Genomic DNA, 72089 nt, shown 5'->3' with positions numbered 1-72089 from the left:
TGTGGCTCTCTTTGGATATCCAATCCTTACGTGCGAGATGGCAGGGATGCTAAGAACCCTTCCCATCCTGCTATCCCACAACCTCTCTATTCATTTTGGAGGACCTGTGGGTGAGGAAGGCATCATCTCCCTCCAACCCTGCTATCCCGCAGGTCTCCTGTACTATGCATTCATTGTGCCTGGGATAAAGATTTTTAAAACTTTCTTTTTGTTTGCACTTACGGGCCCTCCATCTCATATATTCCTTTCTTCTTCATGCGAATAGTAAGTCATATTAATGTCATATTTTATTTTGTATCTTATTTCTCGCGGGCCAAAATCATAAGACTTTAAAAACTCTTTTAATTTTATTTCTCCATTATATTTTTCATGACCTCGACAATTTTCAAAGGTAATAAGAACAATAGAGAGTAAATCATCATAATGAAATGATATATTTTATTTTCTCCTTCAACCTTGTTAAGCTACCCACTATATTTTTTTTCTCCCTCAAAAGAAACATTTAAATTGTCACTTAAAAGATTCTAACCATTCATTTTCCTTCATAATCATACATCAGGTTAAGACTTTTAACCTTTATTTCTCACCCTACATATTTTGAGTATGCATCTGAACCATAGCTCCTTTCAATGCAAAATAAAAATAATATTATTTAAATAGCCAATTCAAATAATATAACTTTGTTAAAATAAGCCAAAGTTGTTGCACCAAGTCACACTTCAGTCGGGTCCCAAGTTGGCCAGACTAAAAAAAAATCATTTCGAAGCAACTAACCTTTTGAGAAAGCATCATAACACCGTCTGGATGCATCTGGGTGCGAAAAATCGAATGAATGTTCATTAATTTTGACATTTTTGCAACCCTAAGTTCTAGCCCAAAACACTTGAGTATCCTCCACAATCGGCCTTAAAAACTAATCAAAACACTTCATTAGGGCCTGCAAGCTGGCACACTAGCAATTTGTCATACAAGGAATTTAGAGCATTAAATGGAATCTCAAAATGATATCTAAGGCAAAAGATATTAATCCTCAAAGTCGCCTACTTAGGCCTTTGTGAAACTACACCTGTTAATGTAGTGTCATAAAATTGCAACCCCTGCAATTTTAACCACATTTGGGGTCCTCACCTTGGCGATGACATCTTCTTCCCTAACTGGGACCTACTTCTGCATTTCTGACCCTTCTCCCTTCCTCCTTTATGTCTTGTGGCTGCTCTATATCCTGTCTGGGGCCCAAAATAGGGCAGGACAAGGGTGTGGTACCCCTATCCCCCTAGGAAATGGTGTGGCACCCCTATCCCCACCTCCTAGGGTGGTCCTATTTGCGGGTTGCCCGATCTCCTATGCACTTCTTGTCTTCGGAATTTATTATTCCACTTTGTCAGCCTTCGATGGTTGAATGTTAATCCTTGAGGCATGTATAAAAGGGAATTCAATACCCTCATTCAAGGGAGGACAATAGATGAGTAGCACATAGACGGATAGAGAGCATAAGGAGAAGATACAAGATTTCAAGGTTATTATCAAGCATTCAAGTCTTCTTCATTCATCCATTGGAGTAACATTACAACATTCATTTGCAAGCATGTGTGTGTGTTAGGGTTTTGTCATGTTATATACCATTTCATACAACATTTCTGATTACATTCAAGAAGCAAAGCAATCATCATCAACAAGTTGCAGATCTACAAGGTATACATCTCCATTGTTTACATTCAAGCATTTGCAATTACTTTCTTTCTAGGTTGATTCCTCAATCGGGGTTTGACTGAGGTAAACCCCTATCCACAACCAACCTTTCTTCTCTTTTCTGTGTGTAGGTTGCAGGTGCACAGCTATAATTGCAGGTTTGGGCTTCATTTGTAGAGATGGAAGAACCCCTTTCATTTTGCGGATTTTGTGGCGAACCATGTACATTCCCTCCACAGTCCCGATGACTTTTCTCCAATTTTGCAGGGAAAATCCACGTCAGTTTAATTAGCTAAGATCTGAAGTTACATCGCAATCCCAAACTGGTAGCACCTTATTTCACTCATTTCCTCTCTCTTTTCCACATAGTCAACAAGTCAACTTTCTCATTTACAAAAGAGGGTAAATCATACTTCAACCACTTGCAATACACTCAAAATTCACATCATTGTTCCCCTCGGATTTGGATCTAGTGGATTCAACCCCTCTTTTGAATTTAAAGTTCTTCCCAAGTGAAAATCATCCTAGTGGCTTCCTTTCTCTCTCCTAGGTGGGGAGTCACTAGGATCCAATTTTCCACTTTACAGTTAAATCAACGTGAAAGCCATACAAAACTTAAGCTGAAAAATATCAAAATTTTGTCACAAGGGCTGCCACTTGGTGAGCTGATACATCTAGATACCTTAAATAGGTGTGCAAGAGGGTTTGGCCTGACTTGATCATATGTGAAAAATTTTAATCTCCCAACTTTCCCTCTCTAAAAATTTAGGAAACAGTGCTTGAAGCCCTAAAAAAGGTTCATTCAAAATGGACCTTAAAAACTTATCAAATGAGGAGGTGGGGGGCTACAAACTAGGAAAGTGGTAGATAATTTTGTAGTCAATCATGTGGAACAACCACTTTGATGTGTAGATCATTAGGATGTGAAATAAAAATTCAAATGCGGGGGTACAAACTGCAGATTTATACTGTTCAATTTGCAAAACTAAACTTTTTGCAGAAGGAATAGGCTTTGAAAACTTAGCAAATGGATTCATGGGAGCACGCCAACTATGGTGGGGCTTCAAAACATTGTATAGAATCATGGAAAAGAATCGATTAGGCTTAATATTCATCTAGTGCAAAGATGCAATTCCTCAAAGAGGGCTTACTCAAAAAGGTTAAACTGCTACAAACAAAAAACTCTTTTGGACCTTGAAACCAAGACTTTAAAAACTCATCAAAATAAGTCTAAAGAAGCTCAAAATGAACATATGGCATCTATAAAAGGTTCCCAACACTTTCCCAAGAGGATTTCTCATGACAATTCATGGGTGCAAAAATATAAGCTCTCAAATTGAGCTACTTGGGCTTATCTAGCATGGTACCTTCTGAGTGTTATTGGGAAAAAAATTCAACTTGAGCCTTCAAAATTTGGCAAAATTTTTGAGCTCCCAATATCTCCTTAAAAATTTCTAGATGGATCCTTCAAATAAGTAAAGAGAAATCTACATGCAGGAAACCCTAGCTTTGTTTTTTATCATAGGCCAACCTCAAATAAATATAATTTCACAATCCTTTCGATTTAAACATAAAAATACCACCAAAACATGCTCCCAAAATTAGGGGAGAAAAAGTAGGGACTAGGAGGCATCATCCTGGTTCGACCAACTTTTCCCCAAATTTTTAGGGAAGCAAAGTATTGTGATTCTAAAGTCAATTCCTGAAGGATGCGGTGATTCAAGGTGTTTAGGTATGTGAAATTGGGCCTTGAAGGTCAAAATAGGACATAATTAGGGCTTTTGATGAATTAAATAATTGAAAGAATAGAATTAAAAAGGGGCACACTTAGGGTTAAGGGTCCAATTTTATGATGTGTAGAGGGGTGAAAGAGGACTTTAGATTTAATTTAATTAATTAATTAAATGATTAAAGAGAAATTGAAATGCAAGATGCAAACACACTAAGGCATGTGCTAACCTAAGTGTGGAATTGTACCACCCAACTAAGGGTGTACAATTTACAATGCTACATTTAGCCCCCACTTTAGCGGTCATATGACACTACGTGCATATGCAAGCTAAAGTACATAAAAGTAAGCATTTCATGAAAAAGGATATATCCATAAGGTGTCGGACAAAGCCCCCAACGGTATCTGTAGTACACTGTTAGGAACCGCATCCTATAAAACCACATTGTTAGATAAAATCACCTAAATGATTACTAAGGAAGTGATGAAATTTGAGGGTAGCTATATGCCCCACCTTGTTTCGGCTTTCTAATTAGTGATTTCAAATAGGGTATAATGTTTACCACATAGAATTTGATGACAAATGCTCACAACAAGGACTGATACAAGATGAAAACCAACGGAGAATCATTTGGTAAGAAAGAGAACTAAAGTACAATTCCAACATAAACAAGAGTGTGAGGATTGGAGCTCTCTAACACAAGATGAAAGATTAAGAAGGAAAAGAACAATTAGGATTTGGAAAAGAATAACCTTGACAAAGAGGAAGAGATCTTTATCCAAAGACATCCACCTCTGATAATAGAGGGAATCTTTGATAAAGATAGCATCTTGAAAAAGGGGAGAAGGAAAATAAGAATACACACCTTCTCCAATATTTAGTAAAAGAGAATTCTTAGCGAAGGATTGTACACTTTCACTAAGGAGAGATTGTTCATGAAAAATTTCAAACAAATAATAGGTCCTAAACAAGGAATGCCCATATTCTATTGGCAAATACACACTCCAATGAGAAATTGTAGGTGATTGAAGGTATTGTCATTGATGGCAACCTTACAATCTTATGGCACCGACAAACACTGGCAGACACTGGCATAGTTACAGACACCGGCACCGGCACTGGCACCCTGGCCGACAAGATTTTATTTATTGCAAAATGTAATTAATTGTAATATCTTTTTGAAAGCCGACAAGGCATATTGTAATAAGTCTCATATATAAGTATGAGATCTTAGAGAACATTTATATATGTAGGATATATGATGGATATTATGTGTGAATACTAAGGCAGAGTTTGGAATAAGGTTTTGGAAGTTGCAGAGCTTAAACTGGTATTTGATCTGGCATAGCAGATGCCCTTTTGTAGCAGTACATGACATTGGATTTTTATAATACACTTTTGTAAGTCAGTGAGACTTCTCTTTTGTATTTAAGAAGTGAGCTTTAGGCAGTTGGCCTTCCTGCATGTGCAGGCCCCTATTGTAATAATAATATTCACTTATTGGCCAGTAAGCGAATATTGTGGGTCACAAATCCCACCGAGGTTTTTCCCACACCAGGTTTCCTCATTAAAAATATTGTGTTATGGTGTGTCTTTCATGTTGTGGTTGTTGTTCTTATTTACTATATTAATTTTGGTTTACCAGTACACAGTTTTGGAATTCTTTTCATTTAATAAGTTAAGAAAATCCATTTACTGGCAAGATATTGATTCCCCCCCCCTCTCAGTATCTTTGGGAATCCTAACAATTGGTGTCAGAGCTTGGTCCTCTATTTTCAAAAGCCTAACATCTTGAGGAAGATTCTAACACCGGTAGAGATGGAAAACTTGAGGAAGCAACTAGAAACATCTCTTGCAGACTATGATGTAGAAAAGTTGAAGAATATGAAACTTGAAGATGATCTGAAGGCTGCACAGGAAATCATTCAAGGACTTCAGAAAAATCTCACTATTGCTAGGAACAAAAGAAGAGAACTTTCTGAGAAGATGCAGAATGATGATGATGAGAAAGAAACTCTTAATGACCTTGTGAACAAACTCAGACAAGAAAATAGTACAATGAAGAATGAGATGCAAGATATGACCATGAGATTTTGTAAAGACATTGAAGATAGAAAGAAGAATGAAGATGATCTGGCTAAAAGAATCAATGATGTTGCAAATGAAAATATAACTCAGTCATGTGAATGATATGTTAAAAATAGATATGATACACTTGGAACATGATAAAACTGAACTCATGAGATAGAAAGATTTCTTGGAAAATGAGTTGGCTACTGCAAATCAACACAAGGATAAGTTCAAGAAAATTTGAGAAGAACTTGATGACATGCTGAAAAATCAGAAACCTAATGGTGACACTAATGGCCTTCGCTTTGAAGTTGGTGAGAGCTCTGGTACTACAAACACCCATGATCATAGTAAACCAGTAAGACAACCTAATGCTTACAAATTCAATGGAAAATACTTTAATTGTAACAAGTATGGTCATAGAGAAAATCAATGTAGATCTAGAAACTATCAGAATAATAATGCACCCACCGATCAATGTTCTAAATGCAACAAAGTTGGACATAACTCAGAAAACTGCAGAATGAATGTAAGATGTTGTATTTATGAAAGATTTGGACACTTATCTAATCAATACAAACACATACCGGCATAGGATATGGAAAAGCTATTCAGAAAAACAATGTGACTTGTTATGCTTGTAACAAGATTGGACATATTGCAAAATTTTGTAGAAGTAAGACATCACCGACAAATAACAAAGGACCCAGTTTGAAAGGTAAATATAAGGTTGAAGAAGTAAAGAAAGAATTCTCAAAACAATGGACTAGAAAGTCTAACATGAATGTTAGTGAAGCTATTCCTTCATCGGTAGAACAGAGTATCACTCCACTGGCAGGAGATTCTTTATCTAATTGAGTAACAATCCTTTGGGGGTATGGAAACAAATTGAAAAACATGCTAGTTTACCCTCGGTTGATGGTGAGAAGTTGGATTACTTCTTTACCGGCAGATGAGTTAAGTTTTGACTTAATCGACAGACATTAAATATGGTAGTTGAAGGAAATAACATTATAAATAAAATGTTTAGGCTCTTTTTTCATTCACCGAGCATTCAAATCTCCAGAGAGCGCGAAATTCCCAAGAAAAGGCATCCACACCAAAAAGTGAAGCAAAACATCCAAGCAAATCATCCTAAAGGCATATTATGGTATTTATAACTATGGCTTCTTCCTCTGCACCTGAATTCATTACAAACCCTATTGTGATTGAAATTATTAAGCGCCCTAGACCCGTGTTCAAACCTATTCTCGAAATTGTGAAGAAAGATGATACCCTAGGAGCATTTTCAAAAATACATAAGGGAGTAGTCTATGTAGAAGATCCTAGAATGTATATACATTGTCATATTGAGGAACTAGGAGCTAAAGAAATAATGAACATGTATAGAACTATAATTTATGATGACCATGGAAATGTTAAACCGGAACACAAGATAGTGGAAACCCTAGGCTTTGTGGACATTCCTAGTATCCCTGATTTTTCTAAGGATGTGATAAGGATCATCTTGGAGCAGAGTTCATGGAGAGTTCTTTTGGTTGGATTCCATCCATAAGATTACCAAATTAGCAGTTAGGGCAGTGACAGGCTTACCTTCCACTGGTAGCAGGCCTGATAAAACTAAAAAGGTTCCAAATGACACTATGATGACCCTAACCGGTGCAACATTTGATAAAAGATCCCTAAGAGTCAAGGATGTGAAGGACATCAATGTTAAATTTGTCAGTATGATTCTTGGTTATAAGGCTACATATGCAAAGAGACTAAACTCTGTTTCTAGCTTATGTATCAAAAGTGCATATGACATGGTGAATAACAATACTATGATTGATGTATGTGAGTGGCTAAAAGATGAACTGATAGACAATTTGAAGAAAATCAAAGGTGATAAGAAAGGAACTTTCAAATTTAGCAACCTGCTTGTGTGTATAATGTTGTACATTACCAAGCAAGTTCCCGGTATTGGTAGGAAAGACTTTGGTTTTGATATACCGGTAGGAAAACAACCTCTAGACATATTGAACGACATGGGAGATGATAAGAATGGAGCGAAAAGGAGCAGAGCAAAAAGGAGCGGGAATCCCAAATTTCAAATTGGGAAATGGCAGAATTCCTAGGGAAGGCGGATTTCCTGGAAACTGTTGTTCCTCTGGGATCGGATCTGGCATGCAGGCAGGAGGTCAGACATCTCAAGGGTCAGAAAAGGACAAGGAAAAAGAAAAACTAGGAGAAGAAAAAGATTCAATCCCCCAAGACCCACACAACAAAGGAAAATGGAAAAAATGGTCTTCTCTCTTTGCAGTGAAGCCGCTGGTTAAATCTGGGCTTCCGGAAGTAACGAACATTTCAGACCCCACCTCTGGTCTGGCCGCTATTTCCGTTCCGGACAAAGTGGTCGATATGACTGTAGCTGGCCTATCTATGACATTAGTGGGACAATTCTCTGGCTTTAGGCCTAACATTGATGATGTTAGGAATTTCATAAGGAGAAAATGGATGGTTAAAGGACAAGTGGAAGTGGCGGCGCTACCTAGAGGGTTTTTTACCTTTACTTTCAACTTTGAAGAAGACATGAACAAAGCTCTCTGCGAAGGCCCCTGGATGTTTGGAAAGTTTTCCCTGGCTCTCTAGAAATGGACCCTGAATCTCATCCTGGATGAATCCTTCTTCGTTTGTGCACCAGTTTGGACACGCCTCCCGGGTCTTCTGCTCGAATACTGGAACAAGGAAGTTTTCAAGGGCATTGCAAAATCCTTATCGATTGACCTGATGACGGTGGCTAAATCAAGGTTAGTCTTTGCTCGCATTTGCATAAATGTTAACCAAATGATAGATATGCCTCAATCCATAAATATCATATCTAAACTAGGAAAATGGTCCCAAGCTATTGAATATGAATCTCTACCGTTTGCCTGTTTCCACAGCAAAAAATCGGGGCATTGGGAAAAACCTTGTCCGCTCAAGAAAGGCAAGGAACTCAAGACTGATAGCAACACTAAGAACAAAAAGATCTGGCAAATGACAAACAAAAAAGTAGATTCATCAATATCTAAGAGTAATCAAAAAAAGGATGCAATGGAACTTATGAATGAAGTCAAGAGGACTGGGAGTAGCAGCAATGATAAACAGGATTGTGTTTGTTCCAACGACCCACTAGAGAGCTCTAAAGAAGCAGAGGTAGGAACTAAGTTGATCAATAAAGAAACCCCAGAAGCTCAGGAGAATGAAACTATTAGTCAGGAGAAGGAAGAAACCATTCTGGACCAGGAGGATGGATCAGCTAACCAGGAGAAGGAAGAATCCTATCCAGCCTCTTCACTCTCTAAATCGATCGAGGCAAACTTTAATGAAGCCCAAGACCCTTCTGATTTTGAGCCCTTACTACTTTTAACTAATGGAAGCCCAAAGCCTCTCCTCTGTAAAACCCCTACCCAAAGTGTGCATATGCTGGATGAGATTCTCTAGATACCTGGGGCGAGAGAAGGAAAATCAAACAAGGAGGAACTCAATGGAGGAATCTCAACTAGAAGCAAGATTAAGAAAAAGGCACATGTTGGAAGTCAAAATAAAATGAAGGGAAGGCCATCCCTAAAACATCAAAGGGAACAGGAAAGCTGGAAGAACCGTGCTGATGGAACACAGTGTTCCATCGAGTCAGCCCTATCCCCAGTTAAAATATGAAGATTATATCTTGGAATATCAGAGAGCTAAACGCCCCCCATAAGCAGGATGTGTTACAGAATGTCATCAGAGATCATAAACTGGATGTGGTCCTTGTTCAAGAAACCAAGATGTCTAAAGAAAAAGTTGAAAGGATTAGAATTTTCAGAGAAAACAGAGTCATAGGAACTAACTCGAAGGGTGCTTTGGAGGAACTGCGATTTTTTGGAACAAAAATACTATAATAGGAAAGGAAATCATCTTCGCCTTTAATAGGAACTTAGTTTTTCTTGAGCATATTAAGGACAACTTTGTTTGGGTGTTATCTAATGTCTACGCTCCTAATACTAAATCTAGGAGAGCTAAATTCTGGAAAAGCCTTGCCACTGACAGACTCCAGTTTGCTGATCAAAGCTGGATTATTATGGGAGACTTCAACACCCCACTCAAAGACGAAGATAAGATGGGAGGAATCCCCTTACATCTTGATGTAAAACAAGACCTTATGGATTTCATCAATGACCAAGCTCTCACTGATGTTGATCTCCAGGGCATCAATTACACCTGGACCAATAGAAGAACCGGAGTTGATTTGATTCAAGTTAAGCTTGATAGATCTTTAATTTCTCCTGACTGGCTTTCTAAGTATAGCTTCTCCCTTGGTTTTGTTATCAAAATCGGCTCAGACCATTTCCCCATCTCCTTTTCTACCAACTCTTTTTTGGCTAAGAGAAACTTCCCTTTCAGATTTGAAAAAGCCTAGCTCTCCCATCCTTCTCTGGAAGCTTGTATTACTGAATGGTGGAACTTTGAAGTGGAGGGTAAGGCTCTTTTTAGAATTTCTAAAAAGCTCAACATCATAAAAGCCAAAATTAAAACCTGGAACAAAGAGATTTTGGGGGACATATTCAAGAACAAAACTCAAGTCAAAGCTGAATTAAAGTATGTTCAGGATAGAATCTAAGAGGTGGGGTTGACCGAAGATCTTAGGATGGCTGAAAATGATCTGTTATCTAAATACCACTCCATCATTTCAAATGAAGAGACTTTTTAGAGACAAAGATCTAGAGCTTTGTTCCTGAAGGAAGGTGATAAAAACACCCGCTTCTTTCACTTAACCACCCTTAAGCATAGGGTAGCCAATAGAATATCCAGACTAACTTGCAATAAAGGCATCCTAATAGAGGATTGCAACATCAAGAAGGAAGCTCTTGAGCATTTCAGTACCTTGTTGGGTGAAGTGGACAACCTAGATTACAGCAAGCAAAATACCCTTTTACAATCTATCCCTTCTATCTTGTCGGACGCTGACAATCGCCTCTTATCCCATATCCCTACTAATCCTAAAATCATAAAGGTGGTGTTTTCCTTTCAGGGTGATAAATCCCCTGGCCTGGACGGCTTCCCCATGTTTTTCTTCCAAAAATTCTGGCACATTGTGGAGGTTGACATTTACAATGGTGTGAAGGAATTCTTTGGCTCTAGAAGACTTCTTAAGGAACTGAACGCCACTTTAATTGTCCTTATCCCAAAGATCATCGGAGTTGATTCTCTTAACAAGTTTAGACCCATCAGCTTGTGTAACTCTGTCTACAAGATCCTTTCCAAGGTTTTGACTTCCAAGTTGCTAGATGTTCTCCCAAGGATTATCTCTGTCCAACAGAATGGATTTGTCCCCGGAAGACAGATTTTGGACTCTATGATCTCTATTCATGAAAATATCAACTCCCTGAAAGCAGCGAGTAAATAGGGATTCTTCCTTAAGTTAGACATGGCTAAAGCTTTTGATAGAGTGAACTGGCAGTTTCTCCTCAGGATCATGAAATCGTTTGGTTTTGGTGACAAAGTTATCCAGCTCTATTCTCAACTCATGGAAACTTCCTTCTCTATTGTTATTGTTAATGGCTCCCTGTCTAGCTTCTTCAAAAGCTCCACAGGTCTCCCTGAATGCCTGGGTAGATTCATCCTTAAAAATGTGGAAGAAGGGAATCTTAAGGGTCTGAAACCTTCTTCATCCAATGTTGTTTGCTCTCATGAACAATTTGTTGATGACTCTATCACCATGGGGGAAGCCACCATCTTGGAAGCCAAAAACATGAAAATCATTCTGAATACCTATGAATCTGCCTCTGGTCAAAAAATCAACTGGGATAAAAGCTCTTTATTTTTCATCAACACCCCGACCCAAAGGCAAATTAGGATTGGTAGGATTCTTGGTTGTAACATATCTGAGTTTCCTTCTACCTATTTGGGGCTTCCTCTTTGTCTGAAGCCTGAGGATTCCTTCTAGAATAAGTTAATTGACATACTCAACCTGAAACTCGTTGGCTGGAATGGGGCTATTCTTAGTCAAGTTGGTAAAGTCACTCTGCTCAAAGCCACTCTCCAAAATCTTCCTATGTATGCTCTTAGCTTGTTCAAAATCCCCTCAAAGTTTGCAGAAGCTATTGAAAGAATCCAAAAAAAGTTCCTTTGGTCAGCTGTGGAAGTTAAAAATAGAATCCCCCTTATAGCCTGGAATAACATTTTTTCCCCTAAGGCCTCAGGTGGGTTGGGCTTAAGGAACATTAGTTCTATGAATAAAGCTTTATTAGCCAAGAAAATTTGGAGATTCAAAGGGAAGGAAAGAGAATGGAACTCTATTTGGAAAAACAAATATCTCTATATGCAACCTTCTAAGGAAGAATTCTTTGACAACTCTTTCTCTGTTGATGGATCTGCCATTTGGAATGCAGTGCAATCTACTAAAGGCTGGGCTACTGCTGGGAGAACCTGGAACCTTGGGGATGGGAGGAAAATAAGATTTTGGGAAGATAGATGGATCCTGGATAAACCTCTAGAGGAAATCCTTATCCTCAAAGATTGGAAAGACAGTTTCAAAACAAGGTACAGTGAAATGGTAAGAGATTACTAGATAAATGGGGACTGGATTGACTTTAGCCAACAGTGCCCAGATCTCAAGTTCCTTTAGATTGCTCTTTCTACTAAAATCCCTAGAGACAACAAAGATGACATTCTGATATGGGGGAAAACTCTGGATGGGAAATACTCTATTTCCTTTGTTGTGGCTATTCATAATGTCCCGATGGAAGCTACTCCCATCTGGGATAAAGTTTGGAATAATAACTTAGTTCCCAAAGTCAACATCTTCTTTTGGATTTTCATCCAAAATAAGATATTAACCCTGGATAATCTTCATAAAAGAGGCATTATTTTTCCTAACATGTGTTCTCTTTGTTGCAGGGAAGAAGATATAGCTTGTCATATTCTTAATCAATGCTCTTTTAGCCAGGACATCTGGAAAATCATCTTGTCCAGGTGAAACCTGAGCTAGGTCTTCCCGAACTCTCTTGGTGACACTTGGTTTCAATGGCATTGTCCTAACTCCAATCCTAAAATTGTGGAGACCTGGAGACTTACTCTGCCGATTGTTATCTGGAATATATGGAAAGAGCACAACAATAGGATTTTCAGAGATAAAAGGGCTAGTTTTGAAGTGGTTGCAGACAAAATCTTTAGGAGTATTTTTGAATGCCTTTATGGTACTGATCAGGGACTTTGCTGCTAAAGATGATTTCAAAGACAGATGGAATCTTTCTACTACCACTACTAGCAAGGAGAAAGGTAGAGAAGGTCTTGTCTGGTGTTTCCCCCCACAGGGATGGATTAAGGCTAACTTCAATGGGGCTTCTAAAGGAAATCCAGGTAAAGTTGGATATGGGGGCATTATCAGGAATTTTGCTGGAAGTTGCCTTAAGGCGGTGGCTGGTTCTCTGGGGAGTCAAACTAGCCATTTTGCTGAAGCCTCTACTGCCTTGCATACTTTAATTATAGCCAAAAATCTCAATTATGATAAAATATGGCTTGAGGGGGATTCACTTAATATTATTAAGTGCTTAAAGGGGGAATCAGAGCCTTCTTGGTCTATTGAGAATATCATCATGAAAGCTAGAGAGATCATCGCCAGTTTCAAAGAAATTATTATACAACATGCCTTCAGAGAGAAAAATAGTATTGCTGACTGTTTAGCGAATACTGGAGTTAACTCTGACGCTCAAATGATTTGGCACGAGGATGATCTCAATTTAAATATTAAAGAGATACTTAGAAAGGACCGTTATACGGGGAGAGAAGGACAATTAAATCATGACAGGTAAAAAGCATCATTTACGCCTTGCTGGAAAGGCCATCATTACTTGGCACTATGGCAGATCTCCTACTATCTCCAATAAATCGCCACATGCTTTGTGGGTTACTCAAAGAAAAAAATTGAGTTTCATCGGGGAAGAAGGTCTGAATTTGCAGAGAAACAGAGCCGAAAGCCTGCATTCAAAAATGGGAGGAGATCTAAGATGCGAAGAACCTGACAACACATCGACCTGGAAAGCAATTCCTAAAGTCTAGGCAAAGCTGGAGAAGGGCTCTCTCACCAGCTTCATGGAAAAGCTTGAGGACTATGACAAAGGTAGGGTTAACTTAGCCGTTTCCAAGATTTCTGAAAAGCTGGTCTAATGGCTCTTTTAAACTTTACGGAGTTAAATTTAAGTTGGACACTGGGCTTATTTCAACTGTGACTAGAATGCCCCACACCGAGCTTAACTTCTTTTGAGACCTCAAGTTCTCCAACAATGCGGTTACCCTATTCTCGCGGAAAGAGAAAGAGCGGGCCAAAATTGGCAAGGCTACCAGGGGCTACTATGGTGCTACAAACATCAAGAAGTTGTGGGGCTGGGTCCTGAACGCAATCATGGAGTATATTACTGTTGAAGGTCATTTCTCTAGGGCCCACACCTACCACTTCATACCCTTAAACCATTTCAGACACGACAAAAAAGTGTCTCTGCCCTACTAACTTTTTCCATCCCTCTCCAGGTCCCTAAACAAGCATAGGACTAACCCTTCCAGCCCGATTCTCCACTGCAGGTTCCTGCTGCTCATCTATGAGCATTGAAAAACCCTCACTCTATAGGAAAATAAGCGGATTTCTACTTCCCCAGGTAAAAGGAGGATGGAAGAGGGAGATACTAGCAAGTAGAAGGCATCATCCAGCAAGAAAAGGAAAAGTGCCCCCGGATTGGAAACTGAGGACATTGTCAAGGAAAGTAGTGGTATGGAGACGAACAACTCTAACGGTGAAGACAGCTGGAAAGAAGAGGAGTTGGGCAACAAGGAAGAAAGTGGAGATTTTGAGCCTGGTCAAGATAGCCTTATTCTAAATGATCACCTTGGTAAGGACAATAGCCATCTGATGGAGGAGACGACTCCCAAAGATAATGAGGAAACCAAAGTTAATTCTGAGAAGGAAACAAACAAAGGCTCTGAGAAGAACCTGACTGAAAAAAGGGATAGCAAGGACAAGGAAAGTGCTGGTGAGGGGCTTATCCTAGATAATCTCAAGAAGCTCTCGGAGGCCAGAATGAATTTTGATAGATGGACTTACGAAACCCTAAAAAACCTGGAGAAGAAAGGGATAAATTTGGATTAAAAAAGGGAGGATGAAAACAGAGAGCATATTAATTGGAAGCAGGAAATGGAGAACAAGGTAAAATCGCTGGAAGAGGGAAAAGAAGCGATGAAAAATCTGATGGGAATTATCCCATGTATCCTCTCTACTATCACCAAAAACTTGGAAGACATTTCCAAGGTCTTTGACCATACTCCTAAACCGGTTGTGGATCTTGACCTGGAGGAGGAGACCATCCAGACTAGAAGTGGTGGTGATGCTACCTGGGCGAGCAGAACTGCGAAGAGAACCAGGGCTAGTATCAAGAAACCTGTGGCTGCTGTGGCCAAGGACCCTCCCAACTTCAAAGACAACATCAAAGAGCTGCAAGAAATTTGTAGCACCCTGGCTAAAGCCCTGGATAAAATCTGATTCTTGGATGGCTTGCTAGCTTCACGAGGCTTTTGTGGGTTTTCTTCAGTTTTCCATTGGTTTTTTCCTTTTAGTTTTGTTCCTCTCTGTTTCTCGTGGCTTTGTTGTTTAAGTCTTGCTTGTAAAGGGTTTCGGGGCCCCTTCAAAACCTGCTTTTTCATTAATCAAAAACAGGGGAGATGATAGGGAGAAAAACATAAATGAACATTTTCAAACTTTGAAAAAAAAGATGAAGACAAGAATAAGGCTATCTCAAGCAATTGTTGATAAGTATCAGAAAGAGATATGCTTTGTGATCAAGAAAGATGAAATTTGGATGGAGGTAGTTATCCCTAGGACTATTTGGGTCACAGAGATGGGATATGAGGAAGATGACAACATAGTTGAAACCTATGCAAAAGCCCTCTTAGAAGCACCTAAGGAACCAATTGAGAAATTTTTTGGCAATGCAAAGACCATAGAAAGCAAAATCCAATCTGAGAAAAGAATCAAGAAAACTGAACAGATAGTGAGGAAGGGAACAAGATAGGCAAAAGCAATAAAAGAAGATGTATTAAACAAAACTGGTATTAAGGAGAGTGAATTGGAAGGACTACAACCAGAAGAACATCTTTCACCGATTTCTACTTCCTCTGATAGTGAAATACCAACAAAATTTAAAAGGGTAGTCAGGAAAAGAAAACCTTCACCAACACTTGCTACTACACCAAAAAGAACAAGACAAAAATAGCAGGCAATTAGGGCTCCGACAAGGAAGTTAAAACCAAAGAAAAGGAAAGAAAAATAGGTTATTCCACCCTTGGACAAACTTCTAGATGAGATAACTAAGGATGGGAAATTGGCTAACATCAGCAAGTTGTATAACACACTATCAGATGATCAAAAAGAAAGTATAGAAAATAGTGTCATTTTACATCTTGATATTTATAAGAAATTTTGATGGAAGTTGTAGATGACATACCCAATGACTTGTACAAAATATTAGAAGCTAGAAGGGTAGCTATTGTGGAATTAGATAAAAAGATAAAAATAGAAAAACTACTTGCAGTTCACCCAATGAACTCCATTCAAGAGATAGATGAATTAATCAGTGAGGCTAACCAGACAGTATTCTCAACTGGTCAATGGCATGTAGCACTAATGGCAGGCAGAGTAAATGAAATATCAAAAGAAACTACAGACAAGTGGGATATATTTTTTGTTGAAAAGGAGAAACAAGAAGAGCTTAACAGACCAAAGACCTTTAAAGTCTATCAAAAGGAAAAGGACAAGGATAAGGGGAAAGGTAAGGTAGGTGGACCTCCAAGCATAAAGGTGACTGATAACATACCCCCACCTCCTTCTGATACTCCATCGGTACAAACTATTGACACACAACTAGCAATGGAGAGTATGGAAACACCGCATGCGGATACAAATCCTGATTCTGAAGTGCTATACACAATGAACATTGACACACAGGAAGTCAATACTATGGTAGATAAGGAAACAACAAACAAAAGAGATGTGGAAACTGAGCCACCAATAGGAAATATTGTAGTTGAAAACATTGGAATTGGGGCAGAACAACAAACTAAAAAATCAAATGAACCCCTAGACACAGGAAAGGCGGAGACCACAGGTGTGCATACTGATGCATCTACTGAGCCATTGACAACTACTGAAACTGAAAAACCTACTGAGTCACCGACAGTAGACAGTACAGAGGTAAACAAAGAAAAACTAGTAGTGGACACCACAGTAAAATCTTCAGAGGCACAAACAAAGACACCATCAGGAGAGGACACTAAGAAACCAGTAGAGCAATAGGTTCATACAAAGAAAAACACTGAGAAACCGGCAGAGCAACAGGCTCCTTCACAGACAGTTCCACCGGCCACATCTGACAAGCCCAAGCCTTTGGTAGTAGAAATTCAAACTCAAACTGATCCTTTAGAGAAAGAGGAAAGCAAAGCTATCACTACCACCGATGGATTACAAATTGTAAAAATAGTTGGACAGTCATCTGGAACATCCATGACAGATTTTAGGCCAAAAAATGTAACAGAGGTACTATTAGATTCAATAAAGAAAATAACAGAGTGCAATGCACAAGCTAATAAGGCTATAGATGACACTTTACCAATTTTGAAGATGATAGCTCCAAAGTGTAACATAGAGAAAAAATATTCCTTGAGCCAATTAGACACATTGTCCAAGTATATAACTAGCAACCTAATAACACTAGATCAGATAAATGAAGACACCTTCAGAGAGAAAATGAATAAAGAGAAAGAAAAATTCTTTGAGGAGATAGTAAAGAATAATAAGAAACATATGGAAACCTTATTACCGGTATTAGGAAAAAGCAATCTTGGACTACAAGAAATTGTATAGACACGTGTAAAACATACATTTTGACAAAAGACATAGATAAAGAGATCGGCATAGCCCATAAGGAAATAAATGATATTGCTGACAACTTGATAGGTTCATCAGAATCAATATCAGTAATTGAACAGGAAATTGCAGGATTTGAAGAGAAAATAGAAAAGCTTGAGAAAGACAAAGAAAGGATAAAGGTTAAGGAAAAAGAACTTAAGTGCAGACTAAGTCCTAAACTAGATATCTTCATCTCTTTGAGAAAAGAGATTTCTAAGGCTCTTGTTCCAGGACTTAAAGACACCAGAAAAGTAAATGCACTTTCTCACCGGTACAATTCAGAGAACAAAAGCAACAATAAAGGATAGTGAGAGGTTCAACAACAGTCTAAATATTGCCTTAGCAGAAATTTATCAGAGTGTAATCAACCAGTTACAAGTAACTAGGCAGGAACTACACTCAATTGACATTCAATGACAGCCTTTGTCATTGATGCCAAAGGGGGAGTAGTTGAGGATGAGAAAAAGGATGTGACAGAAGAGATCACCAGCTCAGGGGGAGCACGTAGAGCACACAATTTTGATAGCTTTGGTAAGACACCGACAGACACCAACACCGGCACTGGCACCGGCAAAGATTAATTATCAGCACCCTGGCCGATAGGATTTTATTTATTGCAAAATGTAATTAATTGTAATATCTTTTTGAAAGCCGACAAGGCATATTGTAATAAGGCTCATATATAAGTATGAGATCTTAGAGAACATTTATATATGTAGGATATATGATGGATATTATGTGCGAATACTAAGGTAGAGTTTGGAATAAGGTTTTGGAAGTTGCAGACCTTAAACCTGTACTGGATCTGGCATAGCAGATGCCCTTTTGTAGCAGTACATGACATTGGATTTATAAAATCCACTTTTGTAAGTCAGTGAGACTTCTCTTTTGTATTTAAGTAGTGAGCTTTAGGTAGTTGGCCTTTCTGCATGTGCAGGCCCCTATTGTAATAGTAATATTCACTTGATGGCCAGTAAGCGAATATTGTGGGTCACAAATCCCACCAAGGTTTTTCCCACGCTGGGTTTCCTCGTTAAAAATATTGTGTTATGGTGTGTCTTTCATGTTGTGGTTGTTGTTCTTATTTACTGCATTAATTTTGGTTTACCGGTACACAATTTTGGAATGCTTTTCATTTAATAAGTTAAGAAAATCCATTTATCGGCAAGATACTGATTCACCCCCCCCCCCCCTCTCAGTATCTTTGGGAATCCTAACATATTCTATGAAAGAGATGACATCAAATGAAATATGCAACTGAACATTGGAGACAAGAATAGAGGATTGAAATATCACCCTTTCCCCCCAAGCATAGAGGTAAGGACATCAAAGAGGGGTCATTTATTAAAACACTCTTCAAAGAGAAGGAAAGAGATCCTCCTCAAGGATATGGATGTTCACAACATAGAAGGGTTCATTATAAAATATACCACTCAATGAAGAAAATATTTTTCAAGAATGATTAGAGACTTTCAACACCAAGGAAGAGGTCCTAATTAAGGATATGTACTTAATTTCCTTATTAGGGATACTTATTCCAATATGAGAGAGGGAATTGCCAATAGGAATATACACCTCTACAATCGATAAGAGATCCTTATAGAAGACACTACTTCACAAAGGGGAAATTTTAATCTTAAGAGGAAGAGATGTTTGAAATCACTCTTACCCCCACACATAGAGACAAGAGACGGGACAAAAATAGGCTATTATGTTGCTTCCAAAGTATGATTGCATGTGAAATTGCATTATCATGAATAAAAATAAGCCCCCAATAAGTGATCTACCAATGTCACATAATAATGAGCAACATAATAGCCATTAATGTTATTTGCAAATATGACGGATTGGATAAGGATTTTGAATATAACATGGTAATTTCTCTACAATTTGTAAGATTAAAAACATGTATAAGATGATAAATATTGAAAAGTCTTGATCAAGAGAGTAGTTTGTAGGAGAAGAATAGGCCACTAAGTCATGCTCCTCTTGCACACAAGAAACCTTAGGAAAGGGACAGGTATAACTCATTAGGGCGTTGTTTCTAGAAGAGAGGATATTAGAATGAATAGAAGATATAGCCTCATAAGTGGGGTTGGAAATATCATGATGAGATTCATAAAGAAACTTGTCGATCACCATAATTTCCTTATGAGTGGGATGAGTGTTGAGAGATGTATAGGATGATTTAATTGAAATGAGGTCATCATCACCACTAAATATAGCATTGACATTGAGAGATGGTCTTTTAGAAGCTTTGGTAGGCTTTGAAGGATTATATATCCAAGTCCAAATATGGCTTCATGTATTTTATTTTCTAAAGGAACCTTAATCCCTTGTTCATTTGCACCACAACCAATGCCATTATATCCACTGTTAGCTAAAATGTGAAAACCATGACCATAAAGGGATTCCAAATCAGAAAGAGATGGTGGGGTCTCATAGGTCTCAATTCCATAATTAGATGAATTAGAAGAATATTCTGAAAAGTTGTTTGAATTAGAAGCAGCCACAAAATTGTTGCTTAATTGTTTAGACAAAGTGTTGGGAAAATGGTGTCTCAACCTTGCATTTACATAAGGTTACTATTTATAGTAAGTTTTCATTTGGGCACAAAATGGTGCAAAATTCTCCTCGAAGCTTTTGGTTGGCTAGATAAGCATTCTGGTAAAGTTACGTCACAAGATTACAATTAGTTTTGAAGATATTAAATTTTGGAGGGGTCCAATGAAAGGTTTAAATTTGATTTTCAGGACTTTAGAGGCTCCAAAACGCCATAAAAACTGGGTGTAAATGGTTTAGGGGTTTATGAGGCAATAGAGCACATCACTAGCTTTCCGACGCTTAAAACAGTTCGTCAATCGGACACACAATTCTCAAGTTATGGCCTCCAAAAGTTTGTAATCCTAAAATAGGAAATATAAAACACATTGAACACATAAATGAGATGTAAAAAGGGAGGGACAAGTCATAAGGGCATCTAGAAGGGAGATAAGGTTAAGGGGCACACTTAGGGTTAAGGGCCCAATTTTATAATGTATAGAGGGGTGAAAGAGGACTTTAGATTTGATTTAATTAATTAATTAAATGCTCAAAGAGAAATTGAAATGCAAGATGCAAGCACACTAAGGTAGGTGCTAACCTAAGCATGGAATTGTACCACCCAACTAAGGGTGTATAATTTACGACACTGCAGTTTTATTTATCTTGGAGAAATGTGACTATTTGCATCTTTAATGATAGTCAAGAAAAAAAAGTATTGTGAGTGCTCATGAAGCAAAAGAGGGTCCAAAAAAGAGTAGATTTGATAGTGATAAAGACAATGACAGTGCTCAACTCACTATGTCTTAGTGTTAGTATTTAGGAAAGAGGTGAGTCTTCTCAAGGCATCATGATCAATCATGACAATGGTGATAATGATAAAGAGAAATGTCATGGAAATGATGACAGTGAACATAATTACAATCTTCATATTAACAAACTAAAGCCACCATGAATGACTACACCAAAAGAGATAATGAACAACATATAAGAGCAAGTTTTAGTTGAAAATGTTGATTTGAATATTTCAAAAAGTGGTATTAATACAAGAATAGAAATTATTTTTCATGAAGATTGTTACATAATAGTAGAAAGGCTAGAGAAGTCAATAATGTTCCTTTAAAGGCATCATGACAGTCCATAGTAGGCATCATGATAGGGTCAAACCAGAAAGTATAATGGTCATTTGCTATTTTTGATATTGAAGGCCACAGAAAAATGGTGATCAAAGGTGCACTTAATACCTATCCACAGTTAAAATATTATATCAAAATCAAGGCAAGAAGATAGGAAAGTACAGTCATAGAGCATTAAGTATGACAGTGATATGGATCAAGTTCACACAAAGACAAAAGACCAAACCCAAAGGATAATATTGCATTCAATGAACAACAATACATGGATAGTGAGAAGAAGCAATCACTATCACAGGGAACAAGAATTAGAGCATATTTAAGCCATTGACGGTGCCAGAAAGGTCGTGATCAGATATCTTATGTTTGATGGATGTCATAACCAAGTATTGACAAAATATACCACCATAGCAGCCTTAGTTAAGGGCATTGTGACATTCAAAAGATAGCTCTTTGGAGAGCAGCCAAAGGACAATTTTCAAGACTTATATCAGTGTATTCAAACACAGTCAATTGTCATATCAACACAATGCTTAAGAAAGAAGGGTTCAATACATTGAAGTCATTCAATGGCAATATAAGAATGGTTAATGCATTAGAGAACCTTCAAGATAGTAAACATAGTAAATCAACAAAGAACAGTCCCTTGAAGGTAGTTGGGATGATAAGTAAAGTCGTATTTTCAAAGCTCATGATACCCATCAAGAGATAAAACCTTAAGCAGTTAGGAAAGACTATCAAAATCAGTACAAACGGTGAGATTACAAGGTGATCAGTCATCCAAATGGTTAAAAAGATGTATAAATAGTAAGGGTGAACATCAAAGCTTCAAGAGGTGGCATTCAAACATGAATAAAAGAAAAGTAGCAACCATATCAGTCCAAGGGACTAAGATGAAAGAGGAGTTGACAATCACTTATGAGGGAATCAGACCTAAGGACAATGACATTACACAATATATGAATAGATAAAACAATTCAAACACAAAGGCATTACTAGAATCCAATCACAAAAAAAGAATATATTACAGGAAGACTAACATGGCATGAGAAGACAGGGGACGCGACTGGTTATAGGTCTGAGATGAGATCCTCACAGTCAAATACAATCTCAAACTGTATAAGGGTGACGAGTTATAAGGGATATTTTTTAGTTAGAACAAGACAGGGATCAATGATGAATCAACACACAAAGCCATCAATAAGAATGTAGTCCTTCGGGTCTCAGAGTAGCCTATAGTGAATACATGCAGAGGCACCATTCTAGTGAAAATAAGAGCAGTATACACTCATTGTTTAGCATTCCAAAAGGCTACAAGGTCACAATGGGAAACTATTCCACAACTATGATGAGCAGTCTTAGCCCCTTCAAGGTCACCCTTACAAAAGAACTACAATCCTGCTAGGTTTGTTCTCAGTCACAAGGCCATTCACACAATTTTGAAGATGAGATCATGTCAATCCTAAGAGTAGTGAATACACAAACCCCAAAGAGACTAAAAGCATCCATAAAGAAACAAGTGAAAAAGCTCCTCAAATCAGTCATAATGAAGACATCATAGCTTTTGTTTGGTCAAGAGGAGTCAATGATTAAATTAGTTTCAGTCTTCAAATTCAAATCACTTGTTGATATTTGAATTTCAAATTCAAAATAATCTTCAATGCCAACTCAAGTATTATTTTCAAATCAAGTAAAGGGGGTTGGCCAAAAGGAAATCCCACTATTTGAGGAGATTTTTGAGGGTGAAGCAATAGTCCTACCCCTGATTTGAAGGCCCCAAAGGGTGATTCATCAACCAAGGGGAGTTTGGGGGGCACAAACAACCAACAAACTTTAGTTTTAACCCCCTTTTTGAGGGATTTCTAACTCCATCCGCCCAACAACTAAAAGTGATGACTTAAAGGCAGTTGGAATTGATTTGGAGCACATGAAGGAGCACTCAGCATCATCTCAACTCATTCATCAGGAGACAAAGACAACCAAGAGTTCAAATTTTAAATGTTGGAGCCACTTTTGACCATAAGTCAAACTTCTTCCTATTCTTCTCTCTAGTTCTTACATATTCTATGTATGTACAACAATGAATTGAGTCTTGTAGCTCAAATCCTTTAAGTTTCTCTAATTTTTCTATTTACTCGATTATGTTATCTCTTGTAACCTTCTATACATATAAAAAAAATAAAGTTGTTTCTATGTTTTGTAATCAAATTTCATTGGAATTTCAATGAAAAATTCAGTTGTTCCTGCTCATTTTTGTGTCATTTACATTATATTATGTTGAGTAAACATTGTGATTTGACTTGTAGTCCTTTGTTTTTTATTAAGGAAAATCAGGTTTTAAGGGACCCAAAACCTACTTACATAACGAGAAGATAAGCATAAAAGAAACTAAAGAGAACAGGACATAGAAAGAAAAGTTGCAAAAGACCAGTAGAGAAAACAACAACTAAGGAAAAGAACAACAAAAAGCCAACAAGAGATTGGCAACCAAAGACCAGATTACATGTCAGATAAAAAACTTTATAGACTCTTCCGCATCCTTAACCAACATCATCATAGCATTAGCTGCTTCTTTCAGGTCTTTGTTTTCCTACATCTGATGGGTGTCTTTAGTCTTCATCTCTAGATCACTGGTATTTTGCCTTGTTCTTCATCTGGAGGAGTGAGGAGAAAAACTGGTGGTCGACACATCATCAATGATCACCATTCTACTTGTTCTTCTCCAGACAAGCAACCAAAGCATTCATGTTTTGAGATGACACCTTCAAAACCTCAAGGCTATGCTCCATAAATTTCTTCAAGGCCTTCTCAGTTTTAGTAATCCAGTTGATAATAATTTCATTATCAACCTCTCCCTTTTCTTTGATGATTCTGATCACATCTTCAAGATGCTTCAAATCTCCCTTAATCATATCTTTTCTGGCCAATCCTCCATTTCTTCTTTGTCCTCTGCCTCACTAGTATCCACCGCTGCATCCTCTTTACCTTTAGTATTGGTATCCTTAATCAAATTCTCAATTTTATAATCCAAATCTCTCTGTTTATTCTAAATACTAGAGATATCTTTGTGTTGACTTGAATTTCATCCTCAGAATGCTACCTGCAACAAGTTAGTTTCACAAAATACAAATGGAAATGCTACAGGAAATCCAAATTCAACAAATGAAACTACATGAAATACATATGAAATAAAAATACTAATATTACCTTCATGGTTTATGTCTCATTGTGTCCTAACTCCACTGTTCCTGGTTGCAAATGGTGTGCTCTCAGACAATGCACTGATAGCTTCCAAGATGGCATATGAAGAATGGACTGATAACTGATAGTTAACAAATGATATGATATGCAATGCTACATGATTATGCTAAAATGATTATGCTAAATGATAATTGCTAGTTGCTTCAAGATTAAAACTCATGGATGCATAAGTTTTACAAATGATTTGCTTGAAAATGCACTTGAAGTCTAACTCTCGCTCAACTGAAGCTCTTGATTTTATAGACCTTGAGAGGATGAGATGATGTGGCTCAGATCAACGGTCATGATCAAATCTATAGATTTGGATGGCTGTGAGCAAAGGTGAAGGGTGAGAGAAAGGGGGAAGGAGAAGACAAGTGTCACTCATCTCACCTTGACTGGGTTGCTGACTGAGGGAATCTAAGGATGGTTGGAGAAGATTTAGGCATGATAGGAAAAGTGGACTCAAGTCCTTCCTAAGATGTAGGGAGTGTCAGAGAGAATATAGGAAATGGTTATGAAATATGTGTACATACACAATATTCATTAAGTTTGGTGGTTGAAGATAAATGATGAATTAATATTTAAGAAATATTAATTTCCTTAGCCACATGTTTGATGAGTTGGCAAAGGGAAGATGAAGTGGAGATGGAAGGTGAGTTGGAAAAGGGATTTAAATAATTTAAAAATTATTTAATATTTGAGACTATAGGATAGGAGAATAACCATTAAATATTGGATATTTAATTGATTGGAGGAGATAATTAAATATTATATATTTAATTAACTTGGTTAGAGGAATAATTAAATATTAGATATTTAATTATTTTAGAGGAATAGAATAGATGAATTAATTAATAAAATATTAATTAATAGAAAGACGGGAAATGAATTAAATAAATTAATCTTTTCAAATTAACTATTTAATAGAAGAATAAACATTAAATAAATATAAAATATTTATTTAATCACTCATAGCCAATTTATGTGTATACAATTTTCAATCACCCATTTCTGGAAGTTAAAAATTTCCAGAGTACTATTTCTAGTAGCGTTCAAAATGGAATCCACGGTCTCCATAACCAAAGCAGAGCTCACAGACCTAGGGTTTCCCTCCTCCATAGTGTGTTGAGCTTCATTCCTGCTATCCGAGACATAAGGGTTATTCTTTGCTTCCGGTTCTTCAACATACTCTTTTCTCTACACCTTCTCTTCCTTGCCCTTGGCCTCTTTCTTCTCACTCTCCACCTCATCATCAACCTCCTTCCCATGTTCCTCCTCTGAACCAGCATTCACTTCTTTGTCATCTTTAGCTTCATCACCAACCCTCACTTTCTTATGTAGAGGAATATTAGACGAATCTTCATCAGACTTAGAGCCATCATGACCCTCAGAAATGTGGGCATTTTCCACCAAAGGATCTTCCCTATTAGCCCTAGCTTTACCCTTCAAATGCTCATAAATTAATAATATAAGGCCTTGGTGAGAAATGGGATAGGATTTAGGTTTTTTGGCATGGTCGGTCAGGCTATCATTAAGGGAAGAAGCTAAATAGAAAGGCAAAGAGATCTTCGAGCCATGGCAAAAATGGTTTAGGATGACAAAATGGTAATTGTAAACCTTCAAAAACCTACCATCAACCATTAGGTATTCCATTAAAACTCTTAACATATTCTGCTGGAAAGATTTTACCTAATGAGGGAGGTAGTAGGACACATTGTCCTTCTTAGCAAGCCGAACCCTCTTTTCATCACTTTTAGGGAAGTTCTTGGTAGCTTCCACCGAGAAGTTGCGGTCTCTGTAAAATTTGGTACCTTCCTTCTATAAACCTATAACCTCCACCACCAAATCTCCATCTAGCTTCCAAGTCTGTGCGAATAGAGTGACTTTATTATTGCTCCATCCCTTGGCAAAACCATGAGACACTGATTTTTTACTCCCATGTAGTTTTTCCATGTAATCAATGAAACCATATCTGTGCAACCTTCGCCATATTTTCCGTTCACTTTTCTAGTTATCAAAGCTGGAAGGCTCATTTCGATTAAGATTACCCCGCATAATGTGATTCAGGTCGAAACCGTCAATAGAGCATGAGATACTCAAATGCTGAAGAAACAAAATAACTGGATTTGAGCTCAGACTCTGGAACAAGACACTGGAATCGAAAAACAAGGTTATTTCCTTGTTATTCAAAGATAGTCTTTTAAAACATTCAAAATGAACCAACATTTAATATGATTAGCCCCATCACACCAGTTATCGTAATCATAATGCCTTAAATAGGTCATCAGCTGACACTTCACATAACTCCAATATTTGTCTTTGATATCCGAACCCAGAAAAGTAATAATGAACTTAACTTGTACCAAGGACTCTATCAAATAATAATTTCTCATGGACTCCCTTCTTACCAGAAACTTCTTCGATATATTTAGTGTCCTCCTCTAAACAAACCCCCTCATTAGCTAATAAGTCAGCTATCTTGTTACCTTCCCTTAAAGTATGGGAAATGAACACACAATCATAAGCATCTAATAATTTTTTAGCACTCTCAATGATATTATAAATGTTCTAAGGGGGGGAACTAGTACATTTGATAGCCTGAATAATATTGAGAGAGTCCCCTTCCAGCCATATTTTTTTAAAGTTAAAACTCTGAGCAAGTTGGAGGGATTTTAACATTGCCTGAGCTTCTGCCACATGATTGTTTTTAACTCCAAAGGGAGAGGCAATTGCAACAACACAAAAACCATAAGAATTTATGATGACTCCTCCCCCTCCAGCCTTCCCAGGATTGCCTTTAGCTGCACCATCAAAATTCACCTTAACCCAATCATGAAAAGGAAATCTCCAAACAACATTTTTTCTCCTACTCTTTATATCAGATTTGCAGACCTTGTGAATCAAATTCCATTCAATGAGGATGATTTTCTCATTATCAGTCATATTAAGATATCTCCACTACTTGTTGTTTTTGTGAAGAGTATTTATATTTTCTTTAATTGCCCTACAAATCTTTTCAAAAACCACCTGAGACGAACACTTAGCCTCCCTAAAAATTCTATTGTTTCTCTCCTTCCAGATGGACCAACAGGTCATAGGAAGGACAAAGGACCAGAGGGTCTTAATGAGAGGAAATTTGGTAGGGAAGATCCATTGCAAGATGACTTCCTTAAGACTATTGTGCATAACCCTATCAACTTTCCATTACATCCAGACTTTACTCTAGATTTCCTAGGTAAAAGAACAATGGATAAACAAATGATTAATAGATCCTGCCTCTTTCTGACATAACTCAAACCTGTTAGGAAACACGAATCCTCTATGAGCCAAATTATCAATGGTAAGAATCTTGTTGTGAGTTGCAAGCCAAAAAAACATGTTAACTTTAGGAATGAGGAATCTATTCCAGATTTTAGTCCATATTGGGTTTCAGACCTGAGTAACAGTTTTTTTATAAGCAGAGGCAATAGTAAAGTTACCCCTGGGATTTCTCTTCCATAGAAACACATCATCAGAATCTTTACTAACAGAAAAGGACAATGGACCTTGTTGGAGCAGCGAAAATCCCGCATAAATAACATCAAGTCTAACCCATTTATTCTCCTTCCAATAATTACAAACCATACCTCCTTTTGCATTCATCAATGAATTGGCTACAATACTGATTAAAGAGAGGTTCATCTTTAATCCAAACATCCTCCCAGAATCTGATTTTATCACCTTTACCAAGGACCCATCTAGCTCCAGCTTTAGCAACTTTTATAGATTTGATCATACTATTCCATATGAAAGAACCAACGAGGATATCTTCAGAGTAGAGAAGAGAACGAATTGGCTAGTTATGAATATATTTATCAAACCACACCCTACTCCAATCTTTCTTAATACCAAAAGCCCTCCAAATCTATTTAGCAAGCAAGGCTTTGTTAAAAGTTATAAGAACTTTAATACCTTTATCCCCCCTTGCACTTAGGATTACAAACTTTTTCCCAAGCAACCAAAGCTATCCTTTTCTTGTCTTCTACCCCTGACCAAAGAAATCTTTTCTGAATCCTTTCTAAAGCTTCAACAAATTTAACCGGTATACTAAACAAGCTAAGAGCATAAATAGGAAGATTCTAAAGAGTAGCTTGAAGAAGTTGAAGCTTACCAGCCTGAGATAGCATAGATCCTTTCCAACCTGCCAATTTCTTGTTGAGTTTGTCAATTAACGAGTTCCAGAAAGAGTTTGGAGGAACCAAACCAAGAGGGAGACCCAAATAAGTAGAGGGGAGCAACTCCACCTTACAACCAATAATGTTAGCAATTCTTTGCTGCCTCAAAATTGGGGTATTTATGAAATAAATAGTAGATTTCTCCCAATTAACTTGTTGTCCAATAGCCAAGGAATAAGAGCTGAGAGTGCCTTTGAAAGAAACAACCTCACCAATAGAAGAATATTCCATCAAAATTGTATCAACAAACTGTTGGTGAGTACAGGAAACATTAGCAGAGGAGGGTTGCAACCCTTTGATGGTTTTATTGACTTTCAACTTTTGAATCAGTCTGCTCATATTTTCCACCAATATTGTGAAAAGAATAGGAGAAGTAGGGTCTCCTTGCCTAAGTCCCTAGAAGATTTAAAAAATCTAGACGGATATCCATTAATAAGAATAGAAAAATTTGGAGTAGATATCAGTTCTCTTGTAACTTTAATTACCTTCTCATCAAATCCCAAGGCCTCCATAACCCTGAAAAGAACCTGCCATTCCACTCTATCATAGGCTTTTTCCAAATCCAATTTTATCAAGAAACCCTCTTTGTTTGCAGCATTAAGAGAGTGGTTATTCTCATGCACAAGAATAACAGAATCCAAAATCTGCCTAGCTGGGACAAATCCTTTTTGCTCCTTGGAGATAACAAAGGGGAGAACAACCAATAGTCTGGAAGTCGTGACTTTTGAAATGATCTTGTAAAAGGAATTACAAAGACTTATTGGCCTAAACTTTGCCATTGAATCAGCTCCAGCCACCTTAGGAATTAGAGCAATAAAAGTAGAATTGATTTCCTTAAGAATTCTTCTAGAACCAAAGAATTCTTTGACAATATTTATCGTGTCTTTCCCAACAATAAGCCAATATTCCTAAAAGAAAAACATGGGAAAGCCATCCGGGCCAGGAGCCTTATCCCTTTGACAAGAAAAAAAAAAACTTTTTTAATTTTATCAGCTATAGGGATAGCAGATAATGTCTTATTCTGGTGAGGTTCAATAATCTTAGGAATGTTATCAACCAGGTCTTGTTGCTTAACAATGTCAATATCCTTACTACCAATAAGGAGGTTAGAGAAGAACCTAACAGCTTCATCCCCAATGTCATCATATTTGAGAAGGATTTTGTCTTCAGCAATTAATCTAGAGATTTTGCTGGAAGCTTTATGCTTCATAGATGTCATGTGAAAGAATTTAGTATTTCTATCCCCAACTTCCAACCAAATAGCCCTAGAACTCTGCCTCCAGTAGATTTCTTCCCTAGATATAATATTGTGAAGTTTGGTTAGAATCTCATCTTCCTTAGCCTTGGGAAACATATTATAACCATCTTTTTGAATAAAGTTTTGAATTTGTTCTAATTCCTCCTTCAGCTTCCTTTTGGATTCAAAAATATCTCCAAAAACCTTCTTATTCCAGATCTTAATGTTATCTTTGGTATTTCTTAATTTTTTAGCAACTTTGAACATGGTAGAACCATCCACATTAATATTCCACCATTTGGCAATGGAATTTTCCAAGGAAGGGTGTGAAATCCACATTTTTTCAAATCGGAAAGGAAAACATCGATTGCCCTTAACAGACTCAGCAACAAAAGAAATGGGATAATGATCTGAACCTATTTTGTTAATAATAGACAAAGAACATCTATACTTAAGGACCTAGTTAGGAGTGATAAGGGATCTATCAAGCCTTACCTAAATAAGGTTTCCTCCATCCCTTCGATTAGACCAAGTGTAGGAAGCTCCAGTAAGATCAACATCAATCAGGGCATTGGCATTGATAAAGTCCATAAGGTCAATCTTGCTATCTAGTTGAGCTTGAGTTCCTCCATATTTGTCACTTTCTTGCAACGGGGTGTTGAAATCCCTCATCAACAGCCACCTGTCCTGAGAAAAAAACCCCCTTTTCTACTGAATTTTGTCCCAAAATTTACTCCTAGCAGCTTAGAATTTGGGGCATAAATGTTGGTAACCATCCAGTCCTGTTCTTCAGCAATACATTTAACTCTCATAGAAATAATATTACCATCTTCATCAATCAGATCTCCATGAATAGTTTTCTTATTCCAAAATATGGCCACCCCACCTGATGCCCCATTCGAACTACTACCACAAACACCTCCCTGTTTGAAGAATTTTAATTTTGCAAAAAAAATTCCTTAGTCATTTTAGTTTCCTGAACCAGGATGATGTCTGGCTTATGATCTCTGATAAAATTCCTTAATACATCCTGTTTGTGGAGACCATTTAGGCCTTGAATGTTCCAGGAAAATACCTTCATTTGGAAACCTGAGAGAAGGATTCCTGGATAGTTCGCTACCTTCCATCAGTTATGTTTTATTTACTCTCCTGGTCCTTATGCCACTTCATGGTTTTACATCCCTGTGGGGATTTGGAAAGACCAATATCCGCCTTAGATCTGGTTCTAGTTTTAACCCCATTAGAACAACCTGTCATCTTATTTTTCTTTTTTCCCACTCCTATTATCTCTTCACTTCTTCATCTTTACATGCAGGTTGCTTATTATTCCATGGTTCTCCTATTATTTGAGAAGAGGTGGGTGATTCAATACCAACATTCTGAAATAGAGAATTAAGGTAAACCTGAGGCGAAGCAAACTTGATCTTTTTTTCAACAATAACTTCTTGACCTTCAAAGACCTCAGGGCAAACTTTATTATTTTTCATCTGTTTCTTGTAGAGCCTCAAGTTGTGATTCATTTGTGTCACCAATCTCACCCTCTTCAAGAGTTTCTTCTATGCTTACATTCTCTACCTCCTAAATCTGTAATACTTCAAATCCATTGACTGTTTTGATCTCAAATCCTTTATCTTTATTCTGTCTATCTTCCTTCTAACTAGAATCCTTGGAAAGACTAGCTCTCCTATCATATTTTATTATATCTTTTGGGTCACTAGGAAGTCCACTTCCTCCTTCCTCTTTACCCTCCTCATTTTTGTTACTCTTTTCTTTCCAGATCTGTTTAACATAATTGTTATGCTTTTGAACATTCTTGGGGTTACTTGGGCAAGCCTTTTTCGAATGTCCAGCTTTCTTACAAGAGAAACACACAAAGGGGAGGGACTCAAACTTTATGGCTTGTTCCCACTTCCCTAGTTTGAAATTTATTTCAATAGAGCTAGGTAGGTCTGTATTCTATGAAATATTGACACATATTCTCGCATACACCAGCCTCGTTCATGCTGTTGTCATAGAATCTATAGCCACAAGCTCCCCGAAGGAGTTAGCAATACCTAAGAAAACATCCTCCAACTAGAATTCAAGTGGCAAACCATGCAACCGTACCCATACCGAGGCATATTCAAAAAAGGAGTCATTGAGCTCCATATTTGGAGACCATTTCCTTAAGGATAATGAGGATTTCCCAAACATCCATGGTCCTCCACTCAGGGCCATTTCTAAATCTTCCCCACAAGAGAAGGAAAAGACAAAGAAACCCCTTGATAAGGTTGAAACATCAACCTGTCCTTTCAGCCTCCATTTTCTCTTAACAAAAGACCTAACGACCTCAATATTAGGTCTGGGTCCAACAAATTTTCCCACTAGAGAAAAAGTCATCAGAGAGATACTATGGTCTATTACCATGCCTGGAACTGCGATAGCCAGTCTACCTATTTTTCTATCAGAAATATCTTCCACAGAAGGAAAGGACGATTTACCAGTCGGTTTGTTTGCAAATAGACTATTCCAGGGTTTGAGAGCCTTCGTCTCTGTCCTTTTTTCCAAATCGGCATTCAAGATCTTGGGAACCAACTTTGAAGAATCTTCATTATTTTGAGGAGGGTCCTGATGCCATGGGTCCCCATCCTTTCGACCATCCTCATCATCCACCATAGATCCCAAAGAGTCAAGTTGTCCTTGTGCTGCAGAGGAATCAGAACTAGAAGAACCAGTCGCGTTGTTCCCTCCATTTGCAAAATTCAAATTTCCCTCCAGCTGCGCTATTCCCTTCATTTCTCCAAACAAACTTCCACCCAATAGAGGTTCAATGTTAATGTGACATTAGTGGGAATTTGTATTGTATTTTGTCTGTAGATGGTTCATTCCCATTTGCAGAGTTCTGCATGCATCAATATAATATTTTTGTGAACATTCCTTTGATTTGATCAGGTCATATATTATATAAAAAATTCATTTCAGCCAACATTATTCTATGATGTATTTAATCTCTCATGCAAACTGAAAGGAATGGTCTTTATATGAAGTGATTATGGTCATCATAGGAAAAAATGAGTTGTGAACATAACTTGAACATTTGTTGAATCAATTGTAATTAGTCATTTCAAAACTAGCAAAAAGAAAAGTATCTTGGTGTATCACCTCTTTAGTAGAGTAGATTTTCAGTTACAACAATCCTTTTATTTCTTTTCTTTGTCAAAAAATCATTAGTTTCTAGGATATCTAAAGGGGATCCACCCCATAACCTGGAGGTTCATCTTCACAATGAGAAATCCATAGGCTTGAAGATATTCCCATGTTTCATGGTATTGCTAAGCATCACACTTAGCTTTCGGGTGCAAATCCCTATGACATCACTAGCATTGTCAGATGGTCCACATCTTTGCCACCTCATCCTAGCTAGACAAATGATATTAAGCCACATGTTAGCGAAAAGCGATGGGTCGATGGACCCCACGAATGCCTTAGAAAGCTAAGAAAATAAAGGAATATCATATCCAAATGGATCGACAGTATAGATTCATCACATAATTGTGCAACTAAATGAAGTAACACGAAAAAGCTAGCTCTACAAGGTCGTAAGCAATGAAGTGATGGGCCCTTAAGTGGTGCACATTTGTTAAAGAATCGAAGGCTGATATTTACACATTTTTGTATGATTAGCTGAAAAATCTTGATAATGCTAAGTCAGCTACAACGTAAGCCAGGCTCCACTACTGATGTGTCTTAACCTCATTGGTCACTGATTATAATAGCTAAATAGTTGTTAAGAGCTCAACGTTCAAGTGAATACGTGCCACCATTAATCCATCCCTCTATACCGTTATAAGTAAAATTCCTGTCTATTTTATCCTACCTTAATCTTTGCATGCTTATTGCCTTACCAATAGTGCACTCTATGAACTCTGTATTTTGAATTCTCAGAAGTTAGGGTTTTGATTTAAAGCCAGTATAAACAAATTTGCAATAACTATAAGACTTCAATTCTCATATTTTGATGCTTTGAATTGTTAGTTCTTAGCCCTCTATGTTGAAATCAAGCTTGCTTGACCATCTATAGGGTGAAACTGATATAGAAATGCTAAACCCTAGCAACTAGGTTTTTCTTTGTTAAAACCCTAACCTTAAGGTTTTAACATGCTTGAATAATTTTCTTCCAAATCTAAGAGGAAGATTAATGATGAGCTTATTGCTCAACTCCCTAGGTCTACTACCGATATTCAAAAGAGATCAAAGATTGGCACTAGGCCAGGGAATTCAATTCTCGTGATAGGATCTATAGGAGAAAATTCCTAGTCTTTAGTCTAAAGCATTTGACAAGGGATGAGAAGTCTTTGACTCCAAGGGATCTTCCCCCTTATTTTGTGGACTTATTTGTTGGATACATTGAGGACACATATTACACCTTGTGTCAACTTTTTGGCTTAGATATGGAGCCATTCATCCCTTACCAGATGTTGGTCTTATGTATGGATATTCAGAGTTGAGATCATAATAGGCCTTTTGATTTTGCAAGCTTGCTTGAAGACAAATTGCATAATATGATTTATCAATTCAAGGTAGGTCCCTCTTTGCACTTCAGATACTATTCAATCTTGATGCATATTTTGTTGTTTAATGGTCTTAAGGTCTGGCATGAGGACCTTAGGTTTGGGCCTATGACAAAAGGTGAATACCTTCATGTCCAAGAATGTAAATACTTATGGGACATCCATTGCAGGTAGTCCAATTATTTTGTATTTGAAAATTAATTTGTCAAAAAGATAATGACCTTATTACAAGGGAGTGTGTCATGGGGATTAAGTGAAAAGGAAAAGAAATTTATCAAGCCAAAATACCTAGACCAGAAGAAAGGAATAGACCATTATTGGGGGTCCTAGTTCTATTTCAAGGACCATACAATTATTAGGGTCTTTGGTAGCCTTGTTACACTTAGGCACCTTCCAACCATTGTGCCTGACATAGTCACCTTTTTAGAGATTATGCATCAATTTTATGAAGTTGAGAAGTCTGTTATTGGAGGAGCTCATAAAAAGGGGTCTTTTCTCCCCTCTCAATTTCAAGCAAGAGGTATCCACTTTACCAATAGGAAAGAATTTCACATCTTGAACTTTGTGCTTGGTAAGTAGTATATTCCTCTAGCAAAATATAGGTTTTATGATTTTGAATGGTTCACAAGAGGGCTTACAAAGGGTAAATGCCTTAATCATGAATGGAATGAGGAAGAGGTTTTAATTATAAATGCCTCAAACTATCAAGAGGTTCTTAATAAAAATGAAAGATGGTATAAAATAATGTATAATGAGAATCTGAAAAAGAGAGGTGAGAGTTCCTATGTTCCTCATTGGAAACAAATTTTGATACTCAAGGTAAAAATGAGGGCTATCTTCAATGTTTATAGGGATGTGGATGAGATGCCCTTGCCTCATGAGCAACCAAGAGCACTATTGAAATTTGTAGGACCTAGCTCACCTATCGTTGAAGTAGGGTCTGAGTCACCCTCCTCCATTGGCTCTCCTATTGGCCCAGCTTCCCCATCACACAATCCTAAGAATCCATCACTCCCACCAGGTTTTGAGGCACCTCCTTCCATTGCTCCCTTAGTTCCACAACCTCCCTCTGAGGTTTCCCTTCCCCCTCCAAGACCATTCATTTCTTCATCATCCAAGAAGCCTAGGTCAACTCTTTCCTCTTCAGGGTCATAGACATTCATTATCCCTAAGAGACCAAGGGTTGTTACACCTTTGCACACCTTTTCTCCAATACGTGACATCCCATTTGAATCCTATGTGGGATTCAATTTTCAAGTTGAGGAACCATTACCACCTCACATATTTGACACAAGGTCAGTAGTGCAGATTGAAGACCCTTCTCCTAAAAGGGCTCATAGTGCTTTTAGGTTGGAAGGAGATATTACAAAGGATGTAAGACTCACTGCTTTTGAGGAATTCATGAACTATGAAAATTTCATCCAAACTAGAGAGTTCAAGCAATTTTTACTAAAGTCTATTGCAAACCAGATTCAGAAGGAAAGGTGTATACAACTTGATGCCCTTGATGAGGGGGCAAAGTATCAAGAAACGAAATTTATCTAGCCAAAATACCTAGACCAAAAGAAAGGAATAGACCATTATTGGGGGTCCTAGTTCTATTTCAAGGACCATACAATTATTAGGGTTTTTGGTAGCCTTGTTACACTTAGGCACCTTCCAACCATTGTGCCTGATAGGGTCACCTTTTTGGAGATTATGCATCAATTTTATGAAGTTGAGATGTATGTTATTGGAGGATCTCATAAGAAGGGGTATTTTCTCCCCTCTCAAGTTCAAGCAAGAGGTATACACTTTATCAACAAGAAAGAATTTGACATCTTGAACTCTATGCTTGGTAAGTAGTATCTTCCTCTAGAAAAATATAGGTTTTATAATTTTGAATGGTTCACAAGAGGGCTTACAAAGGGTAAATGCCTTAATCATGAATGGAATGAGGAAGATGATTTAAGTATAAATACATCAAACTATCAAGAGGTTCTTAATAAAAATGAAAGATGGTATAAAATAATGTATAATGAGAATCTGAAAAAGAGAGGTGAGAGTTCCTATGTTCCTCATTGGAAACAAATTTTGATACCCAAGGTAAATATGAGGGCTATCTTCAGTGCTTATAGGGATGTGGATGAGATGTCCTTGCATCATGACCAACCAAGAGCACCATTGAAATTTGTAGGACCTAGCTCACTTATCGTTGAAGTAGGGTCTGAGTCACCCTCCTCCATTGGCTCTCCTATTGGCCCATCTTCCCCGTCACACAATCCTAAGCATCCAACACTCCCACTAGATTTTGAGGCACCTCCTTCCAATGCTCCCTTAGTTCCACAACCTCCCTCTTAGGTTTCCCTTCCCCCTCCAAGGCCATTCATTGCTTCATCCTCCAAGAAGCCTTGGTCAATTCTTTCCTCTTCAGGGTCATAGACATTCATTATCTCTACGAGCCCAAGGGTTGTTACACCTTTGCACACCTTTTCTCCAATCCGTGACATCCCATTTGAATCCTATGAGGGATTCAATTTTCAAGTTGAGGAACCATTGCCACCTCACATATTTGACACAAGGTCAGTAGTGCAGATTGAAGACCCTTCTCCTAAAAGGGCTCGTAGTGCTTTTAGGTTGGAAGGAGATATTACGGAGGATGTAAGACTCACTGCTTCTGAGGAATTCGTGAACTATGAAAATTTCATCCAAACTAGAGAGTTCAAGCAATTTTTACTAAAGTCTATTGCAAACTAGATTCAAAAGGAAAGGGGTATACAACTTGATGCCCTTGATGAGGGGGCAAAGTTCAGATTGTAAAATGAAATCCTAAAGTATGCCAATGAACAATTGAGAAGAGTCAACTCTAGAAATGGGAAGGTAGATTGTTAAGAAGAATGGGGTCTTACTTATAGAGGGTTGGGATCTTTCCTCGGCCATTGCATTTGATTTCTTAAGAAGGAGGCATGATATTGATCTAAAAAATCTAGATCTTGAGCAAGCCAAGAATCTATTCTTTAGCTCCACTTTTGATGATAAGATAGACATACTAGCTATTCAGTGTTTATATCCGGTTACTAAAAAGCCTTCTATGCTCCAACACCAAGATGAATTATATGGATAATTTCTCTTGAAGAGTGTATCAAACACCTCGGTCATAGAGGCCACATATATGATAGTCAATGTTGCAAAATTTGCACATAAGGTGTTTGTAAGGGTTGAAGAAGAAAACAAAATCCTTAACGATAGGGTTAATGTCACGACCCTTAATTATCCATATACTTAAAATTTATTAACTTAATTATTTTTGTGTTATTTGATAATGACAAATACAATATTGATATCTAGAAAAAATAGATAAAGTATTATAGTTTTGATTATGAATGTCCTTGAAAATATTTGAAAGAATATATATATATATATATATATATATATGATTTCATTAAATGAAAATGAATATTTGAAATTTTTAATTTATCTATCAGTTGAAATTCGATAGAACTCTAAATGGCACATGCGTAAGGGAAGAGTGGAGTTTTAATTAGCTTCAACTGTTAAAGATAGTTCAGTGGAAGTAATAATGGAGATCATATGAGAAATAAATGAAAACTGTCATTTGACGCCATATTCAAGGAGAAGAAAGTGGACTAAATAGAAAACAAACCGCCACTTAGCTGCCTCTAAACTCCAAGTGCCTCTAATTCAGGAAAATAAGTTTAATTTTTTCTATGTCAAGGAGGTGAATTCGGCTTTACAACTTCAATTTGAATTGTTGGAAGTTTCCAAAGTCTGTCAAAATCCATCTTTTGTAATCTTGCAATCTACACATTCCATAAGATGACATCTATTTGAGTCGTTCTGTCATACAGATTGCATACCTTGTTTATGCCTCCACATTTTGTATACATATTTAGTTTTGACAGCAATTTTTTATTTATGTTTTTTACAAATCTGTCTTCATTGTGCGTTGATGGTTCTCCCGATCTTGGAGATGAATTTTGAATGCAGAATATGTGCGTAAGTTTAGAAGTGTTTTAACAAACCATATTCTGTAAAACTTGCTATCAATGCAAATTATGAGACGGCTGCAGTATGGATTGATCACACATTTTACACAGTCGATTTTACAATAAACTGTTTCGATTGAATAATGCCTGCTATCATACCGTACGAAAAGTCTTTTAACTAGAATAGCTTCAATCCGACTTCACCAACTAACCATTTAAACTATACTTGAAAATATGTAGTAAACTTGCTAGTTAGTGGTAACTTTTTTTTTATCATTATAAAAAAAATCACCATTTGTCCTTATGAGTCCTTATTTGCTGATGTTTTTTGAACGGTTGAGGCATGATTTATTTAATTAGAAGGATAGGTGGGCCCACTCAAAACTTTCATTGGAAAGGAATCTACTTTAACTAAACTTAGCTTTTACTTTAAGAATTAGGTAATATTTTTCTCTTCACCTAAGTTTTAACTTTGAGAAAAAATAAATAAATAAGTATGGAGGATTAATATTTATTGGTGGGAATTTAGCATATCTAGTAAAAAAATATAGTTAAATTTTAAAATTATAAAGAGGTTTTGTTATTATTAGATGTCGAATTAATTTTCTTTTCTTTTTTTTAATTTTGAATATATATAGACATATATGTAACATTATTAATATGTATCAATGATTTATGAATTTTGGGAAGTAATATATAATGATAGAAATATGTTTTTCTCTAGTTAGTAGACAACTAAAAATACATTATATCTTCCATGATAAACGAAATCATGGAATTGTAAAGTATTGGAACATTAAGATGATTTAAATGTAGTAATGAAGATGGTTAGCTCTTGTGTAGATTATCAACACGGTCGTCTTTAAGGTATTCTAAGCAGTTTTTTGAATAAAATTGAAGGAGACTCGTTAGGAGTATTATGCATATTGTTGTTATTCAACCTTCTATGAGCCTATTAGTAGAAATGTTTGTACTTAGAACTCATATTATATTATTGAATGTAGAGGGAATAGTGTTGATCTTATATGTAATCATGATAGAATTAAGGAAAATGAGTCATTGTAGAGCATACAACCTACGTCTCAGATGATTATTCTATATAATTTAAAAATATTCAAAAATATAAATCAAGGGAAGTATATTAAATAGAATATCTTATGTAGATTGACACCCAATTTGGATAAATACCTTCCTTGAAGCCATGTAAGTAGGACAAATTGTAATGTCATTAAGGAGAGAAGTTAAAGAGTTAATATGCAAGCTAGGTACACTCTTTTGCGCTCCTATATAATATGTATACTCTTCAAAGCTCTTGATTGTTCTTGTATACTCTTGTATTCCTTTGTGTACTCATGTATATGTTGTGAGATTTTAAATTCATTGCAAGTAATTGTCTTATGGATATTGCATGGATTGATGCTTGTTGCTTATGTGTGCTCAGTGCCTATTGTTTATTCATTGTGTATTCATTGTATATCAAGTGTGTATTGGACAGATGTCAAATATGGAACAATAGGGGAGGGTAAATCTGGACACTTGATTTACTTGCCGGTAGTTAGCATAAATATTTGGCCAAAGAGTAATCAATATGATGTATTAAGTAGGAGGTATTTTCCACAGCAAGTCAAACTATGATATTGCACAGTTGAACCCTAATAGCAATATCATAATATGATGTATGTTGATTTCTTTCTTACCTCCTACCATATCATGGAAATAGGACTGCATAGTCATAGGTGATCATGTTGCACCAGAATCTGTCCCCTGCCAGTTTCAAGTCCCTAGATGTCCTCGTGCAAGTTTGGTGGTTCTTCGAGTCAGGAACAACTCTAGGGAAGTGTAAATGCTTCGTGGTTGGGCAGTAAAGTACTCTGACAGTGTTCCCTGTGTTGTAAGTGTGGGAGATAAATGTTGGGAGTCCCTATTAGGATGATATTCAACTTTGTATTGTATATTCATTGTATTCGACTTTATGGTCCTTTGTAACTATAAGTAAGTTTCTTATATTTAGTCAACCTCTTGGCTTATGTATTTAAAATTTTGTGTCAAATTGTAACATATTGTATTTATTCAGTGTAATTGAACAAGTTGTTTAAATTAATGACTAATTATATGTAATTTATGTATTTTGGTATTTTAATAATATGGAGGTCTCTATAGCTAAGCAACTTGAAGAGCAGTTATATTTAGGACCTTCTTAGTACCTACCAGCTCCATGACACTTGACTTTTGAGGAAGCATTAGGTCTAAGAAAGGAGGTCTAGCAATGGCAAGAGTGAAAAACTCTAGGATGAAATAAGAGATTAATCAACTCCATCAAGATGTAAGGAGAGCAGTAATGAAGGTAGTTACATAATTGACTAAAAATCTTCTAGAGTCTAGATTCGGTGTTATTCTTGATCATACTAAAGTGGCATGGGATGAACATAAGGAGCTCACGAATTTTCCTCAGTCCCATATAGAGTGGCAAAAAAATATTGTCTACTCCATCTCTTATCTAAAGAGGATCACAAATGGTTTGGAAATGTTCCTTGAAAGGCCTATACTTAAATATCTACATGAGTTAATGGGTAAGTGCACCAAGATGGTGAACAAAAAGGGGGGTATAAGTGGCAACTTTTTTTCCTTCTAAAAATAGGTAAACCTGAACTTCAAAGAGATATTTGAAGGTTGTGCACTCAAAACTAGGAGTTGAAAAAAGAATAAGAATTGTAGTACTTTGAATCTAGTTTCTAAAATACTAATTTTTTAAAAAATTGGATAAGATTAAGGGGGTCAAATATCTCTCGCATGAAAAACAATTCCTGATTTTTTCAGAAAAACATAACATAGTTGTTTTCGTACGTTGCACAAAATATATAGTTAGATTTAGTATTTTGTAAAACCCTTTGGTAGGATGATAGGCTAGAGTGAGATCTAGAAGTTGTGTATTTTTTTGTACAATTTTTTCATTGAGTATTTTTTTTAATGATTTTGTGAAGTGACCGCATCCTGAAAATTTGGTACCTATTCGTGCGCTAGGCATAACTTGCATCAAAATAATCGAAAATGCAAACTTCTTTTTTTAAGTGTATAGAATCTAGTGTAGAACAATAATATGCAATTTATTTTGAATTTGGTCAAGTATATGAAAATTTATTAAAAAAATGGTAGACATATGTCTGTGAGGACTGTCAAGGCACTAGTAAAGAAAATTAAAGTTTTCTATGCTAATGTTGTCCAAAAATATAAAAATTTATATGGTCGAAAAACTCAGAAGACGTGTGAGATTATGGTGATAATTTTAGAGATACCTAATTGATCATTTGTAAACCTGATGACGACGAAGTTGAGGAATCATGTTGGAAGATGAAAAAATGTGTAAAGGGACAAAAATGAGGGGAAAATGGGCTTGCAAGCCTTAGTGTCATTTTCCAGCCCTCTTACCAAGCCAAAACCCGCACAGGTTTTGAAAAAAAGGTACTATTCACAGTTCTACATAACCCATATGGGTTATGTAGAACTTAAACCATTATTTTGTGTTTCACAAAACCCGTACGGGTTATGTAGAACTAAAACCATTATTTTGTGTTTCACAAAACCAGTACGCATTATGAAGACATAATAATGTATGCTTGTAAACTTGGCATTTACTAACCATACGTATATACATGCATATATAATATGTGTTTATGTATGTATATATGTATATCTATAGTTATATATACATATTTTTATATAGATGTATGTATATATGTTTGTATACATGCATGTCTCTCTTCTTTTCCTCTCTCTCATCTTCCTTCCCCCATCACCGTCTTTGTCTATTCTGAGCCCTAATTATCCTCCTTGAGTTCTATCTCATCTCTCTCCCCCTCACACTTCTCTCTCTGGCGAGTCTCTCACCCTTTTCTCCTTCTTGTTCTCACTCTACCTCATCTCTCTCTCTCTCTCTCTCTCTCTCTCTCTCTCTCTCTCTCTCTATCCTATTCTCCCCATATCTGCTTTCCCTCCCCCTCTCCTTTTCATATTCTCTCTCTTACCCCCTCTCCCTCTCTCTCTCTCTCTCTCTCTCTCTCTCTCTCTCTCTCTCTCTCTCTCTCTCTCTCTCTCTCTCTCTCTCTCTCTCTCTCTCTCTCCCTTTTCCCAATCTCCCTCACTCTCTCTCTCTCTCCCTCTCCCCCTCTCCTTTTCCTAATCTCTCTCTCTCTCTCTCTCTCTCTCTCTCTCTCTCTCTCTCTCTCTCTCTCTCTCTCTCTCTCTCTCTCTCTCCCTCTCCCTCCCTTCTCTTAATCCTATTCTCACCCTCTCCCTTATCTTTCTTTCCCTCTCTTTCTCTCTCCCCACTTCCTATTTGGTTCCTAGTTCTACATAACCCGTACGAGTTATGCAGAACTAAAGCCAAAACTTCTAGTTTTGTATAACTTGTACGGGTTATGAGAATTTGTGAACGTTCACATTAGGTTTCCATAACTTGTATGGGTTATGGGAAAATCTTAATATATTTTAGTCTTAATGGCCTAAAAAACCAACGTTGCAAGTTGTTTGAAGGCCCCACTGCTGTTGCACATGATTTTTTGGGACAGTAACAGTCAAGTTTTCATTTTTTTTTGTCAAATTTATTTGAAATGATTGATTTGTCTCGTATATTGGATTGTTTTTTAAGTTATTTTATCATTGTTACTTTAAATTATCACAAAATGATGATCATTTATTGTTTTTTGCTTTGATCATGATTGATTTGTCTTGTATTTTGGTTTTTTTTGAAGTTATTTTATCATTGTTACTTTAGATTATAACAAAATGATGATCATTTGTTGTTTTTTTGCTATTTGATTATGGATTGTCATCATGATGCTATGTATAGGACAATGGGAAAGAACAAGAGAGAAATGAATGAACAAAGAGAGGCAGCAAAGGAAAGACAAAGGGAGCGTATGAGGAGATTATGTGAAGGTACGTCTTCTGATGCACCTAATGAAAGTGAGGAAACATTCAACAATTGAAATTGATATGATGAATGTACCAAATCAAAATGATCAACATACACCAATTCAAATGCATATGATGAATGCACCTAATAAATGCAATACACATACATCATTTGAAAATGATTCGGTGAATGCACATGTTAATGAAATTGAAGAAGATATACCATTTGAATTTGATGTGATCAATGCACATAATGCACCTAATGAAAATGAAGAGCATGCACCAATCTTAACACCTCTTAGAATAACTTGTAGAAAACCAAAGTTCCTAATAGACATTGATGAAAATATTGTGAAGCCAATGCATGATAAAATTTCTAAAAGAACTTGTAGAATAATGGATAGAATAATTTGGAATAACTATTTTGAAAACTTAAAATCAAAGTGGAAGATGCCAATTAGTTGTTGAAATGATTAAAAATATAAAATTTAGAGAGACAATGAAAAATTTGGGTTAAGAACATCCGAAAATAATAATGAAAGAACCATTGTGAGAAACATTTTTTATGCATACCAAGCCATTGGTTCAAAATCACACACTAAAGATGCTAATATTACCCATCGTGTCCTTACATCAACCATAATGGGAAAGGAAATAAAAAAATCTCATTTAATAAGAAAAACAAGTGAATCATTAAGGATAAGTAGAACCACATTACACTATGCCTTAGAGAGGCGAGAGAAAATTGAGGATCCTAATAATAATTCTCTTTGGGCATTCTCGGGTAGGCTCCCACACAAGGACAAGGTTGTTGTTGATGCACTAAGAATGTTAATTGAGAAATATTGGCATGGCAACACAAGGGTTTCACCCAACCAAAGACATGTTGTTAGAAGGTGAATTGGAATTAGAAATCGTGACCCACATCCAAAACACTATTTAGATATGACTCAAACACAATTTTATGAAAGGTTTCTTCAAAGCTTTCCTCAGAATAAAATTAGTCAAATATTTTTTAAGATGACAAAACCATTTTATGTTAAGATTAATCATGCACGTACTACATGTTTTTGATTAAGTAAAAATAGGTTTTAAGGGACCCGAAACCCAATTACATTTGAAAGATATTTAGGAAAGAAACAAAACAAAACAGCTGCAAAAGACCAGCAAAAAAATCAGCAGTAGAGAAAAGGACAGCAAGAGGCTAGCAAGAAATTGACCCCAAGCCCAGCATTACAAGAAATTTAAAAACTCTTCATGGTTTCTTCTACATTCTGCACCAAGAGCATCATTGCCTTGGCGGCTTCCCTCAAGTCGGTGTTTTCCTGAACAATCTGACTCTCTTTCATTTTCGTTTCCTTCTCAACAATAGTCTCCCTGGTTCTGCGCCTAGGGGTCTGGTGGGTTAGGCTGGAAGTTGGAGCATCTTCTATAATTACCAGGTTCTTCTCCTGGTTTTTCTTTTCCAGATGATCCACCAGCGCATTCATATTCTGGGAGGAAACTTTAAGGACCTGGAGGCTGTGGTTCATAAGGCTTTTCAATGCTTTCTCATTACAGGCCATCCGGGCATTGACGTTGTCTTTGTCCTCCTCCACCTGTTCTTTCATGGTTTTAATAACGTCCTCCAAATGTTTCAGGTCGCCTTTTATCAGATCTTTCTCCAGCCAGTCCTCCATTTCCATTTCCTCCTCCGCTTCACTATTTTCCATCTCCTCATTCTATTTCCTAGAGTCAGACATCTTAATCAGCTTATTGATCTTATCTTCCAGCTCCCTTTGCTTACCCTGCATGCTGGTGATGTTTTCAACAACCCACTTCTGAAAATTGAAGAATTCAAGGGTGCAGTTGCGGGCGGTGTCCAGGATGGTATCCACAGAGTCCTTGCTCTATTTAGTCTCCTCAGCATTAGGGTTTTCACCCTCCTTAGGATTCAGAGCCTCATTCTCACTTTCCAAGCCCTTAGGGTTGGAGTGAAGATTCTCAGAATTTCCCCCTTCCTCCCCTTCACCATAATTCTCCTCCTTGTTAGGCTCCATTTTAGAATCAGTGTCCTTATCCTTTCCCTCTTCTTCATCACAATGCACATCCTTTTCTTCATGCTCGGTTTCAACCTTCCTTTTTTTATGGGTAGGGGTGCTAGGCTCCCCATTCGAATTAGAATCTATGCATTTCTCAGATATCTGAGCATTGATGATCAAAGGATCATCCTTGGTTGCCCTAGCCTTATCCTTAATATGTTCATAAATAAGTAGAATGAGTCCCTGGTGCGCTAAAGGATAGGATCTGGGCTTTTTGGCATGGTCAGCAAGGCTCTCGTTTAGAGAGGAAGCTAAATCGAAGGGCAAGGATATTTTAGCCCCATGGCGGAAGTGGTTCAAGATAGTGAAATGATAGTTATAAATTTTTGTAAATCTGCCATCCACAGTCAAATATTCCATTAAAGCCCTAAGAACTTTTTGCCAGAAAGGTTTTACTTGTTGGGGGGTGTAGTATGATATGTTGTCCTTCTTCGCCAGGTTGCCCTTCTCGTCCTTTGTCTTCGGGAAATTTTTGAAAGCCTCAATGGCATAATTCCTATCCCTATAGAATTTACTACATGTTGTTGTAGTAAATGTTGTTGTAGGGTCCATGTTGAATTTTCCATGCATTATGATATTTATCGCTATATATGTTGTACTTTGCACACTAACAATGTTTTGCAGGAATGTGGTCTACAAGCACCTCTTAAGTCACTGAGAGAATTTATTTCAAGTGTATTATGTAGACGAGATGACAAGTGCATTTACTATAAGATGATGTGTTTGAGAGGTTTTTGTCCTACATGTGGTAGTTTGCAATAGTTCTTGTGTCGACTTGAATTTCATCATCAGAATACTACCTGCAACATGTTAGTTTCACAAAGTACAAAGGAAATGCTATAGGAAATCCAAACTCAACCAATGAAACTACATGAAATTGATATGAAATAAAAACACTATTATTACCTTCATGATTTATGTCTCATTGTGTCCTAACTCCATTGTTCCTTGTTGCAGATGGTGTGCTCTCAGATAAGCACTGATAGCTTCCAAGATGGCATATGAAGAATGGACTGATAGCTGATAGTTAACTAATACTATGATATGCAATGCTAAATAACTATGCTAAATGATTATGCTATTTGCTTCAAGATTAAAACTCATAGATGCATAAGTTTTCACAAATGATTAGCTTGAAAATTCATTTGAAGACTAACTTGAAGACTAACTCTTTCTCAACTCAAACTCCTGATTTTATAGACTTTGAGAGGATAAGATGATGTGGCCCAGATCAATGGTCATGATCAGATGTGCAGATTTGAATGGTTGTGAGAAAAGGTGAAGGTTGAGAGAAAGGGGGAAGGAGAAGACAAGTGTCACTCATCTCACCTTGACTGGGTTGCTGACTGAGGGAATCTAGGGATGGTTGGAGAAGATTTAGGCATGAGAGGACAAGTGGACTCAAGTCCTTCCTAAGATGTAGGGATATTGGAGAGAATATGGAAGAAGGTTATGAAATATGTGTACGTACACAATATTTCATTAAATTTGGAGGTTGGAGATAAATGATGAATTAATATTTAAGAAATATTAATATCTTTAGCCACATGATTGATGAGTTGGCAAAGGAAAGATGAAGTGGAGATGGAAGGTGAGTTGGATAAGGGATTAAATAATTTAGAAATTATTTAATATTTGAGACAATAGGATAGAAGAATAATCATTAAATATTAGATATTTAAATGATTGAAGGAAATAATTAAATATTTAGATATTCAATTAATTGATCAGAACAATATTAAATATTAGATATTTAATTAATTAGAGGAATAGGATAGATGAATTAATTAATAAAATATTTCAATTAAATTAATTAATAGAAAGACATGAAATGAATTAAATAAATAAATCTTTTCAAATTAACTATTTAATAGAAGAATAAACATTAAATAAATATAAAATATTTATTTAATCGCTCATAGTCATTTTTATGTGTATACATTTTGCCCCTCTTTGAAATGGTGTCAAGACAATATTGTTTCAAAGATTAATTCAAGTCTCGATAGTGTGCCTGATAGAGATAAAAATCCTGATTGTGTGCCCCCTCAGGAAATTGATCGTGAATTTGTTGAAAATTTTGGATAAGCGATTCATCTCACGATAATTGAAGAGGTCCATCAATTAAATTTATTTATGAAAAATAAATATAATTTCCCCATTGAAAAACATTAATTACATTTTCGAATAGTAAATATAAAATTAACCAAAGGTAATTTTAATTTCATTTGCATCATTGTCAGCTTTGTGAAGAAATTGTCTTGGTGAGGTGGCAAAATGGTGATCTCGTTGGAGAACCATCAATTTGAGCGTGTTTGATGATATCAACGACCTCCTGAGTATGGGTATCTGGTGTGTATCTTATCCTGAGATTTTCACAACTTGCCGTACGATTTTTCATATTTGTTTAGCGCGTTTTTGGTTATTTTAATTTTTTCAATTTTTGACAATTATGTTTAGCGTTTTTGTTTTCTTTGTTAGCGCTTTTGCATGTAAAGTTAGCGCATTTGATAAGTTTAGCGCATGTGCTCATTTTGTTAGCGCATGTGTGATTTATGTTAGCGCTTTTTCTTTTAGTGTTTGTGCGTTTGATGTTTAAGACAATGCTTTTGATTGTTTCACATATATGCTCGAAGGTTTAGCGCTTTTGTGAAAAAGGTTCACGCATATGTGTGGTTCAACACCTGCATTCAATAGAACAGCGCTTTTGTTAAAAAGATTAGTGCTTTTGTTTCAGATGAATATGTTTGATGTTTTTCATAGTAAAAATTCACTTTGATAATTAGATTTAGGCATTTTGATGCGCAATTGTGATGAATAGGTACTTGGTTGTTTGATTTGATAATGTTAATTGATAGGATAAACGTTGATCGATTTGATTTGATTGGATAGATTAGCTCTAAGAAATCAATTTAGTTTATGATGAAGAGCATAGCAGAGTTTGATTGAACTCAGTGATTAATAGAAAACCATGATTGATAGGTTTAGATTGATTTGATAGCCCGATTGCTTCATTTTAAAAGATTTACCAATTGTTGATGTGAGAGATTAGTGATCTCTTTGATTTGATAGATAGATGATTGATGATCAAATTCTCTTGGTAAATAGGAGAAGCTTGATGTTCTCCAGCATTGGGAGAAATTCTCGACGATGTGGCACTTAGTGCCAGAGCCTACACAGGCAGAGGCGAGACATATAGATGCCTATGGAATACGTCACTTGTTATACATGCTTGATATTACCCATAATAGGGGATTGCTAACAGCGTTAGCCGAGAGATGGCATAGTGAGCATAACACTTTCCACCTGCCCATGGGTGAGATTAGTGTGACACTTGAGGATGTCTATAGGATTCTCCACATCCCAGTGACCGATGAGTTAGTTCAGTATGATTTTTAGGATCATGGAGGAACAGAGGCATGCAGAGCCGTATTTGGTGATGAGAGAATTTCGAGAGGAGAGATCCGATGGGAGGATATGATTATGTATTATGAGACTCTCCCTGTGATTCTTGTAGGTTTGATTGGGGGATTCATCTATCCAGACAGGAGATCTCAAGGTTTTGTTGTTGGGTGGGACGAGATTCCTCAGAGCATGATGTAGCGTCCGACCCAATATGCGTGGGGTATTTGTATGCTTGCTCATTTGTATCATGATCTTCATCAGGTTGTTTTCGATGAGAGTGCTAGTCTGTCGACAGTATGCACACTTTTGCAGATCTAGTGTTGGGAGCACATTTCTATTACTCGGCCTATTCATCATAGAGTTCATGGTGAGATGTAGCCATATGTTTATCTGTATGCAGGTATCCTTACTCAACATAAGCTGGGTAAGATGGAGTATTGGCGTTGGGTTCTTGATTCACTGGATAGTGTTATTTGGATACCTTGTATCGATTGTGAGTCATGGATGGATGATGCAGAGACATTACCATTTATTATGCAGAGTAGATATCTCATTGGTCGAACTCCATACATTGTTGAGAGATAGTTGATTAGTTGCATCCTGAGATAGTTTGGTATCATTCAACTGATGCCTATTGGTGTCATGATATATGCATGATGGTAAAGAGATAGGAAAGATTGGGGACCTTCTTTGTCATTTGAGATAACACGTGCAGAGTTTCTGGCTACTCCTAGGGTGGCTTATGATATGAGATTAAACATTCTAGATCCTAGGGTTACTGTAGATTATGCTCAGTACATACTAGCACACCCATTTCCTCATATTACCAATCCAACAAATCCTCCTCCCAGCTCGGGAGATGAGGAGGATGATTCAGATGATCCGATTATCAGGAGATGGAGACGGAGAAAAGAGCTTAGAGCTACTCGGGAGGCTAGAGGGGATGAAGATGAGGGGATTGGGGATGGAGGTGGTTGCGGTAGGACACCCAGACAGAGAGGAGGTTGATTGAGAGTCTGTGGAGGACCGTTTGGACCAGTTGGCAGGATTGGGAGATCGTTTCCTATGGGTGGAAGAGAGGTTGGACGGATTGGGAGGGATAATGGCAGGGTAGGGATGAGATCACTGAGAGGGTTTCTCTCTATAGGAGGAGGCAGGATGATTGGACTGGATGGGGGTTGTGGGAGAGGCATTGATTTTGGTCAGATTCGGCCACACCCTAAGGTTATTGTAGCTCATGGTGGAGAGGATGAGGACCCATAGGATCGTGTTCCACTCATTAGACGATGGGTTCTAAGAGCTACTCAGACTAAGATTCCAATAGGTGGACAGGGAGGTGGAGATGAGGGGGATGGGTTTCATGTGCCATAGCAGGATGTGCCAAAGCAAGAGACCATGGATAGTCTCAGAGCACAGATGGATCAACTTAGAGCACAGGTACAGACACTCATGACAAAGAGAGACAGAGCTATTAGGAGACAACAGGATACTCAAGGCCTCCTTGATCGCATTCAGTAGGTTGGATTAGGTACTCTCTCAGCTGATACTATTAGAGCACTAGTTTGGGTTGGGAAGGAGACTTCCCATTTGCAATGACTATATGAGGATTTAGTCGCAGAGAGCCAGAGAGCAGGTATCTATCATACCAGTGTGAAGATGGATACTAGCATCGGTGGAGTCATGTGACCTCCTCAGAGGAGTGGTGATCATGGGAGACAAGCATCTAGAGGATCTTCTCACCCACAGCCACAGAGATGGACAGAGTTAGGTGGTAGTGGTACAGGACAACCTTGACTTGAATTTGTATTGATGAGGCACTTTTACTTTTGATCTGATATCATTGTATACTTGGACTTTTATTGTTTTTATGATGATCTATATGCAAACATGGACTCTATATGATGATCTTTATTATGCATGTTACTCTATATGATGATGATCTTTATTATGCATTGACTATATGGACGATTTTATGATCTTTTCTCTTCATTATGATGATGCTTTATATGATGATGCAATGATAAATGTTTTTTTATTTTTTATTTTGATGACCTTGGATGCAAATGAAAAATGATTACTAATTTAAATGATATGTTAATGAAATGATGCAAATTCAATGATCTATATGGGAATGCAAATGAATGAGTAATTTTATTTCTCTTTTTTTTTTAATGTGTAGGATGATGTAAATGCAAATGATCTACATGATATGTTTTTTAAATTTTATATCTAATTCTTATAATGATTATGAATCTAAGTGCAAAGATGCAACTAAATGAAATGGATGATGATGAATGCACCTACAATGATCAAATGCAAAATTGTTTTTGTTTGTCCAAGTATACTCAATCTTTATTCATGACTGTTGATCTGTGAATGAAATGAAATGCTTATAATGCAACCGACATTGAATGCTTATAATGAAAATGAATAATGAGATAATCTAAAATGATCTAACTAAAAATGATACTGCCATTCTTCATATGCTTGTCTTGTAACAGTGCTTGATTTCATCATTGAGCTTTAAAATGTTGTAAGAAAATACAAGCAACTTGACATAATGATCCAAGATGACCTGAGTATTTCTTACATGGATTTTGATATAGCAAGTTAATAAAAGCAACTTGATATAATGAATCAAGTTGACCTAAGTATTGCTTGTAGAATAGACAAGGATTAGCTCCTTCATTATCTCCTTTCATGCATGATTCAGAACATCCTCCTTGATCTTTTGGCGATCATATCCTTAGACAAGTACATACCTTAATAAGAGATAAATCACAGACAACAATCAAAGAAAATAATCATGCCTCGTCATAGCTTCTCTAGTCATGGACATCCTTGAGTCCCATAGAGTACATCATTAGCAATAAAATCAAGAAATAAACATTGAATCTTGCATGTCATTCACATGTTCTCATAGTCATTAACTGATATAATTATCTTGATGAATGATCTTTGATAATCCTTTATTACTTGCTGGTCAATTATTCATTTTTTGAGTTTCACGATTCAGTTGTCATAAGATGCCTTGATCTTCGTTGCTTTGTTGCTCATTATCTGTTTCAAAATCCTAGGTGTTTTTGGTTTTTCTAATTTTTCTGAATGTTTTGGATTTTCAAAGATTCAAAAGATCACCTTAGCAAAAGGAATTATGATTTTTCCCCCAGCGGAAACAAAAATTTATTATGGATGAATGAATTGATCAAGATCCAAACCATGGCGGGGTACAAATGTGGATTGATTGATTCTGATAAAATCTAAGACAGTGACCATGACAAGTATGTCAAAGATTGATAACTGTTGGTAAGTTGCATGTTTTCTACTAATGGTTCAGAGCAATGGATGCGAAAGATGGAATGGATAAGCTAGGAAGTGATAGATTGGATATGATGGAGTGGATAGGTGCGCAAAGCAATCTCATAGATGGAGGAACTCACTTTTTAGATAGCACCTGTTTACCAGGTTTTCACTATCTAAATTTATTGCATTTTTTTTATTTGTTTTTTATTTTCATTGTTTTATGCTTTTTAGGGATTTTCTGCTTTTCTGATTTTTACTGATTTCTTCAAGACTTTATATGCTGTTAATTGATTTTTTCCAGGACTTTATATCTCAAGCATAGAATTTCTTGAGATGAATAGAATTGATTGGTTCATCAAACCAATCACCTTTAGGGGTAGATAACTTGTATACTTCTAAGCCATATGATGCTACTATGATAAAAGTTCCTAGCCAATTTGGTTCAAATTTACCCTTCTTTTTTCGATCTTGTTGATATCTTGGATTCTCCCTTAGAACTATATCTCAAATCTGAAAAAATGTGTGGCTTGACTCTATGATTATAACTTCTTTCCATTATCTGTTGATATACTTTCAAATGATCTGTTACATTTTGGCGACGTTCCTGGATCAGTTCAAGTTCTTGGAGTCTAGAGACTCGTTGTTCTTCCTCTGGTATAAGACCTTTCAAGGAAACCCATAGAGAAGGTATCTCTACTTCTATGGGTAATATGGCTTCTGATCCATAGACTAATAAATATGGAGTTGCCCCCGTTGGTGTGCGGATGCTAGTTTGGTATGCCCAAAGAGTAGGATTTAGCTAAATGTGCCAGTCATTTCCAGCTTCATTGACTATTTTCTTCAAGATTTTTAAGATAGTCTTGTTTGATACCTCAGCTTGACCATTTCCTTGTGGATAATATGGAGTAGAAAACCTATGTTGGATATGAAATTGCTCACATAGTTCCTTCACATCTTGATTCTTAAATGGTCATCCATTGTCAGTGATAATGGTCATAGGAACTCCATAGGAACAGATTATATAATTCAAGATGAATGATGATATTTGTTTTCTTGTCACTTTTGTCATAGGTACTACTTCAATCCATTTAGTGAAATATTCAATAGCAGTTAGAATGAACATATGTCCATTAGAGGATGAAGGATTTATCTTTCCTACCAAATCAAGGCCCCATTGAGAAAATGGCCATGATCCGGCCATAGGATATGATTCTTGTGCTGGTGCATGAATGAGATTCCCATGGATCTGACATTGTTTGCATTTCTTGGCATATGTGAATGAATCTCTCTCCATAGTAGGCCAATAGTAACCCATACAAAGAAGTTTCTTAGCTAGTGTTAATTCACTAGAGTGTGTGCCACAAATACCTACGTGAACTTCGTTAAGAACTTTCTCAGATTATTCTTGTTCAAGACATCTCAATAAAGTAATATCTAGACCTCACCTATATAAGGTATCAACAATAATAGTATACGGGATGACTGATGGATAATATTTCTTCTTTGATTGCGAGATAGGTTAGGAGGAAGGATATTCTCTTTTAAGTACTAATAGGTTTGGCCATATAAGGATTGGTTGATCCCCGTTATATGGCAAATCATGTAAGTATGCTAGGATTGAATGGTAGGGGTTAAGATATCTTCCATGAGGAATTCATAACACTGTCGATTCTCCTGATTCTACAAGAGAGATGCTATTGTAGCCATTGCATCTGCTACTTTGTTCTCATTTCTTGGGATTTGAGTAAATGATACTTCTGCAAAGTGTTCTTTAAACTCTTCTACCAGTTGTTTGTAGGGCATGATCTTGCCATCCTTAGTTTGATAATCATCATTTATTTGGTTGATGGTAAGCTATGAATCATCATAGACATGTAATTCCTTGATATTCCATTCAATACCCATTTTGAGACCAATAGTCAATGCTTCATATTTTGCAGTATTGTTTGTGCATGGAAACCGCAGTCAATATGATTTTGGAATTGTGTGTCCCTGAGGTGTGATGAATAAAATTCTTGTGCCTGAGCCATATTGTGTATAAGAACCATCAAAGTACAATTCCCAAAATTTTGTACTTACTGCCAGAATGTCTGCATCAGGAAATTCAATGTGCAATGGTATGTCATTTTGTAAAGGTGCTTTAGCTAATTGATTAGCAATGACTTGTCCTTTGATAGATTTTTGATCAACATACTCTATATTAAATTCACTTAGTATCGTAACCCATTTGGCTAGTCTGCTTGTCAAAGTTGACTTGTTTGGCAAATACTTTAGTGGATCGATCTTTGCTATTATTTTCACAGAATGAGTCAGCATATAATATCACAGCTTCTGAGTTGCAAATACAACTGCTAGACATGTCTTTTCTATTAATGTATAATTCAGTTCATAGCTAACAAGTGTTGTAATGTAGTAATACACTACTCTTTCTTTTCCTTCTTCATCATGTTGAGCTAGGAGAGCGCCTAATGATATGTTTGTCACCGAGATATAGAGCAACAATGGTTTCCCTTTGATTGGTGATGCCAGTACTGAAGGATTCATGAGATATTATTTGATTTGCATAAAAGCCTCTTCACATTTTTTATCCCATTTGAATGGAACATTCTTATGTAAAAGATGAGTGAATGGATGACATCTATCTGCTAATTGAGAGACAAATCTTCTGATTGATTGCAATCTTCCTTGTAAAGATTGCAATTGACTTATGTTCCTAGGTGACTCCATCTCCATGATGGCTTTGACCTTTTCAAGATCTACTTCAATTCCATGGGTTGATATAATGTACCCAAGAAGTTTTCCAGAGGTTACTCCAAATGCACATTTCTTTGGATTTAATCTTAACTGATATCTTTCCAACCTATCAAAGATCTTGCTTAAGATGTTCAAATGTTCTTGTCTTGTATCATATTTTGCAAGTATATCATCTACATAATCTTCCATAAATGTATGAATCATATCATGGAAAATTGTTGTCATAGCCCTTTGATAAGTTGCTCCTACATTCTTAAGCCCAAATGGCATAACATTCCAGCAATAAGTACCCCATGCATAGGTGAATCTTTTCTTTATCTTCAGGGGTGATTCTTATTTGATTGCCTGAGAAGCCATCCATTAATGAAAACATCTCATGCCCTGCTAATAAGTCCACAATTATATCAATGTTGGGTAGTGGGAAATCATCTTTGGGACATGCTTTGTTCAAATCTTTGAAACCCATTCTAGATAGGCAACAAGTCTTATGAAACCCACATCTAATAGTTTCTTTAGCTCAGCTTTAACAAGAAGAGCAATGTGTGGATGCATCTTCCTTAGCTTTTTCTTAACTAGTTTTGCTTTTAAATCCACATTGAGATGATGCATTATAAGATCTGGATGAAGTCCTGACATGTCTGCATAGGACCAAGAAAAAATTATTTGTCTTTTTCTGAAGAATTCTATGTATTCTTTCCTCTCTTTATCTGATAATGAGGTAGCAGAATGAATTATCTTGGGATCCTTTGATGTGCCAATGTTTATTGCTTCTGTTGGTTCCATTAGAATAATAGATCTCTCCTGAAAATATGCAGGGAGAATGTCAAACTTTCCATCTTCTAGCACCTCCAAGAGGTTTTCACCGTCAGATATGTCCTTTATTTTCCCTTTTGATTGATCTAGTGTTGCCATGAAATGGTTTTCAACAGTAGGTCTCTTTCCTTGTTTTATTTCAATTTTGTGACTAGAAAGTTTGACATTCTCTTGAGTGTAAGAAACATTACTTGATTCTGCAATGGAAGATAATTTAGGTGTTATAGGTTCGACAACATTAAGATATGCAGCTAAGTCATGATCAATGGAAAAGACATCTAATTCAGGTTTTTCCAGATTATCCCAATCAATTAGTTCAGGATGAAGAAGGGGTGAGTCATAATCATTCTCATTGTTAGGTGCTTCAAAGTTCATGACATAATGGTCATAATCTGGCGTAGAGTAGGTAATGTCATAGATAGAATGATCTTGAGAATAGTCTCTCCCAAGTGTTCTCCCATTAGTTCTAACAAAATCAGTATTAGTATTTTGTAGTTCACACTCAAATAATTCTTCATCTGATATTTGTCCCTTAAAAGAATGGATTATATCAACACACACATCTTTAGTACTACAAGTTCCTTCTTGATTATTTTCAATAAATTCATTTGCATTTTGAAGTTGACATACTTGTGTACATGATATAGAGTATTATTTTGCTAGCTTTTGTCTTCTTTCAAACTTAGCTTCTTCTGCACTAATAGTCAATCCTACTTGACTATCTCTTAGTTCTTCTATGGTTTTGCCATACATTGGTACATCTTGCTCTCTATTTGATAGAAATATGATATTTCCAGATGCTTGATCCATATCTGTTTGTACTTCTTCTAGCATTACTTCTTTGTCTTTGTCATCCCCTTTCTTTTGTTGTCTTGTATATACCTCTTTTCTCTGGATTTTGAGTTCTTCTTGTCTTCTTTCTAACTCCATCTTTTGTTTTGTAATAGACAAGTCTTCCTTTGTGATAGTTGCTTGCTCTTCATTTTTTTCTTCACTTGATATACTAGATGATACATCTGGACCCCATTCATATTCATTTGAATCTGTCTCTGAACCATTGTCTAGGACTATACCACTATACCACACAAGAATGTTGTATGGTGCAAAAAGTTCCTTGATTTTTACCATCTCGATTTTCACTGCTTCTGGAATATCTTGTTTAAATTTTGCACTTGCTCGTATTCCTTGAATCTGTTGACAAGATTCTTCTTTTCTTTTGATTGCAATCTCCTCTTCTTGTTTCTCATGTTCATCTTGTTTCTGCTTATTGGCTACTATTTATGCTACTTGATGTAGCTTTTCTTGCCATTTTTCTTCTTTAGAGACTGATTTGTTTCTCCACTTTGGTTGTTGATGATTATTGTGCTTTTGATTTGATTTTAGATATCCAAGTCCTGATTTATCTTCTTTAGATTGCGAGTGAAGACAAATAGGTTCTTAAATACCTTGATGTTGCTTACCAATTGGTCCTTTTCCTTCATATCCCATTTTTTACATGTTCTTATAACCATTGCCATATTGTTCTATGGGAAAATTGATTTTTGCAACTGTTTCTATAGTTCCATTTTCATCTTTGTACAACCAACCAAGAATGTCCTTGTCTTCAGTTTCTTATTAGAGTGTTCCAGCTCTAACAAATGCTTCGTTTAAACATGTCTTTTGATTTCTTCGAGGTCTTTGATTGGATATTTGTAGGCTTTCCATATGACTTAGGTGAAAGTGGAAAATTATGCAAAGAATATTTTCCCATTCCTTCATCATTCAATTTGATCTTTTTCTCAAAGGTTTCCCATAACTATTCTTGAATCTCTTTGGTAGGATATATTGATTCTCTGTTATGTGGAACTCTTGCATCTTGTGTTGGCTTTAGATTATTGCAATATTGGCTAGAGTCTGCAATTATAGTAACCTCTTGTCCTTCATGAGGAAATTTTACACATTGATGATATGTAGAAGGAACTGCTTGCATGGTGTGAATCCACAACCTTCCTAGAAGAATTTTGTAAGAGAGGTTCAACTCTAAAACCTGACATAATGTATTCTTTTCCACAGGTCCTATTTTGATTGGTAACACCACATTTCCTTGAGAAAAACACTATGCTTCATCATAAGCCTTAATATTAATTTTCTTCTTTGGATCTACTGCATTATCTGAATATCCCAAAGCTTTTATTAAACTTAATGCACAAATGTTTAAGCCCGCTCCACCATCTATGAATACGTGTTTGACATGATTTTTATTAATGGTGACCTCAACATGTAAAGGAGCATTGTGAGGATGTTGCAAGGACACGTCATCATTTTCCGAAAATGATAAGCAATGAGGGGCTATAATGTGTCCCACCATGTTTTGGAACTGATCCACATCCAAGTCTTTTGAAACTGTCATTTCTACTAAAGCTTTTTCCAAAATTTCCTTATGCATAAGTGAAACTTTGAGAAGTTCCAAAATTGATATTTGAGTGGGTATTCTTTGTAATTGCTCTACTAAATTGTATTGTTGTGAAGTGGATGTATACCCGAAAAGGTAACCTTGTCTTTGCTTCTCGTAACGACATTGATTGGCTCTGAAGGTGGATTATCTTTAACAATGATGACATTTACCACATCATCATATGGATAAGTGTAGTTCACTTTGGATTTTCCTTTGTCATCTTTTAATTGGGATTGTTCACCTTTGTCATAATTTGGAAGTGGAGTTTTGAAAGCTAGGTGTGATTCGTTTGTCTTATGGCTATCCACTGTGATAGTTCCATTATCGATTAGATCTTGGATAAGGTGTTTCAATCTCTGACAATCATTTATTTGGTGTCCTTTATTCCGATGGTAATTATAAAAATGATTGTCATTCCACCAATTAGGCTTGACTTGTGGTTCATAACTTCTTGCTTCTAGTAAAACAATTAGTTTGTTTACAATAAGAGTTTTTAAAGCTGATTCCAATGGTTCTCCAATGTTTGTGAATTTCTTGTGAGGATTGGAGAAGAAAGACTTGGTTATATTGCTTTCTTGATTGTTATTGTTTGGGATTTGACTTGATAGATTAAAAATTGGTTGTTGTTTTGTAGCACTATTGTCATAATTTCCTCCGTTGATGACATTCCTATTCTTTGACCAGATCTTGGGTTTGTCATTGTTGCCATTGGTGTTGTTGTTGTTGTTGTTGTAAGAATTATTGTAAAGTTTTAGCTCTCCTTTCTTTACCATCACGTTTTCTATTTTTAGACCATTCTCAATCATCTTGGTGAAGGAGGGAGGACATTGCATTTTTAGTCGATAACTCATTTCACTGATAAGATTATCAATGAATATGTGCATATTTTCTTGATCAGGTACATCTCTTGGATACCTATTAAACATTTGTTTCCATCGCTGCAAGAAGATCGTAAAATATTTACCACTATTTTATTTAACATTGCATAAATCCAGCATTGTTATCTCATTCCTTACATTGTAGGAATATTGTGAAATAAATCTATTCACAAGTTCTTCAAAAGATTTGATTCCAGATGGTAATCTTGAAAACTATTCCATTGATTGTCCATTTAAACTCCTAGGGAAAAGACGCATCAAGTAAGTTTCATCGTGTGCAAATTCCATACTCATAGTAAAAAACTCCCTAATGTGATCCTGAGGATCAGATTTTCCATCGTATTTGTCATATTTAGGGATCTCGCAATGATGTGGAAATGGTACCATATTCAATTTTTTATCGAAAGGATATGGGAAGATATCTTCCAATGAATACTTCTTGGAGCTTGTTCCATTTTGCATTACCTGTATCTGTTATTGTAGAGTTTGCATTTGTTGAGTAAGGTTTTAACAATAGATTATCCATATAGTTTCTCCTTATTTCTTCATAAGTTCTTCTATCACTATGCTCTCTTCTTGTGTCATCATGTTCTTTTCTTGTCTCTTCATGACTTTCTTTGTTTTCATCTTCGTTATTTGGATCATCTGTGTTTTGGGTGTTACTTGCCTCCGCATCTTGTTCAAGCTTTCTATGTTAAAGTCTTGTGGCAATTTAGCTCCTGATTTTGCCAACATCAAAAGATATTTCTCTTTTTGTTTTGCCAATAATTTTTCCATTAGTCTATCAAATTTGAAATCTTGCTCAAGGTCTCTAATGGTGTTATTGACCACTTCTTCATCAATAATGGTATACCCAAAATTTTTGAATATCGGATTATCTTCTTCCTCCATTTGTTTTTGTTGTTTTCTAAGTTGTTCATATTGAGCTCTAGTCCAAACTAGCATGTGATTGTTTCAAAAATTTGAAGTTTCCAAAGGACAACTCAATAAGTGATTATTGGTTTAGGAAGATATGCTTTGTTTATTTTACCATTATTGTTTGTTTGTTGTGATAAAGCGTCTCTTTGTTGAAAAGCATGTCCTTGCAAAATTTCTCCGTCAAACTTTGTCCCGTAGCCACGTATTTAGTGACAAAAATGGTGTAGGAATGTCCTACATTTTAATAAGATCTTGCGATTGATATACAAGAATCTTATTCTTTTCTGAGTAGCTTTATAACTAGGTTTTCTTTTCTTAAGGCGATACTTTAAAGTCATATAAGTATCTAATATTTTACAAGTTTGTTTGATTCCAAAGTTGGTGCAATTCTGATTCTGATATGACCTAGGTTCAAAATAAGACACATATATCCAAGATAATGAACACAAGATGAATTTATCAAGCTTCGTGATAGAGGATTTGATATATCTTGATGAGAAACTTGACAATGATGTTGATTTTTGCACTTAAAATGTTTGAATCAATAGCTTGTTGAATGTTTATGCTTATGGAAACCTTTCGGAAATAGCCTGTTGGATTAGTGACCCAGTTATTGAACTAGTTTGAAAATGTGTGATAGTTTAGAGATAAATATACTCAAGAAGTGTTTTGATACTGATGTTAAAATTTTGGTTTGATATGCTTTTTAGATGTGAAAAAGCCTTTGTGCTAACTCTTGTGGCAAAGAGTGTTAACTTATGGGATAAAAGCACTATTTTGTTACTTGAAAGCACTATTATAATTATGTTTCAATGATTTTTCTCAAATCCTTCAGCAAGTTGTTGGATTTTCGCTCATTTTTAGATGATGATTTTCTTCAATTTTTCACCATTTTGAACATGTCATAGACATAAAAGACATAATGCTTTTGAAAAATAAAATGCATAAGCAAGTACAAATCCTATGGTAGGCTAAGACAATAATTGTTGAATCTCACACGGGGTTTCCCCTAAGGCTACGCTATTCAAAGTGGATATTTAGATGCTTGACCCCACTAGCTCCACCCTCGACACTCACTTCTCTGGGGTAGCCAAGCACCAGTTTCCATGAAAACTCCCCATGGAAAACTTTATATCTCCACTAAGAACCGTATGTATGTGAGTCGCTTCAGAGGTCCGACCTCCTGCACCAACAATTAGAAGGATTTGGGCAACTAGTACAAGTGGTTTTTAGTAAAGGCTTCCTGTCATGTGGCCATACATGTGGCACTTTTAGCTCTATAAATACAAAAGCTTCCTAGCCTATAGAGGTTACACTCCATAGGGTTTATGGGGAAACATAGTGTTGGTATGAACTTATCAGCACATGTTGCTTGTGACTTTCATCACAAACACAATTTATTTAGAGTGGATTGGAAGGACTCGGTATTAGCCCATTTCCACTTTGAGTCGTTTCCCTCTCACTGGCCCCCTCAAGGCAGCTCGGGAAGGCAGACCCTCTAAAGGCTATACATAAAATAAAGTAGGTCTGGTTTTCTAATCACCCTATGATGGTGAGAGCATACTTACCTACTACTTCATCAAGGAAGGAAAACACAAGTTCATTTTAACCTTCTAAAATATATGTGCAACTATTTTAAAGAAGTCACTCAAAATGCAAGTTGCATGTTGTTAATTTATCCCCCTTAGTTAAGCTAAATGAGCATGACATGATGTGTTACTTTCCAAAATAGAACTCTTAATTAACTAGGTGAAGAAATGTATGAAATTTTCTTTAAAAACAATCTTGCACATGCATGTCAGTAGTTTGAAAAATTTAAGTTCTTGGACATTCAGACCTACAAGAAAATTATGTCAGTTGAAAATAAAAGCGCTATCCTAACAAATGCGTTGTCTTTCACCTCTAAAGCACTAACCTACTGGACAAAAGTGCTAACCTGAAACACAAAAATGCTGCTCTAAAGATTAAGAAGCGAGAATTCTCTAACAAAAGCGTTAACCAAACTAACAAATGTGCTAACCTGAAGGACAAAAATGTTGTTCTGAAGATTAAATGCGTTGATTTACAGACAAAAGTGCTAATATAAATGACAAATGTGCTAACCTACAGGACAAAAGCACTAACCTATCAAATAAATGCACTGTCAGAACTCACACAGGCGTGAATCTGTATTACAAATGCATTAAATTTGCTTTTAATGAGAATTAGATAGGATATTAGAAATAATATTCGAGGCTCTAAGCCCCAAGGTGGGCGCCAAAATGTGTCGACTTGAATTTCATCATCAAAATACTACCTGCAACATGTTAGTTTCACAAAATATAAAGGAAATACTATAGGAAATCCAAACTCAACCAATAAAACTACATGAAATTGATATAAAATAAAAACACTATTATTACTTTCATGATTTATGTCTCATTGTGTCCTTACTCCGTTGTTCTTGGTTGCAAATGGTGTGCTCTCAGACAAGAACTGATAGCTTCCAAGATGGCATATGAAGAATGGACTGATAACTGATAGTTAACTGATACTATGATATGCAATGCTAAATGACTATGCTAAATGATTATGCTATTTGCTTCAAGATTAAAACTCACAGACGCATAAGTTTTCACAGATGATTATCTTGAAAACTCATTTGAAGACTAACTTGAAGACTAAATTGAAGACTAACTTGAAGACTAACTCTTTCTCAACTCAAACTCCTGATTTTATAGACTTTGAGAGGATAAGATGATGTGGCCCAGATCAACTGTCATGATCAGATCTACAGATTTGGATGGTTGTGAGCAAAGGTGAAGGTTGAGAGAAAGGGGGAAGGAGAAGACAAGTGTCACTCATCTCACCTTGACTGGGTTGCTGACTGAGGGAATCTAGGGATGGTTGGAGAAGATTTAGGCATGAGAGGACAAGTGGACTCAAGTCCTTCCTAAGATGTAGGGATGTTGGAGAGAATATAGAAGAAGGTTATGAAATATGTGTACGTACACAATATTTCATTAAATTTGGAGGTTGGGGATAAATGATGAATTAATATTTAAGAAATATTAATATCTTTAGCCACATGATTGATGAGTTGGCAAAGGAAAGATGAAGTGGAGATGGAAGGTGAGTTGGATAAGGGATTAAATAATTTTAAAAATATTTAATATTTGAGACTATAGGATAGAAGAATAATCATTAAATATTAGATATTTAAATGATTGAAGGAAATAATTAAATATTTAGATATTCAATTAATTGATCATAAGAATAATTAAATATTAGATATTTAATTAATTAGAGGAATAGGATAGATGAATTAATTAATAAAATATTTCAATTAAATTAATTAATAGAAAGACATTAAATGAATTAAATAAATTAATCTTTTCAAATTAACTATTTAATAGAAGAATAAACATTAAATAAATATAAAATATTTATTTAATCACTCATAGCCATTTTTATGTGTATACAGTTGCATAGATGCCTACATCTGGATAACACACATGAAATTGGTAAGGAACTAGTTTCTATTGGAAAATACAAGTCAGTCACATATGATGTTAAAGATGGAAAAGATTTAAAGAGGTGTGAGTTAGTGAAAAGGGATATATGCATAACTGATTTTATGAAGATGTTTCAAGCGAAACTAGTGTATGAGTACATAGGTCACACACATAGAGCTAGTTGGTTAGATGAATAGTTCAAGTTGTGTAAGCACACTTTCACCCTCGGCAATATCGTCTCTATCATTGATTTTTCTGAGAATTATACACTAAAGCCACAAAATTAAGTACAATCTATGTATTACCACTCTACACAAGTTAAAAATTTTGTACACATAGCATTCATGCATGCACATGATAGCACCAAGGAGGATAGAAAGGTTATAAGAGAATATCACTTCTATATCAGTGATGATCGTACTCATTCCTCAAAGTTTGTGCAAGGATGCTTTACAGTCTTCTATGATAGTTTAAGGGAAAGAGATATAAGATACAACCAACACTTAATATGGTTGGACAATTGCACCGCACAATTCAAGAACGCAAGGATGTTCTACTGGTTGACTAGGATGTATGTGACAAGTGGTGTGCAACATTTTTGGAATTTCACTAAGGTAGGGCATGGAAAGGGAGAGCATGATGGTGCGGGAGCATGTGTGAAAAGAGCTCTTACAAGAGAGGAATTGAAGTACAAAGGTGGTGAAATGTTAATAGATGCAAAAACAATTGTGCAATGGTGTAACTCTATGATGGGACCAGGTAATGCAGGTAAGTCTATGGTTTCTAGATATTTCTGGTTAATATGTGAATCTAACATTGAAAAATATCTAGATTGTTGTACACTTACAGGATCAAGTGACATGCATTCATTTACAAGTTCAAATGCAGCATCTCTGGTTATTTATACTAGACAGATTGCATGGTTTTGCTCTTTGTGAATGCATTTTGTGTGGGATGAATGTGAATCAAAAGAGTGGGTTGACCAATGGTCTTGTAGACCTTTGCAAACCCTAGATACATATAAACTTCCTAGAGCACTACAAATGAACCAGATTGAAGCATCAGTGGATTTTGACCATGTATTAGACATAGTTGAATCAGGTAAAGGGTTGCAATTTGTTACTTGGGTAAAATCAATTTTAAGCTCAATTTATTAGTATTAACTTATGTTGATTTTGGTATGAACTTATATCCTTCTATTAAATGCAAGTCATGTATATGCAGTTATTGTGGATGAGAACAACGAAGAAGAAACATATTACTTTTTGTGTCGCTGTATTGAGGCCAAAAAGAAATTGACTTATATAGTGGTTGATGAAGAGGGTATTGAGTACCCAATAGGATCTGTTGTTGTGACAGGGACGTGGCTTAGAAGGTACTGTTGTTGTGTCGATTTGTATTGAGACCTCTTAAACTCATTTATTTATTAGTCGTTGTATTGATTTTGGCATTAATTTATCTTTCTATAAAATGTAGGTACCTTATAAAAACTTCTAATGCTGGTTGTTTGAGGACTTTGAGACACATAGACATGTTCTTCATTACTCAAACCTTCTTTTGCAATAAATATTCATTTGATTAAATATCATGGTAGACCTCTTAACAAGGATTTGTGGAAAGTTCGTGAATCTTACCATGAGGCAATACTTGAGACACTAAGGGTTAGATATGATCCAGAAGATTCACTTGATTGATTTTGGGCCATCTAAAAGAATAATTATACAATATGGTAGATTAATTTTGACAATTTTGTAGATATATTTTGTGAATCATTGTAAATTCACTTTTTTGGATGTGCTCTACATGCATATGAGTTGTAATGTGCATATGTAGATGCCAAATTTTGTATATAAAAACATCAATGAGTTATAATGTGCATATCTAGATGCTAAATTTTGTATAAAAAAATAACACTGAGTTGTAATGTGAATATCTAGATGCTGAATTTTGTATAAAAAAATAACAACGAGTTGTAATTTGCATATTTAGATGCAAAATTTTATATATATAAATAGTAATGAGCTTGATCATTTATATTAGATGACAAATTTAATATATAAAAGTGCCCATGGGGCTGATTTCCAAATTTTGAGAGCCCAAATTTGTACCATTTGATTATAAATACATTTGAATGACTTTTGATGTATTGAAGGATATCCAATAAGAAACTTATCATTTGCTGCACTTTTCTTGTGATTATCATGTGTAATAGCCTAATCATGGGCTTAAATCTTGTTGATTCCTCTTTCATTTGGCTGGCAAACTGATCGGGAATGATTCACTGATGAGTTATCTTCCATTTGCAATTTGTTTCACTTGATTTGGTTGTATATTGAAGAAGTTCTAATATTTTTTGTCAAAACTATTATAATCTTGTCCTAGGGTAAACAGTGAACAACAAAATGTAATAAATTTTATATTTATGATCTAATAAGCCCACTAATGGGGACAACATGACCATGTAGGTTCGAACGGCTCATCCATAATTGCCAGGGTCTCTGAGTTACGCGATGCCAAAGTTCGATCGTTTTCCCACTTTGAGCGCTCAAGGGAAATCATCGCTACGAGGTGGCTCAAAAATATTGGATGTCTTGGGGAGTGAGACAAGGGCACACCTAGCATAAACCTGGCCACTTGAATGCATTCGCACTGATGGTTCATTCCCACGATGAGCAGAATGAAAGATGCACTATTCTACCACCTTTCACTAATGGTTTTTTATGCAACAGAAAAAATCTCACCACAAGAAAACCGAATTGAGTTGTCCGAAACCAAGAGAGGATTTTTTAGGTAGAGACAACATGACCCTATAGGTTTGAATGACTCATCCATAAGTGTCACGGTCTTTGAGTTATGCAACGTCAAAGTTTGACCTTTTTTCCCACTTTGAGTGTTCAAGGGAAAGCATCACTACAAGGTGGCTCGAATGATTAGACGTCTTGGAGAGTGAGAAAAGGGCACACCTAGTGTAAACCTGAACACCCGCTCATGCTAACGGTTTGTTCCCACGACAAGCATAACGAAAGATGCACTATTCTGCCACCTTTCACTGACAATTTTTTACGATTTTTTATGCAACAAAAAAAGATCACCACAAGAAAATGGAATTGATTTGTCCAAAACTGAGAGAGATATTTTTAAGCAGTGACAACACAACCCCATAGGTTCAAACAGATTGTCCATAAGTGCCACGGTCTTCAAGTTACGTGATGTCAAAGTTTGACATTTTTTCCCACTTTGAGCACTCAAGGGAAAGCATCGTTACAAGGTGGCTTGGAATGATCGGACATCTTGGAGAGTGAGACAAGGGAACACCTAGCATAAAATTGGCCACCCAAATGCGCTCGTGCTAATGGTTCATTCCCATAACGAGCAGAACGAAAGATGCACTATTTTGCCACCTTTCACTGACGGTTTTTGACCGGTTTTGATGCAACAGAAAAAATATCACCACAAGAAAATGAAATCGAGTTGTCCAAAAATGAGAGAGGATTTTTTAGGTAGAAACAACATGACCCCATAGGTTTAAATGAATCATCCATAAGTGCCATGGTCTCTGAGTTACACGATGTCAAAGTTTGACCCTTTTTTTGCACTTTGAGCACTCAAGGGAAAGCGTCGCTACAAGGTGGCTTGGAATGATCAGACGTCTTGGGGAGAAAGACAAGGTCACACCTAGCATAAACCTGACCACCCAAACGTTCCCACACTGATGATTTATTCCCACAATGAGCAAAATGAAAGATGCGTTATTTTGCCACCTCTCATTGACAGTTTTTGACGGTTTTTGATGCGACAAAAAAAATATCACCACAAGAAATGGAATCGATTTGCCCAAAATAGAGAAAGGATTTTTTAGGAAGAGACAACATGGCCCTGTAGGTTCAATGACTCATCTATAAGTGTCACAGTCTTCAAGTTACATGACATCAAAGTTTGACCATTTTTTCCACTGAGCACTCAAGGGAAAGCATCGCTATGAGGTGGCTCGGAATGATCGGATGTCTTGGGGAGTGAGACAAGGGAACACCTAGTGTAAACCCAAAAACCCTAATGTGCTCACGCTAATGGTTCGTTCCCACGATGAGAAGAACAAAAGATTCACTATTTTGCCACCTCTCACTGACGGTTTTTGATGGTTTTTGATGCGACAGAAAAAAATCTCACCACAATAAAATGGTATCAATTTTTCCAAAACTGAGAGAGGTTTTTTTAGGCAGAGACAACATGACCCTATAAATTCAAACAACTCATCCATAAGTTCCACAGTCTCCGAGTTATGCAATGTCAAATTTTGACCATTTTTTCCACCTTGAGCGCTTAAGGGAAAACATCGCTACGAGGTGGATCGAAACAATCAGACGTACTTGGGAGTGAGACAAGGGCACACCTAGCATAAACCTAGATACCTGGATGTGCTTGTGATGACGGTTCATTCCCACGATGAGCAGAATGAAAGATGCATTATTTTGCCACCTCTCACTGACGGTTTTTTACTGTTTTTGATGCGACAGAAAAAATCTCACCACATGAAAACAAAATCAAGTTGTCCGAAACCAAGAGAGGATTTTTTAGGCAGAAAAAACAAAACCCCATAGGTTCAAATGGATCATCCATAAGTGCCACGGTCTCCAAGTTACGCAACGTCAAAGTTTGACCATTTTTTCCACTTTGAGCGCTCAAGGGAAAGCGTTGCTACGAGGTGGCTCAGAACGATCAGATGTCTTGGGGAGAAAGACAAGGGAACACCTAGTGTAAACCCAACCACTTAGACATGGTCACACTAATAGTTCATTCCCATGACGATCAGAATGAAAGATGCACTATTTTGACACAGTTTTTTACGGTTTTTGATGAAATAAGAGATAATTGGTTTGATTTGATGTTAAAAAGATTGCTTCAACTCTTCTTTTATAGGTGATTTGGATGAATAGGTGTGTCTCTTACCCTAAGGCCAACTTGTTATGGAATAAAATTTAAATGAAAACCTTACCTAAGATGACTCATCCTTAGATAAATTTCAAATCTGCTTTGGGAGCTCAAATCTTATCTTAATTGATTCTTGAAATGATAAACTTCACTCCATAATATCAACTCCCGAAGTTATCTTGTTTTCTCTCAACTCATGAAGTAATAAAACTTCTCTCTCCTTGTTTAATACATGAAAACTTCACTTTGAAGCCTAAGTTTATGAATAATAACTTCACTCCAATCTCTTCATGCATGAAGTTCGCTCCTTATCTCAAACACATGAAGTAATATTATCGCTTTAAATCATGATACGTGAAGCAGCAATTTTACTTTAAACTTTCAACTCATGAAGTTGTCATTTTGCTCTTAATTTTTTGAACTCGAAGTTTGCTCATATCACCTCAAAGTTGAAGTTCATTCTTATCATCTCAAAGTTGAAGTTTTCTCATTCTCTTTTGAACACGAAGTTAAAACCTCGCTTACTCCCTTCGATTCAAGAAGTATGCACTTCACTCCTTTCCTTTAGCACACGAAGTTGATTCAACTTTACCATCAAGATCACTTTACCTTACTAAATCATAAACTTCACTCATCTCTCTTCCAACATGAAGTTCGCTCATCTCCTCTTTAACATGAAGTTTGTTCATCTCCTCTTGAAGTTGAAGTTCTCTCATATCTTCTTGAATTTGAAGTTCACTCATCTCCTCTTAAAGTTGAAGTTCACTCATCTCCTCTTGAACATGAAGTTAACTCATCTCCTCTTGAAGTTGAAGTTTGATAATCTCCTCTTGAACATGAAGTTCACTCATCTCCTCTCCAACATGAAGTTCTCTCATTGTGCTCAAAGGTGAAGATGAAGTTAGCTCTAATGTCTTTTAAAATGAAGTTGAAACTTCTCTCCTGAAACTCAACTCATGAAGTAGATGCCTTCACTCCTATTCCCAAATGTATGAAGCATAACTTCACTTCATTTCCCCACTTCATGAAAAAACCATTTCATTCCTCCTTAGCAACCCTTGAAGTGAATGATTTCGCTCCTCTTAGGTCAAACATGAAGTAAAGAATTTCATTTGAAGCTTACAACTTTTAAAGTTATCAACTTCTCTCATAAACATCAATTCATGAAGCAAGACACTTCGCTCAACTCTTTTGATCCCTAAAATATGCATTTCGCTCCTAATTGCTTGAAGCCGAAGTTCACTCCTAAACTCTCACACTTGAAGTTCACTCCAAAGGTTAAGTCATGAAGTAAAATTTTGAAATCCAAGACAAACTTATAGGTGAGGCAAGTTATGAAAGAGCTAAAGATTACTTCATTGCACTTCAAATGTTCAAACTCACGCAGCTAACTTTCATCAATCCTCAAAAGAATGCAAAGAAAATACACAATATGAGAATTAGCGATGTCGGTACATGGGTATACACAATATGAGAAACCTAGTTTAAAAGTATACGCCATATGAGTTACATGTAATGAACAAATTGGATCACATTTCAAGACCTATACACAATGAACAAGTTTGATCATATTTCAATAGCAAATAACTAAGTTTCAAGAATATCAAGTTTCATATATATCAAAATGGATTGAATATCAACTTTCATATATATCAATGAACAAATTGGATCAAATATCAAGTTTCATATATATTAAAATGAAAAATAATTGTGTACATATCAAAAAATGGCATAGATGCCAAATCAATAATAGTTAGAAAAATGTGGCATGTGCCATGTCTGTCAAAGTCGATATATACATATACAAATGTCAAATATATAAAAAAATTGGTCCTTCAATGACCACAACTACAACCATATGTCTCTATTAGTATCTATGACTATGGTGGATCATAAAAATTGAGCCTCTTTGAAGCAGTACATGGCTCTGTAGGTGGTTGCACAAGCACAATTCCACTGTTGAATCAAATATATTTTCTCAATATAACTTCAAAATAACTAAATACTGAACTCTAAATTGTTTGAAGTTGAAATGTTGATTACCCCATCTCTATCTTCTGCAATTGGGTGAGGCTAAGGATCTATGGGAAGTCTTGAAGGGGGTTGTAACTTATAAAACAACATTAATACAAGTTAATAACATATATGTCAAAAAACACATAATAACTAAAAATGAATAGACTTAAAAACTAAAGCATATCAGAGCCTCAGATGGATGTGCTATGGTCATAGGAGGCAAAGTCACAGATGAATCAGTTACAATCATTTCCTATATCCATGGTAAGTGATCCAAAAGGAGTTAAGAAGAGGGTTTCAACTCTGTTGTGCACTTAGTGAAAAGGAGTTGATCTAAGACATGCATACCTTTTTACCTTTGTCATGTTGGATCCTATATTATACGTGTAGGACTTCTAATGAAATGGAATGGTAGAACATCAATAGGATGTTTGGAAGGGGGATGTAATAGGTTAAAGATAATTATGCAAGTTAATAACCCAAATTTGTTGACAAACTAGATAGAACAAATATTTATAACATATGTAGAACAAATACACACCGAAGCCTCATATAGTTCTCTTGTAACCTTAGGAGTCCTAGTCGAATCTGATGTAGCTATTACCATTTTGTGTATGAAAAATGATAACATATGATATAGACATAAAAGGATTTAGTTATTTCGAACAAGCAAGAATGCAATCCAGAGTGAATATGAAGATATCACCTCTTCCATCTGTTGAACCTCATCGACATCAGGTGCATTCATTAATTCTATAAACCTCATATGTTTATGTATATAGAACAAATAAATTAAGTGCATTTATCAATATCTACATATACATGCTTAATCATAATACATTTCAACAAATGAATTTAAATTATACTGAATTACCTTCTGTCGTTGGGGTGTTCGAGAGGATATCTTTTTCTGCCTCAGAGTGCTAGAGGATGGCTTTCTCACATGAGATGTCCTCGAGGCAGGTGGGGTAAACTAACAGAAAAAATTAACATAAGGGAAAAGAGCATGTATTTAATATATCAAAATATATAAATCTAAATGGTACCGCATAGCTATCTAGGCCAAAGTCAATGGCTGAAAGCGTGATATCATCAAGTTGGGACATCTCTGCCCCTGATAAGCCCTATAAAACACCAATTAATGATACATATATATTAACAAAAGGTATTTTGAAACCAATGTATTATTATATTTTTAACAAATTTACAAATCTTCTCCTCTGGTGGCGAAACTACTCATGATCATGGAGTCGACTGTAAAGTATCCGGTGTACTCCCACCACCTATTGCACCCTGCAATGCATTTTATTTATATGTCACTTTAAATTGTTCTAAAAATAAAAATTCATTTCTTTTTATAAGATTTAGTCACTTAATTGATAACATGTCATAAACAGAATTAAATGCACCAGTGTCTAATAGCGAGGGAACAACATACTCATCTAGGTCATCATTGAGGGCCACATCCTCTATAATGGAAGCATGGCATCTACTCCCGCAACATGTACAAGAATGAGATGTGGAACCATCCTCATCTGCATCACTGTCTACACTAGAACATACACCCTGACAAGTGGCCCACATATGCTGAATGGGTTGGCCCATGCCAAATGATGCATGAGGTGACGCTGATGAAGGAGGTGTCATTGGTGAAGGAGGTGTCATAGGTGCTAGTACATCCTCTACTCTGACCAACTATGTGCCATGCCAAACAATGACATCAGTCAATGATGTAGCTTCCTGAAGAGTCTATAATTCAATAGACTCCTTCAAGGATATAGGGACAGTGACATGAACCATGGGTTTA

The sequence above is a fragment of the Cryptomeria japonica genome, chromosome 6 (genome assembly GCF_030272615.1).
Source record: "Cryptomeria japonica chromosome 6, Sugi_1.0, whole genome shotgun sequence".
Taxonomy (NCBI): Eukaryota; Viridiplantae; Streptophyta; class Pinopsida; order Cupressales; family Cupressaceae; genus Cryptomeria; species Cryptomeria japonica.
The sequence above is the reverse complement of the archived record's forward strand: the minus strand, read 5'-3'. Positions refer to the sequence as shown.